This window comes from Silurus meridionalis, chromosome 26 (assembly GCF_014805685.1).
Source record: "Silurus meridionalis isolate SWU-2019-XX chromosome 26, ASM1480568v1, whole genome shotgun sequence".
Lineage (NCBI taxonomy): Eukaryota > Metazoa > Chordata > Actinopteri > Siluriformes > Siluridae > Silurus > Silurus meridionalis.
This window is the reverse complement of record NC_060909.1, coordinates 18,537,223-18,608,790: the sequence shown is the minus strand read 5'-3', so window position 1 is coordinate 18,608,790 and position 71,568 is coordinate 18,537,223. Positions and strand designations below refer to the sequence as shown.

The 71,568-nt window shown below is 37.2% G+C and overlaps 4 protein-coding genes and 3 long non-coding RNA genes across 16 annotated transcripts in view; 2 read left to right on the top strand and 5 right to left on the bottom strand.

Annotated features, from left to right (window-relative positions):
* The window catches only part of LOC124379999, a 4,293-nt gene extending 3,459 nt beyond the window's left edge, over positions 1 to 834 (bottom strand). For 2 of the 3 annotated variants that reach the window (XM_046840671.1, XM_046840673.1), the window contains exon 1: positions 106 to 834. In XM_046840671.1, the coding sequence (XP_046696627.1) occupies positions 106 to 127 (22 nt within the window). In that variant the 5' untranslated portion in view covers positions 128 to 834. The remainder of the gene's footprint in view (positions 1 to 105) is intronic. The other variant, XM_046840672.1, reaches the window with a different exon arrangement.
* An 18,743-nt stretch (positions 835 to 19,577) lies between these two features.
* LOC124380017 lies at positions 19,578 to 22,208 on the top strand. Its single transcript, XR_006924576.1, has 3 exons — positions 19,578 to 19,593; positions 20,476 to 20,793; positions 21,062 to 22,208. It is a non-coding gene; the product is annotated as an uncharacterized LOC124380017 (long non-coding RNA).
* Positions 22,209 to 29,989: 7,781 nt separating this feature from the next.
* Positions 29,990 to 31,358, bottom strand: LOC124380016. Its single transcript, XR_006924575.1, has 2 exons — positions 30,927 to 31,358; positions 29,990 to 30,641 (listed from the first exon to the last, which is right to left on the bottom strand). It is a non-coding gene; the product is annotated as an uncharacterized LOC124380016 (long non-coding RNA).
* Positions 31,359 to 31,445: 87 nt separating this feature from the next.
* On the bottom strand, positions 31,446 to 36,195 carry LOC124380013. Of its 2 annotated transcripts, none has more exons than XR_006924573.1 (3): positions 34,635 to 36,195; positions 31,823 to 34,506; positions 31,446 to 31,718 (listed from the first exon to the last, which is right to left on the bottom strand). It is a non-coding gene; the product is annotated as an uncharacterized LOC124380013 (long non-coding RNA). The 2 variants fall into 2 exon arrangements; XR_006924574.1 differs by having other exon boundaries at positions 35,162 to 36,195.
* A 4,139-nt stretch (positions 36,196 to 40,334) lies between these two features.
* On the top strand, positions 40,335 to 60,170 carry LOC124380009 (renin receptor-like). Of its 5 annotated transcripts, XR_006924567.1 has the most exons (9): positions 40,339 to 40,475; positions 41,170 to 41,303; positions 41,500 to 41,628; positions 41,743 to 41,831; positions 42,239 to 42,376; positions 42,495 to 42,548; positions 48,649 to 48,780; positions 57,320 to 57,360; positions 57,957 to 57,971. XR_006924567.1 is itself a non-coding variant. In XM_046840688.1 (7 exons), the coding sequence occupies exons 1-5, from the start codon at positions 40,433 to 40,435 to the stop codon at positions 42,274 to 42,276; spliced, it is 399 nt and encodes a 132-aa protein (XP_046696644.1). In that variant the 5' UTR covers positions 40,335 to 40,432; the 3' UTR covers positions 42,277 to 42,376; positions 42,495 to 42,548; positions 48,649 to 48,778. The 5 variants fall into 5 exon arrangements, 4 of the variants coding, with proteins under 4 accessions (XP_046696644.1, XP_046696645.1, XP_046696642.1 ...); XM_046840688.1 differs by lacking the exons at positions 57,320 to 57,360; positions 57,957 to 57,971 and having other exon boundaries at positions 40,335 to 40,475; positions 41,777 to 41,831; positions 48,649 to 48,778; XM_046840689.1 differs by lacking the exons at positions 57,320 to 57,360; positions 57,957 to 57,971 and having other exon boundaries at positions 40,351 to 40,475; positions 41,173 to 41,303; positions 41,777 to 41,831.
* LOC124380001 lies at positions 44,345 to 62,709 on the bottom strand. 2 transcript variants are annotated; one of them, XM_046840675.1, is made up of 6 exons: positions 62,445 to 62,709; positions 47,788 to 47,934; positions 47,348 to 47,692; positions 46,553 to 46,678; positions 45,941 to 46,035; positions 44,345 to 45,165 (listed from the first exon to the last, which is right to left on the bottom strand). In XM_046840675.1, exons 2-6 carry the CDS (start codon positions 47,807 to 47,809, stop codon positions 45,073 to 45,075), a joined length of 681 nt encoding a protein of 226 aa, XP_046696631.1. In that variant the 5' UTR covers positions 47,810 to 47,934; positions 62,445 to 62,709; the 3' UTR covers positions 44,345 to 45,072. The 2 variants fall into 2 exon arrangements, with proteins under 2 accessions (XP_046696631.1, XP_046696632.1); XM_046840676.1 differs by lacking the exon at positions 62,445 to 62,709 and adding an exon at positions 48,577 to 48,703.
* Positions 62,710 to 69,316: 6,607 nt separating this feature from the next.
* On the bottom strand, positions 69,317 to 71,334 carry LOC124380002. Of its 2 annotated transcripts, none has more exons than XM_046840677.1 (5): positions 70,977 to 71,334; positions 70,493 to 70,843; positions 70,281 to 70,400; positions 69,585 to 69,723; positions 69,317 to 69,486 (listed from the first exon to the last, which is right to left on the bottom strand). In XM_046840677.1, exons 1-5 carry the CDS (start codon positions 70,999 to 71,001, stop codon positions 69,441 to 69,443), a joined length of 681 nt encoding a protein of 226 aa, XP_046696633.1. In that variant the 5' UTR covers positions 71,002 to 71,334; the 3' UTR covers positions 69,317 to 69,440. The 2 variants fall into 2 exon arrangements, with proteins under 2 accessions (XP_046696633.1, XP_046696634.1); XM_046840678.1 differs by having other exon boundaries at positions 69,320 to 69,486; positions 69,585 to 69,670; positions 70,977 to 71,327.
* Positions 71,335 to 71,568: the final 234 nt, after the last annotated feature.

The following is a 71,568-nucleotide window of genomic DNA, read 5'->3' as shown; positions in this document are numbered from 1 at the left end:
AAAACAAAAACAACAAACACGCAGTAGTTTAGAATCCACTCATCTGTACAATGAGATCATATTGTTTAAGGTAAAATAGTGATTAATAGTAGCAATTTTACTCACAGAACAAAAGAACAGTCTTCATGCTGTAGCTGGAACACGGTTCAGCAGCACTCTGAGATCGTTGTGCTTCAGTCAGGAAACACTTCAGTTATGTTTTAGATGCTGGAGAGCGGAAGTTCTCTGACCACAACTGTTTTTTTTTTTATTCTTCTTTTCTCTTTAAGTGGTAAAAAGCAGCATCTTATGCAATCACAGCATTCAAGTGCAAATTTAAGAGAAAAATACAAAACATCTCATCACTTACCTTTTATAAAACGATGCAGTTGAAGGCTCAATACTGATAATAAATATTTTCCATTTCAGATTTTTCTTTTTTTTTTTATATTGTCAAACGGGTCTGAGTCATTACTGTCACCTGTGTCTTACTTTCTCATGTATATTTAAGTATTTTAATTAAGTATTTTTTAAGCTTTCTTGCCTAATGATTATCTTTCCTAGGCCTGCCCATTATATCTGATGTAACTTCCTCTGCTCTATGAGCTTATTTTTTTGAGTTTTCATTTTTAGAAGGCCTACAGAATCATATAAAATTTATCTACAATCAAGGCTCTATTTTTTATTTTTTTACACACTCCTCCCCCCAGGTTAGGTCCAAATTAAGTTACATGGAGTTGATTAGGACCTCTGTTCCTCTAAGTTTCTTGTTTTAAATATTTTCGACCACTAGGGGGACACGTTTACTTTTAGAGATTGCTTCGTCTTCTTCTTTCGGCTTCTCCCATTAGGGGCGCCACATCCCCGTCTATTACTCAATGCCACTGTTTCTAAAGGTCTCACCAGTCATTTTTTATTTATTTATGTAAAATAAAAATCATTTGAATATAAAAAAATAAAAAACAAAAAAAAACTATTTCAGTCCTCCTGATGTTCTCTGGTATACTTTCCTGATGAACAAATCTTTCCCAATATTCCCTGATTATCAATCAATCAGGCATAAAAGTCTTTGCAAGACATGTTGAAAGTTGTATTGTGTGCATAGAAGCACATTCAGTGACTCAACAGACAAGTGATTCCTTTCCTTTGTCCACTGGCTTTGCATCAGTAAAAACTCTCTCGACATTTGCATTGTAAGAAGGAATAGCAAACAAAAACTGTGCAATCCTCAATAGCTCTGAATGATAAATGTATGCTTTAGAACATTTCAAAATATTTTCTTCTTGTGTACTTTCAGATCACTGAAATCTCCATCACTGTTACACATTTCTGTGAATTTCTGTGAATCAAAGCACTTTGCATCACCAATTGGCACATCAACATACAGGGAGTGCAGAATTATTAGGCAAATGAGTATTTTGACCACATCATCCTCGTTATGCATGTTGTCTTACTCCAAGCTGTATAGGCTGGAAAGCCTACTACCAATTAAGCATATTAGGTGATGTGCATCTCTGTAATGAGAAGGGGTGTGGTCTAATGACATCAACACCCTATATCAGGTGTGCATAATTATTAGGCAACTTCCTTTCCTTTGGCAAAATGGGTCAAAAGAAGGACTTGACAGGCTCAGAAAAGCCAAAAATAGTGAGATATATTGCAGAGGATGCAGCAGTCTTAAAATAGCCAAGCTTCTGAGCGTGATCATCGAACAATCAAGCGTTTCATTCAAAATAGTCAACAGGGTCGCAAGAAGCGTGTGGAAAAACCAAGGCGCAAAATAACTGCCCGTGAACTGAGAAAAGTCAAGCGTGCAGCTGCCAAGATGCCACTTGCCACCAGTTTGGCCATATTTCAGAGCTGCAACATCACTGGGTGCCCAAAAGCACAAGGTGTGCAATACTCAGAGACATGGCCAAGGTAAGAAAGGCAGAAAGTCGACCACCACTGAACAAGACACACAAGCTGAAACGTCAAGACTGGGCCAAGAAATATCTCAAGACTGATTTTCTAAGGTTTTATGGACTGATGAAATGAGAGTGAGTCTTGATGGGCCAGATGGATGGGCCCGTGGCTGGATTGGTAAAGGGCAGAGAGCTCCAGTCCGACTCAGGCGCCAGCAAGGTGGAGGTGGAGTACTGGTTTGGGCTGGTATCATCAAAGATGAGCTTGTGGGGCCTTTTCGGGTTGAGGATGGAGTCAAGCTGAACTCCCAGTCCTACTGCCAGTTTCTGGAAGACACCTTCTTCAAGCAGTGGTACAGGAAGAAGTCTGCATCCTTCAAGAAAAACATGATTTTCATGCAGGACAATGCTCCATCACACACGTCCAAGTACTCCACAGCGTGGCTGGCAAGAAAGGGTATAAAGAAGAAAATCTAATGATATGGCCTCCTTGTTCACCTGATCTGAACCCCATTGAGAACCTGTGGTCCATCATCAAATGTGCGATTTACAAGGAGGAAAACAGTACACCTCTCTGAACAGTGTCTGGGAGGCTGTGGTTGCTGCTGCACGCAATGTTGATGGTGAACAGATCAAAACACTGACAGAATCCATGGATGGCAGGCTTTTGAGTGTCCTTGCAAAGAAAGGTGGCTATATTGGTCACTGATTTGTTTTTGTTTGGTTTTGAATGTCAGAAATGTATATTTGTGAATGTTGAGATGTTATATTGGTTTCACTGGTAAAAATAAATAATTGAAATGGGTATAAATTTGTTTTTTGTTAAGTTGCCTAATAATTATGCACAGTAATAGTCACCTGCACACACAGATATCCCCCTAAAATAGCTAAAACTAAAAACTACTTCCAAAAATATTCAGCTTTGATATTAATGAGTTTTTTGTGTTCATTGAGAACATGGTTGTTGTTCAAATTAAATCCTCAAATAAAATTAATCCTCAAAAATACAACTTGCCTAATAATTCTGCACTCCCTGTATGAATAACATCACCATATTCACAGCACTCCTTCAGGTTCTCAGTGCGCACAGTGTAGATGTGAAAATATTGATATATTTTGAAGATGATGTTCTCAATATCGACATCTAGTGTGTCTGCCCCGTAATGAACACAATAGTTCAAGACCTGTGCTGGGCAGCCCACACTAATGACTTGTTCTGCAATCACCTCTAAGTTGCGAAAACTTTTTCCTTTTTCATCACGTCGGATTCCCCCGAACATCGTATTACAGTTGTCACCTGTAAACGCAATACATAAAATAAATAAATAAATAAATAATAATTAAAAAAAAAAATACAAATAATTTTCCCAGTGTTTCTTTGATGTATTTTGCACGATCTTATCAGCTGACTCATTTTTGGTGTTTTTAACTTCGATTAACTTACTTTGTATGCCACAATTCTTTCAATCAAAATACTGATTAAGCAGAAAAAATATTTTAACAGCACCGTAATTGCTTCCATCAGTAGAAACACCACAATAAGGTATGTCTACCGAATGTGTTGCTATCACAGCGTTAACAATTGCTTCAGTTTGTGTACGAGTCTTTTTATGCCTTTTTCAACAAGGCTGACATGCAATCTATTGGTCTATAACTATGTGTTTTGCGGAGCTTATGTGGGCTTCTAGGTCGCTAGCACCTTTGTTTGACACGGAGACGTACGTTCCAGCTTTGCAGTTCATGCATTCAGATTCAAACGGATCCTGATCGAGACGAAAACACAGGAATTTTCTTTGTAACTCATCTGTGAATTTACATTTGGCAGCTTTTACGCTATTCGGGTGCCACGTGCCACCAACTGACAGGTAAGCTGCTGCACTCTCTCTCGACTGTTGCCGTGGTGCTGAGCGATTGAGACACGCTGGCCAATGTTTGTGTACGTATGTGACCGACAAATGGTTGCATGCAACAAGGCATGGCCTAAAGAGAAAAGTAAAAGCAATGCAAAAACACATACAATTAATGACGACTATAGAAAGCAAAAGCCGAATCCAAGACATTTGAGGAGATTTAGAAATCCCGGCTGGATGCATTTTTTGGGAAAATGTGTGAAAACGTATTTATGTCCATCAAAGCTGGGCCTGCATTCAGTTGTACCAGATGAGCAAAAGAAATGAGCATTTCATCCTCATGTGCATATCAGAAAGATGGTCTTAGAGAAACATGAAATAGTATATGTATATATAGTATATGTTTGGGACAAAGGGAAGAGGTTAGCGGTTACTGTATTTTTCTCAGTGCAAAATTTACTTCAAGTGAGTTTTGTCACTTAAAAATTAAATGGAAAATAACATTTCACAAAATAATCCACCATATCAACATTACTCTTGCTTTTAAATCTGTTTATTTAAAAACTGACCAAACAAAATGCAGAATGAATATGTTACAAACTGTTATAATGTTTTAGTGCCCATTTATCTTTTCCTTTTTTTGGCAGTGACCCATTTTACCTCATTTATTTATTAAATACCACACAAAAAAAAAAATTCTGAAATTTTGCCTAAATTTCTATCAATGCATTTACAGGCACAACACATATACTGAAGAAAATGTGGCATGCAGTCCCCGGATCCTCTTCATGAACAGAAACAGGACCAGGAATGGGACCAGGAATGAGCTGATAAACCTGGCAAGAAAAAGAAAAAAAAAAAGAAAGAAAAAAGGGGAGGATGTCAGTAGTTTCCAGAGGATTTCGAAAAAACAGACATAAAAAGACAAAAGGTAGAAGTGTTTAAAGGAAGTTTGCGAATGCTGCTTTGACAATGTCAATGGAAATACTGCATTTATTGTCTGTAGGTAATAGTAGTAACGGTGATAAAAATCCATATCCAAAGAAGGAACATAAGCTAACAAAATTTCACAGTTGGGTTTGTGTGCATTCTTTCTGTTAACATTCTGCAACATTAGCAGGGAAACTCCTGAGCAAGACAGAATTAATTTTGACAGATAATTGTTTGTATAAAATATTTAACCAGAAATATAAATTGATGTAATTTCCTAAGATAACAGGAAGTTTCGTTTCAGTTAAGTTTCGTTCTGAATTCAATTAAAAATTCAGTCTGGTTTCATCCTGAGTTCCATGTGGACAACACTCCACTAGATAGCAAACAGCTGGTGCAAGTCCTTCAATATGCAGACGTGAACTGATCTTCATCCAGCATCTGCAGCATAGACAGAGCCTCGAGAAAACTTCCACAGTGATCATTTTTAAAAAGTCCAATCTAGACTGAGATGCTGAACAATGCCTTGCTGTAAAACACTTCTTATATCTTCATGTTTCCCAGGAAAACCAGTTGGCATCAAAAACACTTGACTAATGGAACCTCAAATAATAATTATATGAACAAGAAAAAAATATGAGTAAACTGCTAGACAGGTTCACCTTGTTTTGTGTCAACAGACAGGCAGTAAGGCTCATGGTAATGGTGCTTGAAAAGCATTAGAAACTATTGCAAATTCTTCCGGACAAAAATTCGGCACGTAAATCATCTAGCAGTTTTTGCCCCAGCACCACGAATGATACCTCATATCGGATCCCTGGACAGGGAAGGTGTGCTAATACTTTTCTAACGATTTGCCTCAGCCATTTTCAAGCACATGACCAAAAAGGGCAATGTTTTTCAGATAAAAAACGAATGGGGAATTAATCTTGTGCCACAGCGCGGCCCTCGATGGTCCAACATGCACATATGGCATTTGAACCTCGGCTGAACCGACGCACACCGTGCAAACCTATTAGCATTACTGCATTGCTAAGACGTGTGACACCTCAAACCGTTTGGCACGGTCTGGGGAATCTCCGGTGAGCAGGAACATACAAAAACACGAAACGCAAAAAGTTCGGCTACACGGGCATGTGACACGTCTAAACACTCGGCACAGCAAGGAGAGTCGGACCCGGTGTCCAGTTTTGCACTGAAATGCACCACTCACATTTTATTCAGGAAAAGTCACATTCTAGTTTTCTAATTAGTTGTCAATGCTGGTGAATTTTGTGCCTATTCGATGCAGACCATTTCATTTACAACAGAAATTCACCACTGTGAGGATAGCCGGAGTCTAAATTTCCCCCAGTGCAAATGCTAAAGTGGACCTCTGTGTATGGGGCAATTGGGGAATTGCAAAACTCACACTCTGACATTTTTTATCATCGCTGGAGTTAGGGCTACCTAAATTCCAACAGCAAGTGGACTTTGCAGGGATGTGGACAAATTGATAGAGCATAAACACTGATGACATTTATTATCAACCTTCAGCCTGATGTTTATCACCCTATCAGAAACTCTCTTCACCTCCACTATACTCTTACTGTACTCTTCCTTCAGAATCCCCCCTACACCATTTCTCTTTCCATCCACACCATGATAGAACAGTTTAAACACCTTCAATATTTCTGGCCTTACTTCCTTTCCACTTGGTCTCCTTAACACACAACATATCTACCTTTCTCCTGTCCATTATATCAGCTCCCTCTCTCCCTTTACCAGTCATAGTACCAACATTTAAAGTACCAACAGAAAACATCCACTCTTCTCCTCTTTTCCTTTTCCTGGTGTCTCTGTAGAAGTCTTCCTCCTCTCTTTCTCCTCCTTTGGCCAACAGTTGCCCAATTTTCACCAGTACCCTGTGGAAGCACACATTTTACGCTGGATGCCCTTCATACCACAACCCTCCCATTTATCCGGGCTTGAGACCGGCACTAAGAGTGCACTGGCTTGTGCAACAATAATGGCTAAGTTTTGCAGTACATAATATCATTAGAAGATTAGAAGAATCTGGAGAAATCTGTATGCAACAGACAAGGGAGGCAAGCTGTTCTACGGTCAGATGAATCGAAATTTAAAATTCTTCTTAAAAACCATGGATGCTATGCCCTTCACAGTACAAGGGACATTCTGACTTTCCAGCGTTTAGTGAAAAAATCTGAATCTCTGATGGTATGGCAGTGCATTAGTGCCTAAGGAATGGACAGCTTTCCCATTTGGAAATATTAATGCTGAATGGTATATACAGGTTTCAGAGCATCATATGCTTCCATGTAGACAATTTTTCTTTTCAGAGAAGGCCTTACAAAATCCAGGAAGACAATGCTAAACCATATACTAAATCTATTACAACTGCATGGCTTCATAGTAGAAGAGTCTGGTTATGTAACTTGTCTGGCTACAGTACCGACCAGAAACCATTTAAAAACATGTGGTGCATTATGAAGCGAATATTATGACAAAGAAGACCCAGAAGTGTTGAGCAGCAACAATCCTGTATCATACACAAATAAGACAACATTCTTCTCCTAAAAGTTAAATACTGTTGTTAAAAGAGGAGAGGATGCTACACAGGGATGTACACAATTTTCTTTTGTGATGTGTTGCAGTCATCACATTTAAAATGACCTTATTTCTTACTTAAAATGGTAAATTTTCTCAGTTTAAATATTTGATGTTTTCTATGTTGTATTGTGAATAGAATGTGAGTTTGTGAGATTTGCAAATCTTTTTACATTTTTTCCAACATTTTAGAAAAGGGGGTTGTAGAGAAAAGGGGATTTTTCCATGGAAACCGTTGCATGAAAGCGGCCATGTTGATTTGACGTCACCATACAAGCGGTGAGATGGTATGTATTCGGTGGGTTTTTACTGGTTGTAGGTGGAAAATTAAAAGTTGCAGATTCCGTAAATTGTATTTTACTAAATAGCAGAGTTGCAGTGCCAGCAGTTTTACTCAAATAAATACCTTAAGTAATTAAGTAAAATAAATAAATACAATAAAAATCTAAAACTCTTTGGGACAGTGGTCGCTGGTGACGTGTACGAAGTTTTTCCTTTTCCGGTGTTCAGTGGGACGTGAGCTTTTGTGTACTGTTGCTGTGTAAATCAATTTATTTATTTATTTATTTTTTATAAGACACGGCGGCTTTTGTCGTACGCAATGAATAAGAGGTAAATTTTGGACTAAAACAGTACCAGTTTAAGATTTTATTCTGAATAAAGATCTGTGTTTAGTTGCAGGGCTTGTTATGGTAATTCCCTTTCCGACAAACAGGGTGTATGCTAACATGAGCTAGCTAATCTCCGGGCCTAGCTATGCTAGCTAAAATCTATTATATTACTCTTGTTGCTACTGTTAGCTACTTTTTAAAACTTTTTTATATGTCGTAAACGAGCTCCTATATAATACAATAAGTAACAACAGTCAATAAATATTTTATAAAAATTTATTTTTTGCAGGGCTTTTTGCGTTGCAGGGCTTGTTATGGTAATTCCCTCTCCGACAAACAGAGTGTAGCGGAGTAGAAGCTAGCTAATCTCCGGGCCTAGCTATGTTAGCTAAACTCATATATTCAAATTTTGTCACACACACAATTCATACAGACTACGACATGCAGTGAAAAGCTTTTTACGACTGTCCAACATTTAAACAAGAAAATAGAAATAGAATATTAGGATAAAAAAAATAGTAAATAAATATAAAAAGTATAAAGTAAATCTGTAATCTATACACATGAATTACAGAAAGGGATGGATGTGTATTGCAGATAATACAAACTAAAGGAATTTAATGTGTTTTGTCCGCAAGATATCAATGTGCAGAATAGTGTGGTATAAAGTGACTGTGCTGTGCAAGTCCAGAGTTGAAGTAGCAGTCCAAAAATAAGGTGGCATATAAAGAGTGCAAAAAAAAAGTTGAAGGAGCTCGGTGCAGATGGTACGTTCAGCTAAATGCACCACCCTCTGGAGAGCTCGTCTGTCCTGCATGGTGCTCTTCCCCGACCAGGAAGTGATGCTACCAGTCATAACGCTCTCAATGGTGCAAGTATAACAAGTCCTTAGCACCTAAGAGGGTGATTTATAGTCCATTAGGCGTCTCAGAAGGTACAGGTGCTGCCGGGGGATTATTTCAGTAATTCAGTAATTTATCGTGGTGATTACGTTCCAAAACCGCCCGAAATAAACAAAAAAAACGCAATAAACTGAGGCCACCCCAAAATGTAAAAAAATTGTTTAAGCCACAAATGATCCTCTCACACACTTTAACTTTTAAATATTTGCAAGAATATAGTGAGATGAATTTTGTGTAAACTGATAGAAAATACAGTACACTGTATCATTTATAGTGAGCACATGTTCTGTACAGTACACAGTGTTGAAGTAGCGTAGTTTCTCTGCTTATTCATTGGTTGAAGTGTCATATGTCATACTTCAAAAAAGAGGCAGAGTTAAAGATCCACGTCACCGCATTCTTTACTTTCTGTACTGTAAAGTATTAACATTTTACTTAATTTTATAAATAATAATTATATTTTTATTAATAAATTTCATTATTTCAACATAAAACTCCATAAAAACAATTCCCTATACATTTTTTTGGTCTATCGTGCTATCCAGTGTTGGGCAAAGTTACTTTTAAAAGTAATTACAGTGGAACCCGGTTATGTCGGTGTCCTAGGGGGTCGCCAAAAAGCATCGAGGTAACCGATGATCGAGATAAACGAAAACAAAATTGCGGCAGTATATTAACGTGCTTGAAATTTCTTTATGTACATGATGTGCGTTAATAAATGAGAATGTGCATGCACGTGTTTTTGGAAGGTTTTTACACAACAGCGTTGCCGCGATTTGTTTGATGAAGGCATGCTATAAAAATGTACATACGTTTGTTAACAACAAAAGGCATAAGTGCACCAACTAACAGCAGAGATTTACCAGTATACAATACAAACCACCGTCCATTCTCCATACAAACCTTTATTATATTCTCCAACATTATAAACACACAGATCGCTCAAAAAAAAACAGCGGCTGCACAGTGCCGTCTCACATTTAGTCCACATGTGGAAAAAAAAAAGAAAAATAAACAGTAACTAAGTTTCTGAAAACTTGTGACCATCAGGCTGAAGTAATCCACACAAACACACAAAGCAAAGTGTCCGAAAAAACTTACGTCCGCGATGCCGAGGGGGAAATAAGCCGAGCGAGAGAGAGAGAGAGAGAGAAAGATGGCAGGTGCTTTCTCGGCCGCTTTCTCTGAAGCTCCCGGCTTCAACTCCTTACCGAGAGAGCCGTGCTCCTTACCCTGCTCGCCCGCGCCGCGCTCCCGTTCATCGCATAACATTTAACAAAAAAAATGCATATGTGCACTTACTAACAGCAGAGATTTACCAGTATATAGGGTTGTCGAGATAACCGAGGGCGAGATAACCGGGTTCCACTGTAATTACGTTAGTTACTTTTTATGGAAAGTAACGCGTTATATTACTTTTGTGTTACTTGTATTATTACGCCTTACATGTGTAACAGGTGTCATATAGATAATTGCCATTAGGAAATCAGTTATATTAGAGCAAAAGACATGTCTTAAACATTTAAAATGCTTAATAACTTCTTAGAGAACAATAAGATGAACGACTAAATTTTGACCACAAGGCTGAACACTTTCCAGTCGCTCTTCTGTACACTGCTTTGCAATCTGCCTCGCCGTCTGAAATGTAACTATCGTTCATGTATATAAGGTTAAGGGTGTGGGCTGTACACCGGTGATGTGGAGGGAGAACATACCTTTCCCTGTCATCTCATAAAACTTTGTGCAATTTCCTAAATATGACCTCGTCTACATCATTTTCTGCTTCATCATCAGCTTGAAACATTCTGAACGATTTTACAAAGTTTGCGCTATTATCAGTGACCGTGGCAGTTTATCTTCCCACAAAGAGCAAATGAGCTGTGAATTTGCTCTCTATCTCCGCTGTGATGACATCGTACATGTGTCTCCCAAGGAAAACTTTTATTCTTAGCTGTCCATAGAGCTGCAGTGGTGGAAACATATTCCAAGTCGCAAAAGTTTTCTTTAGTTCTGTCTCCATTCTATCAGCGAGAGACCGGGAAAAATAGCCAAACTAATTGGTTATGTGGCAAATGCAATTCAGCGATTAACCAGGGGCGTGAGATTCCAACTGCGGTAAAGCAGCGGATTACTGTACATTTGTGTTGGTACTACAGTTTAAGAATTTTAATTGGAGAAACCAGACTAAGTAGCTAAAGCAGATTTCCCTCCATTATCCAGAGCACTTTAGTTTTCCCACCTGAAGAACTGAATCTATTTATACCTCTAATATACCTCTAATATTCATCTAATATACTCTATTATGCTCTATTATACCTCTAATATACAGTTTTCCTGTTGTGAATTTATTCTCTCATTTATTACAGATGTTTTTTACACTTCATCTTCCTCCTGCTGATGATCAAAGGTGAGCGTTTAATGAACCACAATAGCCAGATGTGTGTGTTATATGGAAAATTTTGAAAAAAATGAACATGGGTTTTATTCACAGACAATTTAACAACGAACTCAGGATTTATTCACAACAGCAAGCAGCAAATTCACATTGTACATTTCTCACTTCAGTACAAAGTAGGTTCGGTTCCCAAAGAGAAACGTATAACCCATGTTTTTCTTTAATTCAGTCATATACAATCTCTTATTAACACTGTATGTGTAGAGATGCTGCAAAGAAGAATAAAGTTGGGAAAGGAAGAAGCAGAGATCATTGGTCAGTGAACATGACTTGTAAGAAATATTTACGGTTCAGCTACTACCGCTTCTGATCGGAATGCTGGATAGACCACGCCCACAAGCACAACAATAGTGTTATAGATAGTTGGATAGTTACACTCCCACAACGAGCAAACTAGAAGCAACATGAGCAGTCAGCCTGAATGGAGGGTTTGTTGCAAAAGTGCACAAAGCTCTTTTTTATATCTTATTGTGTATCCTGATGCACATGTTTGTCTTTATATTATTGAAATTTAATATGTTCTTTTTTCTTTTAGTGTCTGTCCCTCTGAGTGTCGAAGGTTTTAAAGGAGACACAGTGATCTTACCATGTTTAATAAAACAGAAGCCAGTCACTGTGTTTTGGCGATTTAAAGAAACCAGGACCCTGTGTGACATTAATAATGGTGAAGCAGATTTTGATGAGCAGGATTCAGTCTTTAGAAACAGAGTGGGAATTTTCCCTTCAGAAATTCCACTGGGAAATTTCTCCATCAAGCTGAGCAGCGTGAACAATACAGATGAAGGACTGTACACCTGCAGTGCCCCCGCAGAAGATTATAAACAGGAAGTACAACTGAAGGTGAAAGGTGTGTATGGCAGTTTTATCGTAAGCATGAATTTTGTCACATCAGGGTTTAAACTTTTTTTAGCAATTATTCATCATTTATAATGATCTAATCAAATCCCAAAAATGTGTCTGTTTGCCTTAAATCACTTTTTATATAAATTAAAACAAACTAATATATAAAAAGAAAAAACATGATAAGATGTGTGTGTGTGTGTGTGTGTATATGTGTGTGTGAAAGCATACCTGGTAATAAAGCTATTTCTGATTCAGATTCAACAGAGAAACCAGGAAATGGTCAAAATAAGTCACAAGTGGACGGCATGATAATGTTCCTGCTAGGATGTGTTCTGCTCTACAGCTTCAGCTTCTGAAGAAACCCCTCAGCACAGCGTGTGCACCAACATCAGCTATCAGTATCACAGGGATTCCCTGTACAGATTTCTGTTACATGTGTTTGTATAATTGTGTGTAAGACCAGTGGTATTAATAAAGCAGTGTACTAAGTCAGATATCAATACTATTACTAAACCTGATCAGATATGCAGAAGATCATTGTGGTTTTGTGCTGCAGCAGTTTTACTTCCTAACACATTACTGCATTTATGTTGGTGTGAACGAGTCAACATCAATCGATTTTCTAACCACCAGCTGAGTTTCCATATCGGTTTCTCCTCCTGTCCACCATGAACATGAATCTGAGGCCACAGTGAGCACAGTTTTATCCAAACTGTACAGATCAGAAGCCATTCCCTCTGTTCTCACACAGAACTTCTGCTTCCTGATATCTTCAAATCTCATAACTACTCCACAGTTTCTCCCGAACCCTCTCTCCCGAACCCTCTCATCTACACTGAACTTAGTGACATATTGCACTATAACCTTCATTACCAAGAGCTTCAGCAATGTTAAGCCGATCTGCTTAAATATCCAAAATATCAGTTCATGAAAATCTCCAGTAGTAAACATACACACGTCCATAAATATTCAGACAGGTTAAGTGTATTTTCAGCCTTTCAATCAAAGTAAACTTGTAGTTCAATTTAAATCATGAATGAGCTTTTCAGCGTTTTAACATTTCACCAAATCAGAGGAACGGTGTAGGAACTACAGCACGTTATATCAGAGCTCTAGTTCTCCTTTTTTAAAGGACCAAAAGTAAATGAATGAAATATCAATCAAAAGTAAAACTGCCAGGAGTCGGGTTTCTTCATTGGAGATGATCTACCAGGTCTTACCTTTAGCTGTATTCATATGATCTGGATGCTCGTTGCCTTGCAAGACATTTTGTGTTAAATTCCAAGTATGTTTCAGGTTAATGTTCTGTCCAACCAGTTTTGATGCATTCCGAATAAAAAAGCTGAATGTGAGCAGAAATCATCATCTTTCAGCAGTCACATCGATCAATACAAGGCAGTACTGGTTCTACTGGGAGTACTGGTTCCACTGAACAGACTTGTTCCACTAGTAAGCATACACACCCGCACTGTCAGATTGAAGACCTTTCGTAATAGAAAAATCATACTTCCTTCTTTCAACTGTTCAAACTATTCTGGTAAAAGCTGATTGTTGCCTCATCTGACTCAAAAATGTTCCTCCAGAATTGTCCAGTTGTGTCACGTGATTAATCTCTAATCCGGACTTCTAGTTATTCTAGTTCTACTTTCTTATCGATGGTTTCCATGTTGTTGTAAACCCTGTGTATTTGCTCCAGTAAAAGCTTCTCTTGATTGTTGACTTTGACTCAGAAATTCCTACTTCCTGGAGGAGGTTCTTCACATGTAGCCACACCAATAAACAGCTGAAACGTTCCAGTTACTTTTGGTTTCTTTAAAAGCGTGAGATAATTAAAAAAGCTTTAATTTCTACAACCTTCACCTGGTGTGGATGTTAAAGACCCTTTGATTATAAAAGTGAAAATCTGCACTTAGATTTCATCATTGTTTAATTTCAACATCTGGAAAATCTGAATATTTATGGACCCAAGCAAAGTAAAGTTTAGACAGAAGTACAGATTTTAACAATCTGAAGCATCCTTATGTACAGTTTTGTAATAATAACGATTCTTGTAATGATTTTATTTTAATTTTATTATTTGTGGTTGAACATTTCACTGAAAATGTACTGAATTTTTGTCCATTTATCTGCACGCAAAAATCCATAATAATACAGAAAAACATGTTTGTACAGTTCTGTACTCATTAGCTTAAGTTTTCACACCCCGGTATGTTGCACTGTTTAGAAGCATTTTACCAACTTCATGGTGTTTCTCTGCAGCCTCTACACACCTGAATTAGTTCTTTTCTCCCATTCTTCCTGTCAGGTTTTCATCCAAACTCAGTTTGTACTGCTTTTATAGTATCTATTGTTGTTATGGATTATTGTGTGTAGATAAATAGCTGGAAAAACCTTATTTGAATTTAATGTGAATTGGACGATTTGTGCAGAAACAGAACTCGTGGGCATCTTTTCCAAACCCACAGTGTTACTGGATCTTTTACCTGAATTGTTTTGCTCGTTATTGTTTATTTATTCTGCATTGTGTGCATTTGTATGAATATGTATTTTATTTACAAACTGTTTGATTTGGTTACGAAAAGCTGGATTTACAAAAGTTCTGTTGACCGATAATAAACTTGACGCTTGTACAATTCACATGTTCAGTTTTTACACCTGATATACACCTGATGAACCTCATTACTCTGATCATTTTACATCAAAATACTTATTAAAGGCCTGATCAATAAAACCAGACTTAAAGGAGGAGCACTTTTGTTTTCTCCACTGCTTTCAAGTTAAAGCACAAGGAAATTCACTGGTGGTGTGATCACCATGGAGAAGTAATGCAACTTCTCTCACTCAGCAGAAGTGTGTAACCTGGACACTGTCTTTGTTTTGCATGTGGTATGTCCATGGAGAAAAGCCAAAACTGAGCCGAAAAGTCTAGAAGATTGGGTCAGAGCATGTCCAAAACAGCAGGTGTTGTCAGGTTTATATCGGTATGTAGAGATTAGTACCTACCAAAAGTGCTGAACAGCAAAAAGTCCTGGTGAATGTAGTCGAAGTCATGCAAAACCGCTGATGTTCACTAAACCACTATTACTGTGTGTTAAACTGAACTGAAAAATTAAAGTTGTACAATTCATTCTGCTGATGTTTTATAGCTGATTGATCCTGTTAATGACTGAAAATGTGCACTTGTTCTGTGTAAAGGCAACTTAAACTTTGATTCCTCAAATCAACAATTCTGATATTCTGCGTTTATACTTCAAAAGCAAAATGACCCTATTCCCTTTTTTTTTTAAACTTAAAATAGTTGTACCACTTTACAATGTCACTCTCAGGCCACTGATATACACAATGTTCCAGGTCCACAGTCACTAATAAAACAATAAACCCTCCTGTGAATGTCAACTTTACCTTCTGAATGCACCACATGCAAACTTGTGGTATAGATCACATGCTGTTGACAAACATTGCCATTTTCACTTCCAGAGATCAGGCATTTCCAGTTCTATCCTGCGTGTTACAGACAGCGACCATGAAGCAGTTTAAATGGCAAATTTCATGTAAATGAGCCAAACAAACAAAAATCCCTTCTACACTCTCATTGGTCATTGTACCATCGTACGAAGTGATAGACCACGTAAAATTACAGAGCTGGTCATCGGATGCTGAGACACAGAGAGTGTGTTGGGAAGGTGGAGGAAGTATTTCGAACAGCTGATGAATGAGGAAAATGAGAGAGACCCCTAACAGGAAAAGTGAGAAAAAGAGAAGGTGCAATTCACGAATTTCATCATATCTATATAAAGCTTTATCATGAACACGCAATTTTATTATACAACATAATCCTTTTATACTAATCACATCTGCACGTGTGTTCGAAGAACCTAACTAGTTAGAACAGAATGACCACCATTAAAAGATCTTGGATGTAGATACTGATCTTATTGCTTATTGTTTGACAAGAAGCAAGATCGCTCTGGATCAGGGCGTGTTCCTCATGCTGTAAAGGTCTCAAAGTGTATCTGCAAATTATTTACACTGTTTCACTTTTTCCACAATTTTATGTTAATGACAGCATGAACAATGTGTGTTTGAAATCTTTGCAAATTTATAAATAATAAAAAACAGGTAAAGGTCCCCTGGTGGTCTAGTGGTTAAGATGCAGCGCTCTCACCGCGGACCCGGGTTCGATCCCCGGTCAGGGAACCATCCCCAGCCACTTTCAGGCTCTGGCTGGGCCACTAATGGACATTCACAGAGACGTCCCGTAGCCACTCCTTTGTTCTCTTGGCTGTGTGCTGAGGGATGTTGTCCTGGAAGATAAACCGTCGTCCCAGTGTGAGGTCCAGAGAGCTCTGGAGCAGGTTTTCATAAAGGACGTCTCTGTACATTGCTGCATTAATCTTTCTCTCAAACCTGACTAGTCTCCCAGTTCCTGTCACTAAAAAACCTCCTCACAGCATGATGCTGCCACCACCATACTTCATCGTAGGGATGGTATTGGCAAGGTGATGAACGGTTCCTGGTTTCCTGGTGACATGACGCATGGCATTCAGGCTATAGGGTTCAATTTTTGTTTCTCCTGCTCTGACAGTCCTTCAGGTGCCTTTTGGCAAACTTCAGATGGGCCGTTATGTTCCTTTCACTGAGGAGTGGCTTCCGTCTGGCCACTCTATCATACAGGCCTGATGGGTGGAGTGCTGCAGAGATGGTTGTTCTTTTGGAAGGTCCTCCTCTCTCCACAGAGAAAAGCTGGAGCTCTTTCAGAGTGACCATCGGGTTCTTAGTCACCTCCATGACTAAGGCCCTTTCTGATCGCTCGGTATGGCCGGGCTGGCTCGCTTTAGGAAGAGTCCTGGTGGTTCCAAACTTCTTCCATTTACTGATGATGGAGGCCACTGTGCTCATTGGAACCTTCAATGCTGCAGAAATGTTTCTGTGCCCTTCCCCAGATCTGTGCCTCAATACAATCCTGTCTCAGAGGTCTCTGACACGCACTGTTAACTGTGGGACCTTCTATAGACAAGTGTGTGTCTTTTCCAAATCATGTCCAATCAATAGAATTTCCCACAAGTGGACTTCAGTCAAGTTGTAGAAACATCTAAAGGATGATCAGTGGAAACAGGAGGTACCCAAGCTCAGTTTTAAATGTGTCATGGCGAAGACTGTGAAAACTTCTGTACATGCGATTTTGATGCGATGAAAACTTTTTTTTTTTAAATTTCACACAAACTTCTTTCACGTGTCATTCTGGGGTTCTGTTTGTAGAATTTAGAGGAAAATAATTAATTCAATCTATTTCGGAATAAAGCTGTAACGTAACAATGTGACAACGTGAATCGCTGTGAAAACTTCCCGGCTGCACTGTACATACTGTAGGTGTGCGTCAATAGTTTACATTTATTCTCACGTATCCTGTTGAGCAGCTAGAATCCTGTATCATACACAAATGGGACAACATTCCTCTAAACCTTTTTAGATTGGTTGCTGCCATCGCATCCAAAATATTATATTATATATATATATATATATTTTTTTTTTTTTTTTTTAAATCCTCAGTTTAAATATTTGATATGTTTTCTATGTTGTATTGTGAATAAAATGTGGGTTTATGAGATTTGCAAATCTTCAAAATGCACCATTTTACATTTTTTCCAACATTTTAGAAAAGGGGAATTTTACATGGGAACCTTTGCATGAAAGCGGCCATGTTGATTTGACGTCACCCGACAAGCGGTGAGATGGTATGTATTCGGTGGGTTTTTACTGGTTGTAGGTGAAAATTAAAAGTTGCAGATTCCATAAATTGTATTTTACTAATAGTAGAGTTGCAGTGCCAGCAGTTTTACTCAAATAAATACCTTAAGTAATTAAGTAAAATAAATAAATACAATAAAAATCTAAAACTCTTTGGGACAGTGGTCGCTTGTGACATGTACGGAGTTTTTCCTTTTCCGGTGTTCAGTGGGACGTGAGCTTTTGTGTACTGTTTCTGTGTAAATCAGTTTATTTATTTATTTTTGATAAGACACGGCGGTGGTGGTTGCTTTTGTTGTACGCAATGAATAAGAGGTAAATTTTGGACTAAAACAGTACCAGTTTAAGATTTTATTCTGAATAAAGATCTGTGTTTAGTTGCAGGGTTTGTTAGGGTAATTCCCTCTCCGACAAACAGGGTGTATGCTAACATGAGCTAGCTAATCTCCGGGCCTAGCTATGCTAGCTAAAATCTATTATATTACTCTAGTTACTACTGTTAGCTACTTTTTAAAACTTTTTTATATGTCGGAAACGAGCTTCTATATAATACAATAAGTAACAACAGTCAATAAATATTTTTATAAAATAGAAAATAATAAACTGTATGACAGTGGGCACTTGCGTGTGACGTGTCTGGAGAATTTCCTTTAGCTTTAAATGTTTAGATTAAAGTAGAACTAGTATAAGATTTAATTCTGAATAAAGAGCTGTGTTTAGTTGCAGGGCTTGTTATGGTCATTCTCTCTCCGACAAACAGGGTGTAGCGGAGTAGAAGCTAGCTAATCTCCTAGCCTAGCTATGTTAGCTAAACTCATATTCCTGTTGGTACTACAGTTGGAGAACTTACTTTGGAAAAAACAGACTAAGTAGCTCAAGCACATTTTTTTCTTCATTATCCAAAATGCTGTAGTTTTCCCACCTGAAGAACTAAAACCATTTATACCTCTAATATACCTCTATTATACCTCTACTATACATCTAATATATAGTTTTCCTGTTGTGGATTTATTCTCCTTTCTCATTTATTACAGATGTTTTTTACACTTTTTCTTTCTGCTGCTGATGATCAAAGGTCAGTGTTTAATGAACCACAATAGTCAGATGTGTGTGTTATATGTAGGGCTGGGCGATAAATCGATTTTATCGATTACTCGAATGTGTAGTTTACATCGATCTGTTTTAATAAAAATCGGTTTTCTCTTTAATGTCCGCCGACGCTCTCCTCTGGGCTTCCATAGTTTCGAACGAACTCAGCCCCGCCCCCCGCGCGTTTGCCACAGAGATACACAAACAACATGGCAGCGAGCAGAGAAGAACTCGTTCCCAAGTAAAGTTAAGCAGCCGCATGTTGAAAATACACGGTTAAGCAGCCGCACTTTGTTTAGTGTTGTGCGTCTAATCGTACACTTACGGTACGGGTGGTGGAAGCAAAAAAAAATACATGTAAAGACGCTTCAGAACGGCGTTTCCGTTAAGAAACAGAAAAATCAGATCATTTAAATCACCATATTCAAACACTCATAAACAGTCATTTTACTGTGGAGTTTTTAAGAAAAGTAAAGGCAAAATCACTTAAAACCTCAGGTGCATTTTCAATCATGTTTCATATTCAAACACTCATAAAACATTTTTCTTTATAGGTTTGCTCAATCTTTCAAATTATTCTTATTTACAGGGTCCCTGTCTATTACTCTCTTAAATCTTCTCATTTTACTGTGGAGTTTTGGAGAAAAGTAAAGGCAAAATCACTCAAAACCTCAGGTGCATTTTCAATCATGTTCCACATTTAAACACTCATAAAACATTTTTCTTTGTAGGTTTGCTCATTTTATGTTACGTTCTATTTTCACAATTTACAAAGGCAGGGCCGCCATCTTGTATTTTTGGCTTGTTGTTTCTGATTGCACTTTAACCCAAAGTGGGTTATGATCCCAGAAGGGTAAATAAACTTTATTTAATAAAGTTTAAACTTAAAAAAAAAAAAAAAAAAATCGATTTATATCGCAAATCGGATTTTTTGTGAAAAATTTTTTTTTAGGCCATATCACCCAGCCCTAGTTATATGGAAAATTGTGAAAAAAATGAACATTTTATACACAGACGATTCAACAACAAACTCAGGATTCATTCACAACAGCAAGCAGCAAATTCACATTGTACATTTCTCACTTCAGTACAAAGTAGGCTCGGTTCCCAAAGAGAAACGTGTAACCCATGTTTTTCTTTAATTCAGTCATATACAATCTCTTATTAACACTGTATGTGAAGAGATGCTGCAAAGAAGTATAAAGTTGGGAAAGGAAGAAGCAGAGATCATTGGTCAGTGAACATGACTTGGTCTTGAATAATGAAATCACCAGTGAACACGTTAGCAGGTTATAAAGATTGTGTTTAAATAGTTAGCTTTAGAAGTATTTACGGTTCAGCTACTACCGCTTCTGATCGGAATGCTGGATAGACCACGCCCACAAGCACAACAATAGGGTTTGTCAGTGAAGATAGTTACACTCCCACAACGAGCAAACTAGAAGCAACATGAGCAATCGGCCTGAATTTGTTGCAAAAGTGCAGGAAGCTCTTTTTAATATCTTATTGCTATTAATATTACATATGGTTTTATATTTTTGTTTTCTTTTCTTTTAGTGTCCGTGTCTGTCCCTCCGATTGTCCAAAGCTTTAAAGGAGACATGGTTATCTTACCATGTTTGACAGAAGAGAAGCCGGACAATGTATTTTGGCGATTTGGAGAAACCAGGACCGTGTGTATCATCAGTAATGGTGAAGCAGATTTTGAGGAACAGGATTCAGCCTTTAAAAACAGAGTGGGAATTTTTTCATCAGAAATTCCACTGGGAAATTTCTCCATCAAGCTGAAAAGCGTGAGCAAAACTGATGAAGGACTGTTCACCTGCTACGCCCCTAGTAAACATTTTTATCAGGAAGTATAACTGAAGGTCAAAGGTGTGTATACTGTGCACAAAGCTTCATCTTGAACACAAACTGTCACGTCTGCTCTGGAGAGTAAAGCAGCACTTTATGTAGCACCACATTGCTGAGAAAACATGTAGAGAATCTTATGTACGATTTATGTTTGTGTAGAAGCCTCAAGGAGTTTCTCCTGCACTGGAAGCTCCTGACGCCAAGTCAAAATCCTTGTGTGTGTGTGTGTGTATGTGTGTGTGTGTAAGCATACCTGGTAATAAAGCTATTTCTGATTCTGATTCAACAGAGAAACCAGGAAGTGGTCAAAATAAGTCACAAGTGGACGGCATGATGTTCCTGCTAGGATGTGTTCTGCTCTACAGCTTCAGCTTCTGAAGAAACCCCTCAGCACAGCGTGTGCACCAACATCAGCTTTCAGTATCACAGGGATTCCCTGTACAGGTTTCTGTTACATGTGTTTGTATAATTGTGTGTAAGATTTGCACCATCGTTCCCAGTGGTATTAATAAAGCAGTGTACTAAGTCAGATATCAATACTATTACTAAACCTGATCAGATATGCAGAAGATCATTGTGGTTTTTGTGCTGCAGCAGTTTTACTTCCTAACACATTACTGCATTTATGTTGGTGTAAACGAGTCAACATCAATCAATTTTCTAACCACCAGCTGAGTTTCCATATCGGTTTCTCCTCCTGTCCACCATGAACATGAATCTGAGGCCACAGTGAGCACAGTTTTATCCAAACTGTACAGATCAGAAGCCATTCCCTCTGTTCTCACACAGAACTTCTGCTTCCTGATATCTTCAAATCTCATAACTACTCCACAGTTTCTCCCGAACCCTCTCATCTACACTGAACTTAGTGACATATTGCACTATAACCTCCATTACCAAGAGCTTCAGCAATGTTAAGCCGATCTGCTTAAATATCCAAAATATCAGTTCATGAAAATCTCCAGTAGTAAACATACACACGTCCATAAATATTCAGACAGGTTAAGTGTATTTCCAGCCTTTCAATCAAAGTAAACTTGTAGTTCAATTTAAATCATGAATGAGCTTTTCAGCGTTTTAACATTTCACCAAATCAGAGGAACGGTGTAGGAACTACAGCACGTTATATCAGAGCTCTAGTTCTCCTTTTTTAAAGGATCAAAAGTAAATGAATGAAATATCAATCAAAAGTAAAACTGCCAGGAGTCGGGTTTCTTCATTGGAGATGATCTACCAGGTCTTACCTTTAGCTGTATTCATATGATCTGGATGCTCGTTGCCTTGCAAGACGTTTTGTGTTAATTTCCAAGTATGTTTCAGGTTAATGTTCTGTCCAACCAGTTTTGATGCATTCCAAATAAAAAAGCTAAATGTGAGCAGAAATCATCATCTTTCAGCAGTCACATCGATCAATACAAGGCAGTACTGGTTCTACTGGGAGTCAGATTGAAGACCTTTCGTAATAGAAAAATCATACTTCCTTCTTTCAACTGTTCAAACTATTCTGGTAAAAGCTGATTGTTGCCTCATCTGACTCAAAAATGTTCCTCCAGAATTGTCCAGTTGTGTCACATGATTAATCTCTAATCCGGACTTCTAGTTATTCTAGTTCTACTTTCTTATCGATGGTTTCCATGTTGTTGTAAACCCTGTGTATTTGCTCCAGTAAAAGCTTCTCTTGATTGTTGACTTTGACTCAGAAATTCCTACTTCCTGGAGGAGGTTCTTCACATGTAGCCACACCAATAAACAGCTGAAACGTTCCAGTTACTTTTGGTTTCTTTAAAAGCGTGAGATAATTAAAAAAGCTTTAATTTCTACAACCTTCACCTGGTGTGGATGTTAAAGACCCTTTGATTATAAAAGTGAAAATCTGCACTTAGAATTCATCATTGTTTAATTTCAGTGTGGTGAACAGCTGCAACACCACCACATCTGGAAAATCTGAATATTTATGGACCCATGCAAAGTAAAGTTTAGACAGAAGTACAGATTTTAACAATCTGAAGCATCCTTATGTACAGATTTGTAATAATAACGATTCTTGTAATGATTTTATTTAAATATTATTATTTGTGGTTGAACATTTCACTGAAAATGTACTGAATTTTTGTCCATTTATCTGCACGCAAAAATCCATAATAATACAGAAAAACATGTTTGTACAGTTCTGTACTCATTAGCATAAGTTTTCACACCCCGGTATGTTGTACTGTTTAGAAGCATTTTACCAACTTCATGGTGTTTCTCTGCAGCCTCTAAACACCTGAATTAGTTCTTTTCTCCCATTCTTCCTGTCAGGTTTTCATCCAAACTCAGTTTGTACTGCTTTTATAGTATCTATTGTTGGTATGGATTATTGTGTGTAGATAAATAGCTGGAAAAACCTTATTTGAATTTAATGTGAATTGGACGATTTGTGCAGAAACAGAACTCGTGGGCATCTTTTCCAAACCCACAGTGTTACTGGATCTTTCACCTGAATTCTTCTGCTCATTATTGTTTATTTATTCTGCATTGTGTGCATTTGTATGAATATGTATTTTATTTACAAAGTGTTTACAAAGACTGGATTTACAAAAGTTCTGTTGACCGATAATAAAATTCACATGTTCAGTTTTTATGTGGAAATTTACACCTGATGAACCTCATTACTCTGATCATTTTACATCAAAATACTTATTAAAGGCCTGATTAATAAAAACAGACTTAAAGAAGAAGCACTTTTGTTTTCTCCACTGCTTTCAAGTTAAAGCACAATGAAATTCACTCAGCAGAAGTGTGTAACCTGGACACAGTGTCTTTGTTTTGCATGTTGTATGTCCATGGAGAAAAGCTGAAACTATTTCCCCTCTCACCGGGTTCTATCTCAGAGATATTGTAGATAATATTTGCCAATATGCAATAATGACATTATGTTCCTGTATAAAAGGTGAAATTATTTTTCATGTTTTTAGTTTTCAGATGGTTTTCTAATAATGTTACTCAGTTCTGAAGTTGACGTGTTGAAAGCAGAAAAAAATGGGCAAGTGTAAGGATCTGCCTCTTTGGCACGGTCCAAATTGTTCTATCTAGAAGACTTGGTCAGAGCATGTCTTACTGGGTTTATCATGGTATGTAGAAGTTAGCACTGTTGATTGGAAAATCGGATCATTTTAGTGACTTTGAAACTCGTTCATCAAAATAAGTAATTTAGTTTATTTTGTATCTTTGATCAGAAAGAAAATAAAATGTTTTAATAAGCTGATCCCCTCTGTTGGCTTGACTGAGCATTGATGAGAATTTGCTGAACAGAAAAAACGTCCTGGTGAATGTAAGCGAAGTCGTGCAAAACATGTTTTTGATGTTTTATCAGTTTTATAGCTGAATGATCCAATTAATGATGAAAATGTGCACTTTCTCTAAGCAACAAATCTGCAACTCCGTGTTCGTACTTCAAAAGCAAAATTACACTATAACTATTTTTTCCAACTAAAAATAGTTTCTTCCACTTCACAATGTCACTCTCAGGCCACTGATACACAATGTTCCAGGTCCACAATCTCCAATAAAACAATAAACCCTCCTGTGAATGTCAACTTTACCTTCTGAATGCACCACATGCAAACATAGAGGAAGTTTTCTTTCCTTTCTGATGTGGTCTACTTGTGGGAAGGATCACATTCTGGTGACAAAGGTTGCTCTTTTCACTTCCAGAGATCAGACATTTCACTTTAACTCGCAAACATCATCCCAATGAGCGCAGTAGAGAACAGTGAGAACGAATGTCATTAGTAAAGCAAGAAACCGAAATAATTCACGTCTCCTTTCACTGTAGCCACAACGCACTGCCCACATACATCATCTCTAGTAGAAGCATCGATATTTACCTCGTCAAATTACCTCCTGTTTTGGATTCTTTAAGGGCTAAAATCTGATGGAATAGAAACTCTAATGGAAAGAGACACTACAAGGCAGCACACCCAAGAAAAAAAAAAGCATTGAAAAGAAGAGAATAAACTACTGGGTATATATTAATGGACACAAATCTATTAAAATATAAATTAAAATATAAATTCTAATATGATATTCTGAATCTAAAATGTTTGCCAAAGTGCCTTTAGATCAATTTTGGTGCATTTTAGTATTTAGTGAATCAAATGCTAAGTGCAGAATTTTTAAAGGGGCTCTTACATAACTGCCAATCACTGGAGCATGAAACAGGAATAAACTTCATCTCATACATAAACATATCAGTGCCTGTAATAAACATAGTAAAGAAACAACAAGCGTGGATTTAATTCGAGGTCTGTTTATCTACACTTTGGAACAAGATGACCTGTGCTGATTTTAGAAAAGTGTATTAAATGCTATTTATAATGACCGACTAAAGTAATACACAGATACATGGGCACAGTTTATTTGTGTAGCTCAGAACATTTATATCCATAATCAGACACCTGCACTTTCCCTGCGTTTTTACCACTAGACCTTCCAGATCCTCACACTCACCAGCTCATGAGGATTTTGGGTTTGAACAGCTGACAGACATTTACAATACAATTGGTGGCACACAACTGAATGTGGTAGAACCCTGTTCCAGCATTACAATGCCCAAGGTCAGCTCGCTGAAGATCTGCTTTCCATGGGTTGGAAGATCTTCAGTGGCCTCACCTCACCAGCATCACTATCTGACTTTACTAACAGCCTTGTGGCTGAATGAATCTCCACAAAATCTTCACAAAACCTAGTGGAACATCTTCCCAGAAGAATGGAGCTTCTTATAGGAGCAAATGTAGACTCATTGTGGAACAGGATGTTCATAAAGAAACACATACCAACCTTAGGCTCAGGTGTCCACCAACTTTTACCCATATAAAGTGTGTATATCACTTTTTTGAGATATAATGTTAATACAAATGCTGGAATTCAACTGAAATTGAGGCTCCTACCTGAACTGAGCTGCGGGATGGATTTTTATTCCTGTTTTCCCTCAGAATTGACTGCATGCTCGTCTCCACTCCAAGAAAACTTAATTTAAGGTCTAACTTTTCCTCTTAATCCATCTCATTTTCATAGAAAAAGAAACTATTACGTGTTCAAACAAACACATTCTTCTCAAAATGACGGCGTGTGAATCAGCTGTTCGTGTTAGCAAACGCGCTTTTCTTGACAAACCGGCTTTCTGAGGTAAAGTGGGCGGGGTTACACTTTCTGACAGACACCTGACATATGTACTGCTAGACAGCGCCCCTAGCGGTCGAAAATTGAATCAAATTCAATTCAATTGTATTTACAATTAAAGAATAAAATCAGCAATTATACATTTTGCATTTAGGATTATAAAATACAACAATCAACCAATAATTCTGCAAGTCTAATTAACGAATAAAATCATCAATCGTTTTGCATTTCTAATTAAGAAATAAAATAATCAATCAATAATTTTGCATTTCTATTTTAAATAATTAAATGTGACACATTGTCGGAAAATAATCCATCCATCCTGAAGGGTTTGATTAATTTCACACAACAGACATTTTCAAGAATTTTCTTTTAAGACTTCTTTTAATAGTGACATTTAATGTACATTATACCATTTATTGCTGAATATTGTTGTGGTTTTATTATGTAATCGTTGCTTACCAAATTAGCTGTTCAGTGAATTAATGAAAACACCTGACAAAAAAATAAAATTTCTCAGGAAATTGTTTGTGATTTGGGAATAAACACCTGGAAAATAATTTATTAACACGGGAATGCGCAGGAGTTAAAAACTATACTGCACACAGCCAGTAGAGGGCATCATTGACATTCTGGTTTTATGTGAAACCAATATCACGACGTATATCTCGCACACGTGAACCCTTGTAAAAAAGAAAACACACCACAGAGGTCAAGGTTCAAGGTTAAAGCAGAAAGTAGAGGTTTCATCCCAAACATTCATCTAATAAACACAAAGATATATTCCTTAATCTCTTCTATTTTACATTTATATACAGTTCTGAGGTAAGACACTGTCATGGATTGTAGTGTGGTTCAACAAGGACACATGGATTTAAATCTCAGAATAACAGTCCATGACTTGAGTCTAATGTGAGTTATGCATTTTGCAGCACAAAAAATCTTATGTTATAAAGTTATTTATGATAATGAGAGAAATTACAGACACAGATTCAGAATTCACACAGTGAACGCATGCATTGAACAACTTTTGATTCAATTGCATATCGTTTTCAGCTGGGTATCTTTCTTGTGAGTGTGTGTGTCTATTTTCCGCCCATCGAGTTTTTCATTTAAATTTTTTATCATATGATTTTAAAATGTAGTTAAGTACAATACTTCAAACAAAACATACTTAAGTGCACAACAAAACAATTTAGAATCAATAACAGTAATGCAACAGTACAGCAACAGTAAATGTAATTTGCTTCTTTCCACCACTGGAAATTACATGTGGTGTGAAATCAAACCAAATAATAGAAAAACCAAACGGTGTCAATTTCACTACGAGTCAGATGAATAGGTGTGAAAGTGCTCGCAGACTCACACATATGAAGGTCTTTTTTTATTATTTAACTTTCTGTGTTTGAGGATCCCGATTATAATCTCATACCAGCTTTGCAGACTGGAAAACAATGGCTGCAGTGTTTAAACAGTGTAATGTCCAACCCAGACTTTATCTTTCTGACCACAAGAGTGTACTTTCCCCTGAAATGGTTTATTATAATCATTTCCTCTTCAGCTAATATCTAATAAGCTCCCTGACCTGTTTTACCTTGTGGCTTTTGCTCTGACCATAATCGAGACTCGACCTGATCTCTCGTCATCTTCCAGTAATGTTTTGCTGCTCAAAACACACTGAACAACTCGTCGCATGCCGTATGTCACACGTATGTCATGTTAAACATCTCTGTGGCAGATTGAACTTGTTTCACGCAAAATTTCACATTTGCTCTTTGTTCTAACTTGCTGCATATGATGAAATCACAGACGTGATAATGCACGCGGTCAGAATGCACCAGTTATCACCATTAGTCTCGAAACATTTTTAAACCACCTCATACGTAGGGCCTGCACGTAGTTTGCTTGTCTAGACTGTTTACCAAGTCTTCTGAACCAGTGAAACTAGGATTATAGCTTGTATGGCCTTACAGGAGCAGTAAGGTAAGACTTTTCATGTTCAAAGGTCTGAAGACTACTGCTCACCACTGTGGAGAAATTTTGTAACTATTATGGAAGCCATTTCAGCCAACATGTTTTTTTTTTTTCATCAGAGTGGGGCGCATACACCAAACTGCCTTTTATATGTGCGAGCTTAAACAGCAAGGCTCAGTGGCAACCTCTCGTTACCTGGCTTGAGTGTGTATATGTTGTCATAGCTCTAGTGGAAGGTTCTCTTGAGGGTCTGGGGCAGTAACTTGATTCGCTGACATCCTGAAATCACCTTAAATTGATTGGAGGACGTTTTTAAAGCTGGCGATAAATATGCTGATTAAGTTTGTGGAAAATTTCAAGCAGCTTATAAGAGATAAAAAACCCACATCACGATACTGTGTGAGATTTAATAAATAAATACACGAGTGAGAATAATAATGAGTATTATTAAATGAATATTTTCCTATAACCTTCTCTACATGGCCACTGCAGATGGACTTTTTGAACGCAACTGTATTTGTACTTGCATTTTGATGTAATATGCCAATTAAATGCACTAAATGAGTTTAGTTTTCACAGATATTCTTGTGTTAAATTGCCGCAATAAAAAAATAAAAATTTTCTGGAAAGGAAACAAATGACTTGTTTATTTTAAGAGCCCTGTCTTATTTTCTCTCTCTTATTTGGCAGTTATCAGAAAACCCACACACACACACACACACGCTCACCACAGGTACACGAGTTGTTACGAAGTTATGAAGTGTAACGCAGGGTTATTTTATGAGGTAAATATTGGTGCCTCTTTAAGAATTGATGTATGAGGGTAGTGCAGCTGTGGCTACAGTGAATGGAGATGTGTTAAAGTGTGTTGAACAAATCTTTGTGCCTTTATCTAACTACAGCACTCACATCATTTTATATAAAACCTTTATTATATATATATATATATGTGTGTGTGTGTGTGTGTGTGTGTGTGTGTGTGTGTGTGTGTGTGTGTATGTGTTTGTTTTAAATTGTTAATTTTATATATATATATATATATATATATATATATATATATATATATATATATATATATATATATAAATATATATCATAAAGGGTTTACGAGGCACCGAAGATGTTAATACAGGATTGATGACGTATATTATCCGCGACAGTCTCTCCTCTCTGACGCGGGATTTTTACGTGTCCGAATTCGCTCACTTCTTTCCATCCCCTTCTTCCCATAAACTCAACTCACTTTTCGTGCACTATGTAGTGAATAGTGAATAAGTGAACGAGTCAGTGATTCAGGACACGACTCTTGTCTCCACGGTTTTTTCCGGATGTTTGTATCGCACTGGTCCTCTCTGAATGTGGTTATTAATAGTACTAACGTTTGTGTTACTGTAGTTGTGTCATGTGTCTGGAAAAATAAAATAAAACCTTTATTGCTCGATATGTACTGCGTTGTAGAGAAACGCAGTTTATTTTGTTATAAAAAATCATTAATAGATAATACAGTGACCGCGACTTTCTCCAGCAGCACATCACATATAATAACGTGAGATTCGCCGCCTTGTGGTCATATTCGGTACTGCAGTTCTAACGCTTCAATAAGAAAGTTGAGCTCAAATAATTAAAAAATAAAAGATTAATTTGGACTTTTTCCTAATAACCGTTAACGATTATACATTATATTTCAGTTTAAATTAGTTATATGTTTAATATGTGAACTGAACCTATTCTATAATTCAAAATAAACACCTGAATAAAAGCTTCAACCTTAAATAAATGAAAAGAGCAAAGCAGCACAAAGCAATCAAAATGTTTCCTCCTGTTTTTATCCTTCCTTCTTCTCTTTTTTAAATTTTTTACTTTTAATGCAGTAGAACAAACAGCAGTTCTTTCTTTCAAAACAGGTATAATTTCATTTTTATTATATATAAATTGATGTGAGTGCTGTAGTTAGATAAAGGCACAAAAGAGTTGTATATATATATATATATTAAATGTATAAATATATATATTAAAATGTACACAAATATACATAAATGTATATTTTATAAAAGATATATAAATTGATCAAAAACCAAAGTCACGTTTTCTCCAATTTATTTATCACTCAACAAAAATAGACCGGAATAAAAACATGCATGTTCACACTAATTATTATAATTTCTTTCATAGAAGCTGCTATTTAAAAAAATGCTTTAAAATAAAGTGTTTAAAAAGTTGTAAAAAACAAAAAACAAACCCAAAATGACAAGTGTATAAAGTAATTAACAAGATACCATCCCCTCTTTTATCCATGATAAACTATTAATGGATAAATCACAATTTAAAACAATCAAACATGTCGCATGGGAATAGGATAATATTCAGGTACACGAGGGACAGATTGATAATCAGAAAGCATACGGGTAAATGATTAGTGGATACATTGAACAATACATGGTCCAAATAAGCACAAAAGCAGGAAAACAACAACAATCGGGATTATCAAGGAAACGTATGGTGCCCAATGACCGAAAAGAGTATATAACCAGAAGGTGTTGTCGTGTGGATGAGCCTGGGCGAGAACCCCTGCCCCAAGGCTGATGATCACCAGGACAAGGGAGTGTTGAGTGTTGAGTGCAGTGTTGAGTGTTGAGTGTTGAGTGTTGAGTGCAGTGTTGAGTATGGCCAAAGAGTCGGCACCAGAAGGTCTGAGAAGCTGTTCCTGGGTCGCGGTACGAGAGGCTATTCTCCTGCAACATAAAGAAAAATAGTGATATGCAAGGAACGCAAATGTATTCTTTTGAAACGCGGTCACCTCCCATGGGACATTGGTGTGTGTGATCGCGACTATTTCTGCTGGCCCTTCGTACTTACATTCACCCAATGGCTTAGGTTTGTTTTGACAATAGCCAGGGAGCGAGGAAGATGACAGGATAAAGTTATTAGAGATGTTTACATTAAAGATTGTATTTTTACAGGTGTGCAGGACTATACTTCATTACTGCTTATTACAATAAATAGCAAATAAAACTCACCTGTAACTGTGATGATCAGAATGCAGTTTATTATTACTGATAAGATGAGAAACGGCAAAAGGGTCAATCCATTCTCTTCACTCTGCTGATGGTCAGGTTTACTCGTCTGATTTTCTGGACCGGAAGCTTTTATTCAAATGTATACAATAACATTTTAATTCATCAAATTTGACGTATTAGATGAACTTTTTCATTTACAAGAACAACCAAACAGGTTCATATAATCAAAAGATTTTGTGATACACAATAACTGTGATAATGGAGAGGTATTATTACATTTCATTATAATTATTTAATAAAATCCCAGACTCCACATTGAGACTCACTGATCTAAATAAACAATCCATTTAAAACTATAAAATAATAAACACAATGTTCTTGCTAAATGTGGCCAAAAACATTTAGATATTGAAATTATATAAAGTATAATAAATAAACTCACCAGCTGCATGATTCTGGGTGTAAAGTCTGATTCCACGGCTGATGTTAGAGGTGAAACAGATGGAATTTGACTACAATAATACACTCCTAATTCATTAGTACTGATATTGTGTATAAATAAACTGCTGTTGTATTGCAGTGAGAAAATCTTGCTGAAGGTCCGGTTACTGTAATGTGGCACCAGAATTTTACTTGAGAAAGAGCGTAAAATATACACTGGAGGTTCTGACGGCTTCATCAGGAACCAGATCGCATCTTTTAAACACACTTCACACTGTAAAGTCACATTTTGTCCCAAATCCACCAACTTCTCTGTGAAACCTTCTGCAGCTCCACAGCACACAAGAAGATCTAACAAAACAACAAACACGCAGTAGTTTAGAATCCACTCATCTGTACAATGAGCTCATATTGTTTAAGGCAAAATAGTGATTAATAGTAGCAATTTTACTCACAGCACAAAAGAACAGTCTTCATGCTGTAGCTGGAACACGGTTCAGCAGCACTCTGAGATCGTTGTGTTTTAGATGGAGGAGAGCTGAAGTTCTCTGACCACAACTGTCACCTTCTGTATTTCGTATAGACAGGATACCCCCAAATTCAGCCTTTTCTCTCGATCTCTGCTCTCCACCAAGTACTTGGGGAAGTCTCAATGAAAACACACGAGGCAGCTCTCAGACAGAAGTTCCAAATTTTATTGTCTCACACACGAAGATATACTTCCAAAGAGATGGAGAAATAAAGGGAGGGCTGCCAGGGGTGTGTGTGTGTGTATGTGTGTGTGTGTGTGTGTGTCCGTGTGTGTGTACAGAAGAGCAAGTTAGGGGGGGACCACGCCACAAGTTCATGTTGAGCCTGCAAAAGATAAGCCTAAAACAGAAATACAGGAAACACTGTGTTTGTACGAGCAAAGTAACAAATGCCACAAAAGGATAGTTCAGGGTACAGTCAACAGAAGCGTACAACAAAATTACTAGAACTACTAATGACAACAAGATACATATTACCATACTGTGAGAACAACAAAACGCAGGTTAGCCATTCCAAAAAGTGACAGATTGTTTTTTCTCTCATTAAAGCATATAAAGAGAAGATAAAGACAAGAACTGAGAGTTCTGGGTCAATCTCATCTAGGACTAGTGATCAAGGATATCTTACAATATGTATCAGAAGATGAAAACCTAATGTTCAGAACAAAGGTTGTATACAGAACATATATGTACAGATTATTCCCACAATTTTCCTCTTTTATCCATGATAAACTATTAATGGATAAATCACAATTTAAAACAATCAAACATGTCGCATGGGAATAGGATAATATTCAGGTACACGAGGGACAGATTGATAATCAGAAAGCATACTGGTAAATGATTGCTGGATACATTGAACAATGCATGGTCCAAAAAGGCACAAAAGCAGGACAACAACGACAATCGGGATTATCAAGGAAACGTATGGTGCCCAATGACCAAAAAGAGTATATAACCAGAAGGTGTTGTCGTAGGGATGAGCCTGGGCGAGAACCCCTGCCCCAAGGCTGACGATCACCAGGACAAGGGAGTGTTGAGTGTTGAGTGTTAAGTGTTGAGTGCAGTGTTAAGTATAGCCAAAGAGTCGGCACCAGAAGGTCTGAGAAGCTGTTCCTGGGTTGCGGTACGAGAGGCTATTCTCCTGCAACATAAAGAAAAATAGTGATATGCAAGGAACGCAAATTAATTCTTTTGAAACGGGGTCACCTCCCATGGGACATTTCTTGACTCTGGTAGCGTGGATCCACTGTGGAAAAAGATCAGTTAACACACCTGTGCGTGTGATTGCAACTATTTCTGCTGGCCCTTCGTACTTACATTCACCCAATGGCTTAGGTTTTAGAGATTTAATCAAAACCATGTCCCCACCCGAAAAGGATGGGTTGGTGCTAGAGAAATGACAGGTGTAGATTTAGAAATTAGTTCATAATGTTTTGATAATGTATTGATCAGGGCAGCAGAATACTCAGTGATGTGCACATCCAAATCAGTTGTACCTATTGCTGCTTTACCTTTTCTCCAAGGCGTTGGAAATGGACGCCCTAAAATAATTTCGTGTGTTGATAAGCAGACGTCTTTTCACTGAGTCATTCTCATTTCAGCAAGGACTGCGGGTAGCAAGTCTACCCAATTTTTGTTACCTGTAGCCTGTATGGCTTTAGTCAATTTGTCCTTGAGCGTCCGGTTGGTTCTTTCTACAATGCCAGGGAACTATTAATGGGAATGTGGAAACGCCAGGACAAGGATAAGTATTGTCCTGGCAAGGATAAGTATTTGCATAAATCCTGCGTTACCTTTGCAATGAATAGGGTTCCTTTGTCTGAATCAATAACGTGAGGAACACCGTATAGCGGTACAATTTCTTTTGATAAGATACGTGTGACGACCGTAACATTTTCTTGCTGACAAGGGAAAGCTTCAACCCATCTTGAGAACCAGAAGATATTCAAATGGTCCACGGGGTGGCATGTGTGTGAAGTCAATCTGCCATTCAGAGAATGGAGCAGTAGGCAGTGTGAGGCTTTCATGTTTCGCTGCGCTTCTAGTAATGTTGTTCTGGGCACAGATCAGACACCTGGAAAAAATTTAGTCTATTATGCTGTTTAAATAGGCTATACAAAAAAAATCTGTTTATATCCTCCTTCACCCCTCTTCGAGCGCGATGTGTAACACCGTGGAAAAGGGACGCAGTAAGAAGGAAGGCATAAGCGACCATCCGCACTGTACCAAAGGCCATCAGAGGCCACATAGGCATTGTGTGATTGCCAAAAAGGCAGAAATCAGGAATGAGAGCGGAGGAAAGGAGACAGGTGTTAATAGGAGCGTTGAGTGATGGGAATTGCCTTTAGCCTCTGTGGTATTGTCGTGGGAACGGGCTTTTGTTTTGACAATATCCAGGGAGCGAGGAAGATGACAGGCAGTGATAAGATCTTGAACTAACGACGAATGAGAGATGGGTTTCCCTTCAGCCGAACAGAAACCACGGGATTGCCAGATGCGGCAAAATCATGTGCAATACCAAAAGCGTATCGGGAGTCGGTATAAATCGTGACATCTTTGCCTTCAGAAAGGACACATGCGCGAGTCAGGGCGAAGAGTTCAGCGGCCTGCACAGAAGAAAAAGGCAAAGAATAAGCTTCAACAGAGACATCAGGTAAGGAACAGACAGCATAACCACACAGAAATTTACCATCATACGGTTTTGAACATGAGCCGTCCACAAAAAGTGACTCACCCCTATCTAAAGGAGTGGAAGACAGATCTGGGCGTATACTAGTCGAGTGAATGATCTCAGAACAGCAATCATGTGTGGTGTCGTGCAGTGTGTCGTCTTGTGCTTTAATAAAGCGAGCAAGGGCATGACATAAAGATTCAAAAGAGGAAGTAGCTTTGATGTCTAAGTTAGTAGTAAAACAAAGGATAGTTTCATATCCTAATTTTCGCTGAGCAGTCACTCAGAGCTGCCCGCAGAGCCTCATACACCTCATTCATCTCAGGTGTCCACGTTAGTGGGTGCTGCATTGGATCATTGGGTGAGATCGCAGAGCGGAGACACTTGTTGTGGTAAGAGCAACCAGGTATCCATTGTCGGCAGTAGTTGATCATTCCCAGGAAAGCCATTAGAGTATGCTTTGTGGAGGGACACCATTTGTTAAGAAAAACTTGTACACAATATTTAGAGAGCCTTTTGCTGCCTTGAGAAAGTTCGAACCCTACATATTTCAAAGTGGTTCTACAAAACTGAAGTTTAGTTCTGGATACCTTGAATCCCTATTTAGCCAGATGACGCAGAAGGCAGAGGGAAGCCTGTTCACAGAGGTCCTTAGAGGCCGCGGAGACCAGGAGATCATCTGCATACTGCAAGACAACAGAGCCATAGGGAGAGCGAGATCACAGAGTGCATCCTTTACCACAGCGGAAAAAACGCATGGGAGTCAATGAATCCTTGTGGCAGATGTGTCCATGTGTACTGCCATCCCCTGTGCGTGAAGGCAAAAAGAGTCTGTGTCTGCTCTTCTACAGGAACACTGAAAAAGGCAGAACACAAGCCAATCACCGAGAAGTGCATATGATCAAGTGGAAGTGGTGATAGAGGCCACATCGGGTACAACAGGTGTGACAGGAACCACAACATAATTTATTTTTCTTAGGTCTTGAGTAAAGAGCCAAGTGCCATCCGGTTTGGGGACTGGATTAACAGGTGTGTTATATGAACTTACACACGGCTTGACCACTCCCTGTTGTAACAGGGAGGTCAAGATTTTGTCTATTCCCTGTAACTTTGGTTCAGAGAGTGTATATTGTTTAACAAACACAGGGTGCAAAAGTTTTAGTTTCGCTTCATAAGGAGGACAATGTACCAAGCCCACATCATCCTTATGCTCTGCCCACAGAAGAGATGGCAACTCTCCCAGTGCAGAAGGAAGTGGTAATTTCTGTGTGGCAGAGAGAAAACAGTCATTAATTTTCATATAAGACAGATATGACAGTGGAGCAGATTCAGAAACTGAAACCATGAGTTTACAGAAATACAGGAAACACTGTGTGTGTATGAGCAAAGTAACAAATGCCACAAAAGAATAGTTCAGGGTACAGTCAACAGAAGCGTACAACAAAATTACTAGAACTACTAATGGCAACAAGATACATATTACCATACTGTGAGAACAACAAAACGCAGGTTAGCCATTCCAAAAAGTGACAGATTGTTTTTTCTCTCATTAAAGCATATAAAGAGAAGATAAAGACAAGAACTGAGTGTTCTTGGTCAATATAATCTAGGACTAGTGATCAAGGATATCTTACAGTATGTACAGTTGTGTTCAAAATTATTCAACCCCCACTGAAATTGATTGTTTTGGTCGGTTTGACATTGATTATGATCATTCAGTCATCCTGCTTACAATTAAATCAAAGAGGCACGTGTAGGTCAGACAAATATAACATAACATTTATAATGAAATAACCACAAATGTCTTTTCTGAGCTCACATCATTATCAGTTTTATTCAACCCCCAAGTGACATTCAATCTTAGTACTTAGTACAACATCCTTTTACAGTTATAACAGCTTTTAAACGTGAAGCATAGCTTGACACAAGTGTCTTGCAGCGATCTACGGGTATCTTCGCCCATTCATCATGGGCAAAAGCCTCCAGTTCAGTCACATTCTTAGGCTTGCGCACTGCAACTGCTTTCTTTAAGTCCCACCAGAGGTTCTCAATCGGATTTAAGTCTGGTGACTGCGATGGCCACTTTAAAATGTTCCAGCCTTTAATCTGCAACCATGCTCTAGTGGACTTGGAGGTATGCTTGGGATCATTGTCCTGTTGAAAGGTCCAACGTCTTCCAAGCCTCAGGTTTGTGACGGACTGCATCACATTGTCATCCAATATCTCCTGGTACTGAAGAGAATTCATGGTACCTTGCACACGCTGAAGCTTCCCAGTACCTGCAGAAGCAAAACAGCCCCAAAGCATGATTGACCCCCCGCCATGCTTCACAGTAGGCAAGGTGTTCTTTTCTTCATAGGCCTTGTTCTTCCTCCTCCAAACATAGCGTTGATCCATGGGCCCAAACAGTTCTAATTTTGTTTCATCAGTCCACAGAACACTATCCCAAAACTTCTGTGGTTTGTCCACATGACTTTTGGCATACTGCAGTCGACTCTTCTTATTCTTTGGGGACAGCAAGGGGGTGCGCCTGGGAGTTCTGGCATGGAGGCCTTCATTACGCAGGGTGCGCCGTATTGTCTGAGCAGAAACTTCAGTACCCACATCTGACAAATCTTTTCTCAGTTCCTCAGCAGTCACACGGGGACTTTTCTCCACTCTACGCTTCAGGTAGCGCACAGCAGTCAAAGTCAGCATCTTCTTTCTGCCACGACCAGGTAGCGTTTCAACAGTGCCCTTTGCCTTGAATTTGCGAATGATGCTTCCTATGGTGTCTCTTGGTATGTTTAACATCTTTGCAATCTTCTTATAGCCATTGCCCTTCCTGTGAAGAGTAATCACCTGTTCTCTTGTCTTCCTGGACCATTCTCTTGACCTCACCATGTTTGTAACCACACCAGTAAATGTCTAGAAGGAGCTGAGTATCACAGTCATTTTAAAGCTGCCTAATTGGTGCTTATTAGGCTTTATTGCTGCTCCCTGATATCCACAGGTGTTTTCAATACCTGATTGAAAACACTTCATTGAACCTCTGTTCTTCAGAGTGGTAGTCTTTAAGGGGTTGAATAATTATGTCAATGAAGAATTCACAAAAGAAACATTTACTACTGTATTACAAAACTAATTGATGTCATTTTAGTTGCATATGGTTCTTTAAGAAGTCCTTGTAGGATTTCATTCTGAATACAATTACAAATGTACACTAAATTCCCTAAAACCATTTACAGCATTGGGGGTTGAATAATTTTGAACACAACTGTATCAGAAGATGAGAACCTAATGTTCAGAAAAAAAGTTGTATCCAAAACACATATGTGGGAATACATAGATTATTCCCATTGTATGTACACTAGTGTGACCAAATATTAGTTGCACACACACATGGTTTTGTCCGGACAGTAACTATGTTATAACTACATACATTTAAGCAGGTCATGAAAAAAAAGAAAGATCAGTTTAGCATTTACAGAATTAGCATGAAATCTCATTATAGTCAAGAGACGCAGCTAAAGTTATTAGAGATGTTTACATTAAATGATCGTATTTTTACAGGTGTGCAGGACTATACTTCATTACTGCTTATTACAATAAATAGCAAATAAAACTCACCTGTAACTGTGATGATCAGAATGCAGATTATTATTACTGATACGATGAGAAACGGCAAAAGGGTCAATCCATTCTCTTCACTCTGCTGATGGACAGGTTTACTCGTCTGATTTTCTGGACCGGAAGCTAAAAATAACAGAATATTTACACTTCATTGTTAAAGAAATACTTTAACAACCTTTGTTGTTAATCTGTTTTATATCAGACAGGGTTTGAGATCTTGAGTCTCAAGATTTAAGTTTTTATATTTCATTTGTAAACAGTTTTTTACACCGTACAATAAAATACTTACTGTGTAAATTTTCCAAATTATAAATGACAGAAGGAAAAAAGACACAAGTCCTAAATTACAAATTTACAAAGTGAGGTGCAAAAATGCATCATAGATATTCCCATGTAAAGTCCTGGTTCACACAGACAGGAACCACTTTAGAAGTAAAATCTAATTCCAAGTCGCTGCCCTCAATACAATTTTAATCACATTATTCAAATGTATACAATAACATTTTAATTGTTCAAATTTGACGTATTAGATGAACTTTTTCATTTACAAGAACAACACACAAGAAGATCTAACAAAACAACAAACACGCAGTAGTTTCGAATCCACTCATCTGTACAATGAGATCATATTGTTTAAGGTAAAATAGTGATTAATAGTAGCAATTTTACTCACAGAGCAAAAGAACAGTCTTCATGCTGTAGCTGGAACACGGTTCAGCAGCACTCTGAGATCGTTGTGCATCAGTCAGGAAACACTTCAGTTGTGTTATAGATGCAGGAGAGCAGAAGTTCAAAGGACCACATAAGGGTTTTCACTATCTGACAGGCTATATGCATGGTGCTTCTTCTTGTTCTTGTTCTTCTTGTAGGCCATAAGGTGAACTAGAAAAAAGTGACTAGAAAGTGATTTTCGTTCCCACGTCTGGGCACTAAATGCATATATATAATAATATATAATATATAATAAAAATATACGTAAAACAATGCTTTTTAAAAAAAGTGTTAAACAAGTTTATAAAATAATGAACGAGATACCACTTATGACCGCAAGAGGGCACAATAAACCTATTTTAAAATATTTTATATAACAATATATTATATATTTATATATATCCAGTGGTTCTTACACTTTTTTTTCTGTCATGCCCCACTTTAGAGGGGGCGGGTTTTCAAGCCCCACCTGTCCCCCATTAACCCCCAAAATAGTAATGAAATACTTCAAGTTGACAAATGTTTAATTTATAGAAATTTTAAGCTCTAAATCGATAATATAGAAAATAAAGCTGGAATTGTGTTTTCACTTTGCCCTAAAGTCACTTTGCAATCTGTGCAAAAAAAGAGCAAATGCATTGGGCAAGAATGATGAACAAATAAAGAACACAAAGTCGTGTCATATATTAAAAAGTGAGTTACAAAAGTGAGTTAAAAAAGGCACAAATTGACGGTTATAAAATAATGAATAATACCCAATAAAAACAACCTCAGCTGCATGGTGACAATATTGATAGATGTGCAGTGTGTGTGTGTGTGTGTGTGTGTGTGTGTGTGTGTGTGTGTGTGTGTGTGTGTGTGTGTGTGTGTTAGGCCTCATGAGAAAGCTGAGTAAAGATTACCAGGGTGAAGATGCTGTGGTCCTGCACTTGTGTGGAGTAGTTCTGCAGAAAAGCACAGAAGACATCAGGATGTGGGAGGAGTTTAAAGAGGAAGAAATGAGTGTTTGGTTACTAAATCAGGGACAGAAGTGTAAATGTACCTGTGATCCATTGAGCTGCTTTTCCTTACAGTTCGGAGGTTGGAACTTTGGGAAATTTGATCTTCCACAGCGGCTCCCGATACAGACTGAAACATCATTAACGCATCTGATATCAGTCTTCTAGCAGTGTGGAGTTTTTCTGTTCAGCTCAGAAAGTTATTTAACCTCATTCATATACAATATATTCTTACTGTTTATTATGTAATTATACTTAAATATCATTTGTATATCATCTAAACAACAACAACAAAAAACGAAATCTGGCACTTGGAACTAAAAACAAACACTTTTGTTTGTTTTGTATTTGTTTGCTTGTTTAAATATCAATAGCTTAAAGGTCTAATAAAATTTATAAAATGACTCAAAAAAAAAAAAAAAAATCCAGGTTAATACGCAAACGCGTCCACTAGGTGGCGACGCAGCTAAACTTTCCGTTGTCACGTGTCTGCTGTACGAGGACGTGTCAGGTCGCGGATCTCGGGATTCTTCACGGACGATGAACAGCGCAGCGCTTTTCGTCACGTTTGCCGCTTTGGCAGGTAAAAGCGCGGAGTTTTCCATTTTCTTTTTTTTGTCTGAAAAGTGATTTATATTAAGAGATCAGCGTGTGTACGTCGGAATCAGTCCAGGCTAGCATAGGATGCTAATCCAACAGCCGGCTGAAGGGTTAAATCCCAAACAGCTGCACGTTCCCTGTACACGTGCACTTCCTGATGTATATCCGGGTTCTAGAAATAATGTTTAATATTGTTAATAACCTGTGAAGTGCACTACATAGTGAATGGGTTATTCAGGATTCGGCCGCTTTTTCACTCAGATTGAAAGATTTACAATGGAAATAATCATCGTTCACGTTTTTTATTCAGCGTGAATGCTTTAAAAGATGTTTTTTTATAAGAAAAAAACAATTAATAAACACAAACGCAATGTTATAGAGGGGTTTGACGCCGTTGTATAGTCACGTGATTGCGCCGGTCACGTGACCGCCCTCAGTCTCCCCCTGATCATGTGCTCTTTTACTGTATGTTTTACTTCCGGGTTTTGATCTGATTTATTGGGTTGAATTAAAACTTGAGTGATTTAATGAGAATATAAGAAGTAAGAAGACAGAAACGTGCGGAAATGAGATATGATGCACCTGATCTGTGTGTTATTACTCTGTAAAAGTAAAACTGTTGTTGTTATTATTATTATTATTATTATTATTATTATTATTATTATTATTATTCTCAGCAGGTGTTTTGGGGGACCAGCTGACGGTGCTGCGGAGCCCCCAGTATGTGAACTTCAGATCAGGGAAATGGCCGCTTGCTGGAGAGAAGATCCCGGACCTGGTGGCGCTCACCATGGGCTTCTCGATCCGCCAGGTATTTATTCTCATACACCTTGTGCTTATCAAAGTGGAACAAAATCAAAATCTAAAGTGATTTATTTCACACAGATAGATAGTTACACAATCTGCTCACTTCTGGTTTTGATTTCGACACCTCCTGTATGTTGAAGGATCTCTCAACATGATTTGTGTGAGTATGTGATATTTGATGGAGTCTCTTCTCTGTGCAGGATCTGGAATGGCCCGGTTTGGCAGTAGGTTCTCTGTTCCAGCGTCCGCGCGCCAACACCTTGATCACGGTCCGGGGAATCGACAGTTTGGATCTCCCCTCTAATATCTCCTCGTACCCCCTGGAAAATGTGAGTGCTTCAACCTCTTTTCACAAGTCTTCTCGTTTCCGTTCGTCAACTTTCTCTGCATTTATTTATTTTTTTTTTGCACAGTTTTGGAATTGAACTTCCTTTATTTTGTAGTCATGCGACTCTAACGTGGTTTCCTGACGTGCAGTCGGTGCCCTTCACCCTGGACAGCGTTGCGAACTCCATCCACACCCAGCGAGGAGGTACACACCTCACACTCACACTCCTCACCTCACACTCCTGTTTAGTGGAAATGGAATATAATAATAAAGAAGAAAGGCAGGAAATCTTTCAAACACACACACGTTTATACAGAGGTCTAAATAAATAACACGTTTCTGCCCCTGCGTGTGCCCCTGTGTTTTGCCAGAAGGAGCGCAGGGTTACCACGGGTTTAAAGCGGTTGTCATGGGAACAGGGACCGTGCTCTGAAATTTTTAGTTGGTTTGCAGCTGGTGTGTAAATTTCTGAGTCCAGTCGACCCTTAACCTCTGGGTTACAGATTCCGGGGTTCAACCCTGCGTCCTGTCGCTGATTAGACACTTGGGATCTTTATTTAAATGTGTGTGTGTGTGTGTGTGTGTGTGTGTGTGTGTGTGTGTGTGTGTAGAGGCTGTACATGATGGGCATGGCCAACACGGTGTTTGAGGATTTGCCTGTCACTCTGCAGCAGATCCGCACTCGTCTGTCACAGGAGGGTTCGGTCCTGCCTTCACTCCCACTCAACTCACTGAGCCGTAACAATGAGGTCTCACACACACACACACACACACACACACACACACACACACACACACAGCTAATTATTAATATTACTATTTATATATATGTATGTAATAAAACATGTTCTTGTTCTTCATGTCCAGGCTGATCTGCTCTTCCTGTCCGAGATACAAGTCCTACATGATATTTCTGCTCTGGTACGTCAACATAAAACACTCGAACACATTTTACATTTCCATCCTCCATCCTCCATCCTCCTCTCTCTTCTTCAATCTCCAACAAACTCCATCTATGATTCTCTCTTTCAATCTGTCTCACTTCCCCCTCCATATCTGTCTCTGTCTCTCTCAATCTCTCCACTCCTCTTTTCCTTTCTCTCTATCATTTTGTCTAGCTTGTTCTCTCTTCTGTTCCCTCCATCTGTCTTTACTGCCTCCCCTCTTTCTCTCCCTTTCTCTCCTTCCCTTTATGTTCTTCTCTAAACCATTCCCTTTTTTACTTTCTCGCTTCGTCCCCTTTTTTTCTCTCACACACTTTTTTTTTTTTTTTTTTCCCTTTTTTTTTTTTCTTTGACGGTCCTGTGTAACCATTCCGGAAACCTGCTCTTTTTATTTTAAGGGGCCGCTAATACTTTTAGAATCATCAAAGTATTTAGTGCAAATCTGAACAAAGTTTCTATTGGAGTGAAGTTTCTGCTGTAGAGATGTGCTCATGTGAGGTACTGTGTTTGTGATCCACCTCATTCCCTCATTCATCTGTATTTATTGTCTTTTTGTTTAATTCCTGATACACTGGACCATAATATCTGGCGTGGGGTAAAAAAGTGGGCTGATTTGACCAGAATTGCATGCGTTGAATTAAAAACTTCATCACTCTTCCACATTGCCATGAAACGTTGTTTTCTGTCCATCTGAAACTCAATAAAACCGTTTAGGAGACGAATTAAGACTCGGCTGCTTTTCACCTAGACATCATGCCTACGCAGGTGACCTTTGTCCTTTTAGAAAAAATATGAATTCTGAGACTGCATGCTCGATAAACAGATACAACACACAGTCTATTTGGGTGCTTTCTGTGGTTGTGCCATGTGACTCGAGCGTCTGCACGGGCACCAAGCAGCAGCATGTACGGAAAGTCTGCTTTTTTTCAGGGTTCAGAGCATGTTCACGACCGACTTGATTCAAACACACACACACACGGCTGAATCCAGGATAATAAATAAATTTGATCATAATTGCCGTGAGGAGGATTTCGGGACGTGCTGAAGCCGCAAAAATCACACTTAGCAAAGTTTTTACTTGCCACTTCCTTTCAGGCAAGTGTGCCTTCTTGACTTTCTTACCCAGAGCTAAAGGTGCAAAACCACAAATGAGAAAAAAAAGAAAAATGTTGCTGAGCATGTTGCACAAACAGATTTTTTTTTTGCATCTGTATTACTTATTTACCGCATTTGGTAGACGTCCTTATGCAGAGTGATTAATGATATTCTCATTTATACACCTGAGCAGGGGAGGGTCAGGGCCTTGCTCAAGGGCCCAACAGTTGGATCTGGGTGATGCTGGGATTTGAATTTACAAGTGTCTGATTTTACCCACTGAGCTAGCACGTCTCCATATGATCTATTACTTCTAGTTAAAGTCTGAGAGGGCGGGGCTTTGGAAAGCAAAATCAACTAACCGACTACTGACTCCGCCTTTTTTCTTGCATTAAACCATACCAAATAGTGGAACAAACGATGTTCCAAGATCGCTGCCCTTTTAACCTTCCTGTTTTTGCTCAATAAATATTCCACTGTCTCAGATGTTTATTTATAATGAAGAGCCAGACGTGATGACTGGGAGACTAAATGAGGAGGAAATGTGAGAGGAACCAGAATTAATAGGGAACCAATTATCATCTGGACGAGTTTCATCCGTACAACCATCAGAAACCAGAATGTTGTTTTTTTGTTTGTTTATTTTTAAGTAAAAGGTAAATTGAGACAATGAGCTTTTATTGGTGAGGTATGTGAGTAGAATAGAGCAATATTAGTAGAACTTTAGATTATTGTAAGCGTTTTCCGAAAGCTGCATTCGAACAACAGGTTATAACTTTATAGCTCATAATCAGGTAAATTTTACATGTTGTAAACCTTTACATTTAAACACTCATTGTAGTCTGATGGTATGCAGCAGCAGTCTGTGGTTTTCTCGTCAAGTTGTCGGTAAGGAAGTGACACGATTTTCAACTTCCTGAACTTCCAACTCTGTCTGAACTGAAATGCAGTGTAACTGTATAGTTTACATTCTGAAAAGCTTCTAAGTGCATTATGGGGCATTTCTAAGTGCATTTCTCGGGACGAGCCAGACGACACGCGACACCACAAAAAAAGTTAAAATACATTAAGCAAAATGGTCGATGTTCATAATAGTAAAAACAATCTAAAAAAAAAAAGATACATTTAGTTTCTTTTGGATTAATTTGATTGGTTTGTTCTTGTGAATCAAATCGTCTGAATTTTTTTAGTATACATTTTTTTTACATTTACTTCCAGTACATGAATCGTCTGTTACATAGCGGAAGAAATGAAGCTTCTACAAGATACATTTTATAAAGTTCATACAATGTGTGGAGTCAGTCGGGGATCTCCGGGGATCAGTTGGGGATCATTCGGAAATAATTTGGGGATCACTTAAGGATCTCTGGAGATCACTTGGGGATCACTCGGAGATCTCTCGGGATTCACTGGTTCGGGAGGTGCAGGAGAGCGTACGTGCTGTTGAGGTTCTTGGTCTTGGCGCGTCCTTTATTCGAGACGAACTTCACCTCTGAGTACTGAAAGAAAGAAAAAAAACGCAGTGGTTAATGTATGAAAATGAAGCATGGTAGTTGATGGCAACATGTTGAAGACACACCTGTTAACAAAACCCTGCTTTTCACACTGCGCTGAAGATCAGAACTGAGCTGTTATTGTACAGGTTACCACAGTGTTTTATATGCACCACTCATTAAAAAATAGATTTAATTATAATGTTAAACCATTATGTTTATATCCTCAGTAACGTCCTGAGACATGCAACTGCTTTACTTTGCAGTTTAATACTAAACTATACTTGAAAAAATCTACAGTGATTCATGTGCATCATGTGTACATATTACTTGTATTGCAATAATAATTATTATTATTATTATTATTGCACATTTTATCCACTAGAAAAGTAGAACTTTTACATTCATTGTGTGAATGTAATAAGCCTCAATTCATTACATGAACGAATTACTAACGATCATCTCACTTAAATAATTGAGGTCATTACATAAAGATATAATGTGTGTTTCAGGTGCATGAGGTGATTTCACAGCAGAGGTGTTTTCAAAACACCAGTTTTAACACGTTTTCTTTTCCTCACACACACACAAGTTAACACGTCTGCTACAGCGCACGTTGCACCACGCAGTTTTCACACATGGAACTTTCCCCTGCAAAAGGCACCGTGTCTCATCTACAGGTCTCCAATCACTCAATCATTTTACTTCATCACTTCATCTCAATAATCAGGAAAATCAGAGTGTTTGAAATATAACGCTAATGAAAAGGAAGGCAGCCTACCACGAGCTCGGCGCTGTTCTGACCCGACTGTACGCCTGGATCTGAAGGCTGCTCTCGGGTTTTCGGAGGCCTTCGACATCGACGGCCCACAAAAACTAAAGTGTAAAAATACAGAATGAACCCAAAGACCACCGGGAATTCTTTTAGTGGTCATTGCATTATAATACCGATTCAACATAAATATATAACTGATATAAAACTTCTAATGAAAATTATATTTATTGTAGTTTTTTTAGATAAAGATTAAATCTAGTAAATTCACACAGACAATAGAAAGACAGTTTAAGGAAGTTAGGCGTGTCTAACAGGAATTTATTTTATTAAATATATAAACTGCATTGTATGTACACTAGTGTGACCAAATATTAGGTGCACACACACATGGTTTAGTCCGGACAGTAACTAATAACGACATACATTTATCACAAGAAGGTCATGAAAAAAAAAAGAAAGATCAGTTTAGCATTTACATAATTAGCATGAAATCTCATTATAGTCAAGAGACGCAGCTAAAGTTATTAGAGATGTTTACATTAAATGATCGTATTTTTACAGGTGTGCAGGACTATACTTCATTACTGCTTATTACAATAAATAGCAAATAAAACTCACCTGTAACTGTGATGATCAGAATGCAGATTATTATTACTGATACGATGAGAAACGGCAAAAGGGTCAATCCATTCTCTTCACTCTGCTGATGGTCAGGTTTACTCGTCTGATTTTTTAAACCTGAAGCTAAAAATAACAGAATATTTACACTTTATTGTTAAAGAAATACTTTAACAACCTTTGTTGTTAATCTGTTTTATATCAGACAGGGTTTGAGATCTTGAGTCTCAAGATTTAAGTTTTTATATTTCATTTGTAAACAGTTTTTTACACCGTACAATAAAATACTTACTGTGTAAATTTTCCAAATTATAAATGACAAAAGGAAAAAAGACACAAGTCCTAAATTACAAATTTACAAAGTGAGGTGCAAAAAATGCATCATAGATATTCCCATGTAAAGTCCTGGTTCACACAGACAGGAACCACTTTAGAAGTAAAATCTAATTCCAAGTCGCTGCCCTCAATACAATTTTAATCACATTATTCAAATGTATACAATAACATTTTAATTGTTCAAATTTGACGTATTAGATTAACTTTTTCATTTACAAGAACAGCCAAACAGGTTCATATAATCAAAAGATTTTGTGATACACAATAACTGTGATAATGGAGAGGTATTATTACATTTCATTATAATTATTTTAAAAATCCCAGACTCCACATTGAGACTCACTGATCTAAATAAACAATCCATTTAAAACTATAAAATAATAAACACAATGTTCTTGCTAAATTTGGCCAAAAACATTTAGATATTGAAATTATATAAAGTATAATAAATAAACTCACCAGCTGCATGATTCTGGGTGTAAAGTCTGATTCCACGGCTGATGTTAGGAGGTGAACCACAATGAATACAATGATACACTCCTAATTCATTAGTACTGATATTGTGTATAAATAAACTGCTGTTGTATTGCACTGAGAAAATCTTTCTGAAGGTCTGGTTACTGTATTCTGGATTCAGAATTATACTTGAGGGAGAGAGTAAAATATACACTGGAGGTTCTGATTGCTTCATCAGGTACCAGGACACATGTCTTACAGCCACTTCACACTGTAAAGTCACATTTTGTCCCAAATCCACCAACTTCTCTGTGAAACCTTCTGCAGCTCCACAGCACACAAGAAGATCTAGTGAAGAACAAATACAACATGTTAATAGTTTAGGATCCAGTCATCTTATAATAAAATGTCATAAAGTAAAATGTATGCTGAGCTTCACTCACAGAACAAAAGAACAGTCTTCATGCTGTAGCTGGAACACGGTTCAGCTGCACTCTGAGATCGTTGTGCTTCAGTCAGGAAACACTTCAGTTGTGTTTTAGATGGAGGAGAGCGGAAGCTCTCTGACCACAACTGTTTTTTTTTATGTGCTGTAAGGAAACATAATGCGTGTCTGGTCCAGAGCATTAAAATGCAAATTTACAAGTAAAAAAAATAAATAATAATAATTCTCAACTGACCACTTTATTATTTATTTATTTCTTTATTTAATACTTTTTTCTTTTATACAACAGCACTGTTGAATGCTCAATTTTGATTTTATTTTCTTCTAAAGAAAATTGCATACAGCTGGAACCTCTGAGGTGAATCCACAGTACTACAAGTTACCTTTTTGTGTGTTTAAAGCCTGTAAACATACAAAGAAGTAATTGGTGGAGACTGAAATCTGTTTATGTTTATCTATGTCTTTGGCAGATCTCTACGAACTCTTTTTAGGCCTCAAAGGTTTCCAAAATGATACCCATGTTCCCTCAAAGCATCTGTGATTTAGTTACAGTGCTAGAGCAAAAAAAAAAAAAATACAAATAATTATATATATATATATATATATATATATATATATGTGTGTGTGTGTGTGTGTGTGTGTATTAAACCTATTACGTATATAAATATTATCAAATGGATTTTGGGGGGTGTGAAACTTACAGAAAATATTATGTTCATATTTTTGGGGATTTTAGCAATAATGATAATTAGGCAATATTTTCCTGAGTGTGTCATTTTGCTGGTACCTTAAGGATGACAGTGGACAGCTGACTCCTAAAATCTTTGTTATTCTCCATATTCTGTGTGTTATTTTACAGCAGTGACAGTGTCAGGGCACGGAATACGAGCCAAAAGCGGAAGTAGCTCAATCATGTTTATTGAACATCCAGAACACAACAAAGAGTCAGAAAGAGAGAGAGTTATGAACCGCTGTCACGAAAGATCCCCACGTGAGTATAATTCGAGACAAGGAAAGTCTCCACGGAACAAAGGTAATCCTCGGAACCAGCGGCGAATACTGGCAGTCACGTACTCGGCCGGTGACCGTAGCCATATAGTAGTTCCGACAAGAGTGAGATGGGAACGAGAGCTTTTATGGGGATTCGGTAATGAGAGACACCTGTCTCTCATTAACGCCGGGCGCGGCAGAGCAAGGCAGCGCGACAGCTACCGAGGGGGGCGTGGCAGGGGGATCCCTGACAGCTACTGAGGAGGGCGTGGCAGGGGGATCCCTGACAAACAGAGATTAATCTTTTCTAATAAGTTACATAGATTTTTACCATTTATGGTCATTTATTTAACTTTTCTAAAGCCAGTTTTTCGAAAAGTGAGCATCATCCTTTGAGTCAAAATTCTTACATTTAATCAGACAATTAAATTAATAAGACATTTTGGCTTTTACTAAGAAAATGAAATCAATATAATTTTTTTTTTGTCAAAATAGAGCAAAATAGGCAATGTGGAGTCTAACATGTGTCTATTAATATTAACTTTTGGTTTATTGAACTGTTGTATAAAATCAATATCACATTGGTAAATCATGCTGATTTTGGAATTAAAAAACGGCACTTTTCGTTGCTATTGATTAACTATATGGAATGATATAAATGTACACATTTTCTGCCCTCATATGGTGAGTTTTGTGGTTTTTAAATTAATTTTAACCACACGTTAGACTGAACCATGCGGTGGAAAAACGCACAATAAATGCACATGCGCAATAATCTAACCTACTAGACTTCACCTAATATATGCGCTCACTTTGTAGGTGTGTTTTTTTTATAGGTTTTGTTTGGGATTTCTACTCTATAATGTCAAATCGCACATCGTTAAAACAACAATTACGATATTATTGTAGACTATATACACTGATCAGGCATAACATTATGGCCACCTGCCTTGTTTTGTGTTGGTCCCCCTTTTGCTGCCCGAACATTCGTGACCTGTACAGCGTCAACAGCATGAACTTCTTCAGCAATGTGAGCTACAGGCGTTTGTCTGTTTTTAATTGCTTTACCTTGCATACTCAAATTCTATTATTTTGTTTGTTTGTTTGTTTTTACACAAAGAAACAACCCAGCATGAGTGAATTTGCTTAAAGGAGAAATCCCGCCTGTACTCCTTAACAAGCAGTTAAACTCAATGTGTGCATTTTTGAAGTACACTTTTATTCATAAGTATCTTGAATTAGGGTTTTATATAGTTAGAATAAGCAAAGCATCTAATAATAATCTATTCATTGTAAAAATAAATTAATAAAAAAACAGCAATAATCATCTAGTTAATCGATTATCAAAATAATCACTTTGCAGCTCTAATTAGATTAGACCACTAATTTATGTGAGGAAAAATTGTTAATTTACTTACATGATACAATCTATTTAAATATTATCTTAAGTATTTAAATGTGTACAATTATATTCTGATTGCATTTTGTAGCCATACGTGTAGAGTGCCAATGTTTATAGGTGACTTGTTTTGAAATTCCTGCGATTTGGACCAGTCAAACAGAGTAATAATTAACAAAGAATTGTTTATTATATATTTTTTAAATATGTAATTCAGTCATCATTAGTCAAATAGATTTAAATACATACAAACAGACATTCATAAAAGCATAAGAAATTAACAATACAAGTGAACAGTGGTTCCGTTCAAATCTCAATTGACTTTACACTTCTTTCTTGTTTCCATCTACGGTCTAAAAACATGCCAGATATTGACAAGTCCTTAAGTTCCAACACAATACCTGTAATAAGCAAGGACTTAAACCACCAAAACCATAATCTGTAATGAGCTCAGAGTTAGGTAGATGAGATCACATATAATAGGCCTTTACTGTACACCCCCCCCACAGCATAATGTACTGTATATAATGTGTTCGACAGATTCATTTTGCACAAAATACTGCATATTGTTGGACTGACTAGAATTCTACAAATACTAATTACCAGTGTTGGGGGTAACGCGTTACAAGTAACGTGCGTTACTGAATAATATTACGTTTCTGGAGTAACGAGTAAAGTAGCGCGTTACTTTATAAATTTACACATTACAAAAGGAGAAAGGAATAATGACTAAGTGTAGATTATGTGTTGGTGAAAAGTTCTTGTCAACTGCAAAAAATACCACTTAAAAAAACAAACAAAAAAAAACCATCTGCAAAGCACAGCACTACAGATGTGTGTGTGTGTGTGTGTGTGTGTATAATGTTGAATATATGGAAATGGAGACAGAAATATAGGAAACTTTTGCCGACTTTCCACCACTGCAGATCTTTTCCGTTGGAGACACATGTACGATGCCATCACATTGGAGATAGAGAGCAAATTAACAGCTCGTTTCCTCTTTGTGGGAAGATAAACTGCCACGGTCACTGATAATAGCGCGAACTTTGTAAAAGCGTTCAGAATGTTTCAAGCTGATGATGAAGCAGGGAATGATGTAGACGAGGACAAGGTCATATTTACGGAATTGCACGAAGTTTTACGAGATGACAGCGAAAGGTATGTTAAAAATTTTGTAGATCATCTTACTGTTCTCAGAAGTTATTAAGCATTTTAAATGTTTAAGACATGTCTTTTTCTCTAATATAACTTATTTCTTAATGGCAATTATCTATATTACACCTGTTACACCTGTAAGGCGTGAAAGAGATAAAAGTAACGCAAAAGTAATATAATGCGTTACTTTCCATAAAAAGTAAATAAGTAACGTAATTAGTTACTTTTTTGGGGAGTAACTCAATATTGTAATGCATTACTTTTAAAAGTAATGTTGCCCAACACTGCTAATTACAGCATCCAATTTAGAAACACACATGCAACTATTTATTCAGCCAAACATGCGGCACTAAAATCAGGTCAGAAGACACAGATGAAGAATTTATTTTATCTGGAGTAAAAATGATGCAAAATTATACTTAAATTATTTGATTCATAGTATATTTTGAATTGTTGGCCTACTGGACGGTCAACGTGCGTCTCATCCTTATTGTTCTGGATTTCCGAAACATGATTTTATTCATCTCCTCTTCAATAATTCTGTTGGTACCATGAGAAGAAAAACAGCCCTATACCACAATGCTTCCATTTCTAAACTTAATTGTAGGTTTGTTAGTTTAAACAGAGATTTATATACAGAGACAAACACGTTGGTGGATGCCAAAATGTTGTGAAGTTGGGAATCTTGTGAGTGGCTTGTTGATGGTTGAGTAATGTTCCTTCCACTTGTGAAAAATGGCTCCATTGGTTCTTATACATGATTAACTGTCATGAGAAAAGCAAGAAAAAATGAATTCAGTTTAATGACATTTATACAAGATATTTTGTGAGAAAAGTTCTTTTTCATGTTTTCATGGTATAAGATGCTTATCTCATAATAAATGTTTTATGTTTTCTTGCACTAGACTTCTATCGCTTAATTTGTTAAGAATAACATGAACTCTAGCATTGCCATGCAAATCAAATAGTTTTTTTTAATTATAAGTGATATACAAAGTGGTGTGAATGAGGGGGAGGGCAATGGTGTGGTGCAGTTTCAAGGAGTAGTAGTGGAGAAGGTGGATGAGTTTAAATACCTAGAGGTCAACCTTGTCCACCCTCCATTACTGTGTAAATGAGTGTGTTAGAGAAGTGAAGAAAAGCGTGCAGGCAGGGTGGAGTGGGTGAAGAAGAGTGATAGCAGGATTGATTTGTGATAGAAGAGTATCTGTGAGAGTGAAAGGAAAAGTTTATAGGACTGTGGTGAGACCTGAGATGTTGTATGGATTAGAGACAGTGGTATTGAGTAAAAGAGCTGGAGGTAGCAGAGCTGAAGATGTTAAGATGTTCATTGGGAGTGACGAGGATTAGAAATTAGCTTATTAGAGAGTCCATGCATGTAGGACGTTCTGGAGACAAGGCAATAAAGATGTTTAAAAAAAAAAAAAAAAAAAGATCATGTACATAAGTATTCACAGCTTTTGCTCAATACTTTGTTGAAGCACTTTGGCACCAATTACAGCCTCAAGTCTTTTTGAGTTTGATGCTACTAATCGATTTCAAGTCTGGGCTCTGGCTGGGCCACTGAAGGACATTCACAGAGATGTAGAGACTAAAGGACATTCACAGAGATGTCCCGTAGCCACTCCTTTGTTATCTTGGCTGTGTGCTGAGGGTCGTTGTCCTGGAAGATAAACCGTCGTCCCAGTCTGAGGTCCAGAGAGCTCTGGAGCAGGTTTTCATCAAGGACGTCTCTGGACAAGGGAGTCTGCTAAATGCCGCAAATGTAAATTGCTGCATTCATCCTGACTAGTCTCTTAGTTCCTGCCACTGAAAAATGGTATTGGCCATGTGATGAGCGGTGCCTGTTTTCCTCCAGACATGGCCCTTGGCATTCAGGCCAAAAGTTTAAACTTTGTTTCTCATGGTCTGAGAGTCCTTCAGGTGCCTTTTGACAAACTTCAGACAGGCTGTCATGTGTCTTTTACTGAGGAGTGACTTCTCATTGGGACCTTCAGTGCCGCAGAAATGTTTCAGTCCCCTTCCCCAGATTTATTCCTTGATACAATCCTGTCTCGGAGGTCTACAGACAATTCCTTGGACTTTGTTTGTGCTCTGACATGCAACTTTTAAATGTGGGACCTTCTATAGATCAGGTGTGTGCCTTTTCCAAATCACGTCCAATCAACTGAATTTACCACAAGTGGACTCCATTTAAGTTGTAGAAACATCTAAAGGATGATCAGTGGAAACAGGAGGCACCTGAGCTCAGTTTTGAGTGTCATGGCAAAGACTGTGAAAACTTATGCACATTCGATTTCTATTCGTTTTTTATTTTTAATACATTTCCAAAGATTTCAAACAAACTTCTTTCACATTGTCATTATGGGGTTTTGTTTTTAGGAATTTTTAGGAAGATAATGAATTCAATCCATTTTTGAAAATTGTAAACAAAATTAACATTAATTAGTAGATGATTTGATTGACAGCAGTGCTCATTGAGGCAACGTTGTTCAACATAAGGAGATCTATCAAGGCATCTATAAATTGAGTGCATGTTTAAAACATTTTGCAATATACAACCATTTATAGATTGAAAAACACGATATCGCCCCCTAGTGGCCGATTACGCTCAAAATTCTTACAGACTTTGAGAGCCATGATATCAAAAATGCCCACCGATTTACATTTTGATTGTCCTAAGTTAACATTATCTAACAGGTACTCAAATGTCATTGGTGGATAGCGGCCATGTTTGGCCATGAGATACGCAAATCTTTTTAAAACCTCTTCTGGGACATTGGACATAGACATGAAATGCCAAATTTCAGGTCAATCGGACAAGTGCCTTCATAGTTATAGCAGTTTTTCATTTTTTCCTATCCACCAAATGGACAAGCTATGCAATTTTTTTTCATTGACCAAAGACTGAGCAAATATACACATGTACCAAGTTTTGTGAATATAACTCATTCCGTTCTTGAGATTTTTGTAAAAGTGGCCCCGCCTACTTTGAATGTTTTGGCGAGCCTTTGTGATGGTGAGTTGAAAGTTCAATGTAATAAAAAAAAAGAATGAAGTAACGTAAAAATAAATACAATAAAGTATAAAAGTATATTAAAAGCGGTGGTGCGTTGTCAGGGTCAGCAAATCCTTCTCTGCTGGCCTAAACACAATCAGATTTCAAATTCACCTCACAGAATAGCGTCAGAATTTTCCGTCCTCTGATTGGCTGGTCAGAGGGAAACTGTTACAGTTTGTAAAAGCGTTCAGAATGTTCCAAGCTGATGATGAAGCAGAGAATGATGTAGAGAATGATGTAAAGGTCTGCACACTCGTGTGTAGCTCTGCACACATGAATACATCTGAGTTAGACTTTTTTTTATTGCCTACAGAGGAAGAGAAATTAATTTGGTCTTGGACATACTAAAAAAATTATTTTAAAGAAAAGCTAGACTTCGTGAGGAGGTCGGCCAACCCCGAAGCATCCAGATGATGTTGGTGCACAGTTGTGGTTGTAGTGTGAAGGTTTGAGTTGTCTGTTGAGCAACTAGAATCCTTTATTATACACAAATGGGACAACGTTGCTCTTAAATTTTTTAGATGGGTTGCGGCGATTGCATCCAAAAAAATTATTTTTACATTTCCTCGATTTAAATATTTGATATGTTTTCTATGTTGTATAGTGAATAAAATATAGGTTTATGAGATGTGCAAATCTTTGCATCATCTTGAATTTTTTTCCAACATTTTAGTAAAGGGGGTTGTAAGCAGTCAAGTTGATTTGACGTCACCCGACAAGCGATGTATTCGGGGTTTTTTTACTGGTTGAAGGTGGAAAATTCAAAATTGCAGATTCCGTAGATTGTATTTTACTGTCGTGTAGCTTTGCATTGGCCGCCGTCAAATAAAGTACGTGTAAAATAAATAAAAAGTGATTGTAAAGGCTTATAAACTTTCTTTCGGCTTCTCCTGTTAGCGGTCGCCACAGCGGATCCTCCGCTTGTTTGATTTGGCACATGTTTTTACGCTGGATGCCCTTTCTAACGCAACCCTCCCCAATTTATCCGGGCTTGGGACCAGCACTAAGGCTGGGGTTGGTTCCCTGACCGGGGATCGAACCCGGGCCGCAGCGGTGAGAGCGCCGCATCCTAACCAAAGGCTTATAATTTTAGAAAAGATTTCCATTTTAGATAAATGCTGTTTTTTTACATTCTTAAATGAATCCTGAAAAAAAAAAATCATAGCAGCCTCTAAAAAAAAGGAGCACAACTGTTCATGATCGCCATTCAGCAGTAAGAGGTAGGCTATATTTTCAAAACAAAAAAAACAAATTCAACACTGACCCAAACTTGAAGTGCATTTTTTTGTTAAAATAAATAAAATAAAAGTATATATACATATATAATCAGCACAACTGTTTCCACTATTGATAATAAATCAGAATATTACAATGAATTCTAAAGGCTTGTGTAAAATAGAGGGGGTAAAATTCAGGCAGGGGGTTTAAATTCCGCTTGCCTAAATAATACCCCCCTAAATAATACAGTTGTCTATGTTGTTAGATTAAATGTAGTATTTTACACATATATAATTACTTGTGTAGGTGTATCACAGCAAGGTGAGTGGGGGGTCATGTTATGTCCATGTTAATAAAATGAAATTAACTATTTAAATATATTTTTTTTACTTGTGTATCCGAGTAATTTTAGTGAGTCTAGGTATTAACGCAAAATAAATACGCGGTTAGAATTCACACAGGTGGTTTTAAAACAAATGATTACATTCCTGAGTTTATTCTGCTATTTACAGGAAGCTGTATACGTTTTCTTCAAATTGATCTTTTGGCGTTAGGACCAGGAAAACGTTTGACCCAACCTTCCGTGTTTTAGTGCCATCTACAGGAAATACGACGGTACTGTCTGCGTGCCCGGGGGTCTGAATCAGGCACAACACCCGCGCTTGTGACGTGTACGGAGTTTTTCCTTTTCCGGTGTTCAGTGGGACGTGAGCTTTTGTGTACTGTTGCTGTGTAAATCAATTTATGTATTTATTTTTAATAAGACACTTGGGTGCAGGTTGTAACCAACTCTAAGAAAAGAGTAAATAATATAATCCTTTTGAGCTATTCGTGTTTGTTTGTAAGAGTGTTTATCTGTTCTGTAGCTCTTACGGTGTTTCACTAAGAAAAGGTTTTTCATCCAGGAAAGGTAGATTTTGTGTTTCCCAAGAAAAGGCTTTTTGAAACATCAGTACGCTTCACCATTGTCTGGCTGAAGATTTGCTACACAGGTTGCTTTGGTTGTACGCAATGAATAAGAGGTAAATTTTGGACTAAAACAGTACCAGTTTAAGATTTTATTCTGAATAAAGAGCTGTGTTTAGTTGCAGGGCTTGTTATGGTAATTCCCTCTCTGACAAACAGGGTGTGTGCTAACATGAGTTAGCTAATCTCCGGGCCTAGCTATGCTAGCTAAAATCTATTATATTACTCTTGTTACTACTGTTAGTTAATTTTCAAACTTTGCGAACTTATATGGCTGAAACGAGCTTCTATATAATACAATAAAGTAACAAGTCAATAAATATTTTTATAAAATAAAAATAATAAACTGTATGACAGTGGGCACTTGCGTGTGACGTGTCTGGAGAATTTCCTTTAGCTTTAGAGATTTAGATGAAAGTAGAACTAGTATAAGATTTAATTCTGAATAAAGAGCTGTGTTTAGTTGCAGGGCTTGTTAGCGTAATTCCCTCTCCAACAAACAGGGTGTAGCGGAGTAGAAGCTAGCTAATCTCCTAGCCTAGCTATGTTAGCTAAACTCATATTCCTGTTGGTACTACAGTTGGAGAACTTACTTTGGAAAAACCAGACTAAGTAGCTCAAGCACATTTTTTTCTTCATTATCCAAAACGCTGTAGTTTTCCCACCTGAAGAACTGAAACCATTTATACCTCTAATATACAGTTTTCCTGTTGTGAATTTCTCCTTTCTCATTTATTACAGATGTTTTTTACACTTCATCTTCCTGCTGCTGATTATCAAAGGTGAGTGTTTAATGAACCACAATAGTCAGATGTGTGTGTTATATGTACAATTTAGAAAAAATGAACATGGGTTTTGTACACAGACGATTCAACAACACTCAGGATTCATTCACAACAGCAAGCAGCAAATTCACATTGTACATTTCTCACTTCAATACAAAGTAGGTTTGTTTCCCAAAGAGAAACGTGTAACCCATGTTTTTCTTTAATCCTGTCATATACAATCTCTTATTAATACTGTATGTGTAGAGATGCTGCAAAGAAGAATAAAGTTGGGAAAGGAAGAAGCAGAGATCATTGGTCAGTGAACATGACTTGGTCTTGAATAATGAAATCACCAGTGAACACTTTAGCAGGTTATAGAGCTTGTGTTTAAATAGTTAGCTTTAGAAGTATTTACGGTTCAGCTACTACTGCTTCTGATCGGAATGCTGGATAGACCACGCCCACAAGCACAACAATAGGGTTTGTCAGTGAAGATAGGTACACTCCCACAACAAAAGTGCACAAAGCTCTTTTTTATATCTTATTGATGTATCCTGATGCAAACTTTTGTCTTTATACTATTGAAATTTTATATGTTCTTTTTCTTTTAGTGTCGGTGTCTGTTCCTCCGATTGTTGAAGGCTTTAAAGGAGACACTGTGATCTTACCGTGTTTGATAGAACAAAATCCAGACAGTGTGTTTTGGCGATTTGGAGATTCCAACACCGTGTGTGTCATCATTAAGGGTGAAGCTCATTTTGAGGAACAGGCTTCAGTCTTTAGAAACAGAGTGGGAATTTTTTCATCAGAAATTACACTGGGAAATTTCTCCATCATGCTAAACAGCGTGAGCAAAACTGATGAAGGACTGTACACCTGCTATGCCCCTAATGAAGTAGTTAGACGGGAAATTAAACTGAAGGTCAAAGGTGTGTATACTGTGCACAAAGCTTCATCTTGAACACAAACACAAACCTTGTCGCTTTTTTTAAACATAATTTTTTCATTATATTTATAATGATCTGATAAAAAAATCCCCAAAATGTGTCTGTTTACCATAAATCACTTTTTATATAAATGAAAACAAACTAATATATAAAAAAAAAAAATGCCATAAGATTTCATATATTTCGAGTTGTTTGTCAGAAGTTAATTTTCCAAAAAATTAGTCCAAAAAATTTGTCCAAAGTCAGGTTTAAGGTGAATCTACACAACTCCTGCTCTGGAGAGTAAAGCAGCACTTTATGTAGCCCTACATTGCTGAGAAAACATGTAGAGAATCTTATGTATGATTTATGTTTGTGTAGAAGCCTCAAGATGATTTTCCTGCACTGGAAGCTCCTGACGCCAAGTCAAAATCCTTGTGTGTGTGTGTATGTGTGTGTGTAAGCATACCTGGTAATAAAGCTATTTCTGATTCTGATTCAACAGAGAAACCAGGAAGTGGTCAAAATAAGTCACAAGTGGACGGCGTGATGTTCCTGCTAGAATGTGTTCTGCTCTACAATTTCAGCTTCTGAAGAAACCCCTCAGCACAGCGTGTGCAGCGTGTTCTCCTTTTTTAAAGGACCAAAAGTCTCAATCTCAATTAAAAGTAAAACTTCTAGGAGTCGGGTTTCTTCATTGGAAATGATCTACCAGGTCTTACCTTTAGCTGTATTAGTAGGGTTCAGTGACCCGCACTGTCAGATTGAAGACATTTCATAATAGGAAAATCATACTTCATACTTCCTTTCTCTTGAAATCATTCTGGTAAAAGCTGATTGCTGCTTCATCTGACTCAAAAATGTTCCTCCAGAATTGTCCAGTTGTGTCACGTGATTAATCTCTAATCCGGACTTCTAGTTATTCTAGTTCTACTTTCTTAGCGATGGTTTCCATGTTGTTGTAAACCCTGTGTATTTGCTCCAGTAAAAGCTTTTCTTGATTGTTGACCTCGACTCAGATATTCCTACTTCCTGGAGGAGGTTCTTCACATGTAGCCACACCAATAAACAGCTGAAACGTTCCAGTTACTTTTGGTTTCTTTAAAAGGGTGAGATCATTAAAAAAAAGCTTTGGTGTGAATGTTAAATACCCTTCGATTATAAAAGTGAAAATCTGCACTTAATTTCAGTGTGGTGAACAGCTGCAACACCACCACATCTGGAAAATCTGAATATTTATGGACCCAAGCAAAGTAAAGTTTAGACAGAAGTACAGATTTTAACAATCTGAAGCATCCTTATGTACAGATTTGTAATAATAACGATTCTTGTAATGGTTTGATTTAAATATTATTATTTGTGGTTTCACTGAAAATGTACTGAATTTTTGTCCATTTATCTGCACGCAAAAATCCATAATAATACAGAAAAACATGTTTGTACAGTTCTGTACTCATTAGCATAAGTTTTCACACCCCGGTATGTTGTACTGTTTAGAAGCATTTTACCAACTTCATGGTGTTTCTCTGCAGCCTCTAAACACCTGAATTAGTTCTTTTCTCCCATTCTTCCTGTCAGGTTTTCATCCAAACTCAGTTTGTACTGCTTTTATACAAGTATCTATTGTTGTTATGGATTATTGTGTGTAGATAAATAGCTGGAAAAACCTTATTTGAATTTAATGTGAATTGGACGATTTGTGCAGAAACAGAACTCGTGGGCATCTTTTCCAAACCCACAGTGTTACTGGTTCTTTCACCTGAATTCTTCTGCTCATTATTGTTTATTTATTCTGCATTGTGTGCATTTGTATGAATATGTATTTTATTTACGAAGTGTTTACAAAGACTGGATTTACAAAAGTTCTGTTGACCGATAATAAACTTCACGCTTGTACAATTCACGTGTTCAGTTTTTATGTGGAAATTTACACCTGATGAACCTCATTACTCTGATCATTTTACATCAAAATACTTATTAAAGGCCTGATTAATAAAAACAGACTTAAAGGAGGAGCACTTTTGTTTTCTCCACTGCTTTCAAGTTAAAACACAAGGAAATTCACTGGTGGTGTGATCACCATGGAGAAGTAATGCAACTTCTCTCACTCAGCAGAAGTGTGTAATCTGGACACAGTGTCTTTGTTTTGCATGTTGTATGTCCATGGAGAAAAGCTGAAACTCTTTCCCCTCTCACCAGGTTCTATCTCAGAGATATTGTAGATAATATTTGCCAATATGCAATAATGACATTATGTTCCTGTATAAAAGGTGAAATTATTTTTCATGTTTTTAGTTTTTAGATGGTTTTCTAATAATGTTACTCAGTTCTGAAGTTGACGTGTTGAAAGCAGAAAAAAATGGGCAAGTGTAAGGATCTGCCTCTTTGGCACGGTCCAAATTGTTCTATCTAGAAGACTTGGTCAGAGCATGTCTTACTGGGTTTATCATGGTATGTAGAAGTTAGCACTGTTGATTGGAAAATCGGATCATTTTAGTGACTTTGAAACTCGTTCATCAAATAAGTAATTTAGTTTATTTTGTATCTTTGATCAGAAAGAAAATAAAATGTTTTAATAAGCTGATCCCCTCTGTTGGCTTGACTGAGCATTGATGAGAATTTGCTGAACAGAAAAAACGTCCTGGTGAATGTAAGCGAAGTCGTGCAAAACATGTTTTTGATGTTTTATCAGTTTTATAGCTGAATGATCCAATTAATGATGAAAATGTGCACTTTCTCTAAGCAACAAATCTGCAACTCCGTGTTCGTACTTCAAAAGCAAAATTACACTATAACTATTTTTTCCAACTAAAAATAGTTTCTTCCACTTCACAATGTCACTCTCAGGCCACTGATACACAATGTTCCAGGTCCACAATCTCCAATAAAACAATAAACCCTCCTGTGAATGTCAACTTTACCTTCTGAATGCACCACATGCAAACATAGAGGAAGTTTCTACTTGTGGGAAGGATCACATTCTGGTGACAAAGGTTGCTCTTTTCATTTCCAGAGATCAGACATTTCACTTTAACTCGCAAACATCATCCCAATGAGCGCAGTAGAGAACAGTGAGAACGAATGTCATTAGTAAAGCAAGAAACCGAAATAATTCACGTCTCCTTTCACTGTAGCCACAACGCACTGCCCACATACATCATCTCTAGTAGAAGCATCGATATTTACCTCGTCAAATTACCTCCTGTTTTGGATTCTTTAAGGGCTAAAATCTGATGGAATAGAAACTCTAATGGAAAGAGACACTACAAGGCAGCACACTAATATGATATTAGTGTTCTAATATGATATTCTGAATCTAAAATGTTTGCCAAAGTGCCTTTAGATCAATTTTGGTGCATTTTAGTATTTAGTGAATCAAATGCTAAGTGCAGAATTTTTAAAGGGGCTCTTACATAACTGCCAATCACTGGAGCATGAAACAGGAATAAACTTCATCTCATACATAAACATATCAGTGCCTGTAATAAACATAGTAAAGAAACAACAAGCGTGGATTTAATTCGAGGTCTGTTTATCTACACTTTGGAACAAGATGACCTGTGCTGATTTTAGAAAAGTGTATTAAATGCTATTTATAATGACCGACTAAAGTAATACACAGATACATGGGCACAGTTTATTTGTGTAGCTCAGAACATTTATATCCATAATCAGACACCTGCACTTTCCCTGCGTTTTTACCACTAGACCTTCCAGATCCTCACACTCACCAGCTCATGAGGATTTTGGGTTTGAACAGCTGACAGACTTTTACAATACAATTGGTGGCACACAACTGAATGTGGTAGAACCCTGTTCCAGCATTACAATGCCCAAGGTCAGCTCGCTGACGATCTGCTTTTTTCATGGGTTGGAAGATCTTGAGTGGCCTCACCTCAGCAACATCACTATCTGACTTTACTAACAGCCTTGTGGCTGAATGAATTTCCACAAAATCTTCACAAAACCTAGTGGAACATCTTCCCAGAAAAATGGAGCTCCTTATAGGAGCAAATGGAGACTCAATGTGGAACAGGATGTTCATAAAGAAACACATACCAACCTTAGGCTCAGGTGTCCACCAACTTTTACCCATATAAAGTGTGTATATCACTTTTTTGAGATATAATGTTAATACAAATGCTGGAATTCAACTGAAATTGAGGCTCCTACCTGAACTGAGCTGAGCTGCGGGATGGATTTTTATTCCTGTTTTCCCTCAGAATTGACTGCATGCTCGTCTCCACTCCAAGAAAACTTAATTTAAGGTCTAACTTTTCCTCTTAATCCATCTCATTTTCATAGAAAAAGGAACTATTACGTGTTCAAACAAACACATTCTTCTCATGACGGCGTGTGAATCAGCTGTTCGTGTTAGCAAACGCGCTTTTCTTGACAAACCGGCTTTCTGAGGTAAAGTGGGCGGGGTTACACTTTCTGACAGACACCTGACATATGTACTGCTAGACACCGCCCCCTAGCGGTCGAAAATTGAATCAAATTCAATTCAATTGTATTTACAATTAAAGAATAAAATCAGCAATTATACATTTTGCATTTAGGATTATAAAATACAACAATCAACCAATAATTCTGCAAGTCTAATTAACGAATAAAATCATCAATCGTTTTGCATTTCTAATTAAGATATAAAATAATCAATCAATAATTTTGCATTTATATTTTAAAGAATTAAATGTGACACATCGTCGAAAAATAATCCATCCATCCTGAAGGGTTCAATTCCTTTTACACCACAGATATTTTCAAAGAATTTTCTTTAAAGACTTCCTTTAATAGTGACATTTAATGTACATTGAATCATTTTATTGTTGAATATTGTTGTGGTTTTATTATGTAATAGTTGCTCACCAAAGTAGCTGTTCAGTGAATTAATTTTAAATGAAAACACTCTACAAAAAAATTAAATTTCTCAGGAAATTGTTTGTGATTTGGGAATAAACACCTGGAAAATAATTTATTAACACGGGAATGCGCAGGAGTTAAAAACTATACTGCACACAGCCAGTAGAGGGCATCATTGACATTCTGGTTTTATGTGAAACCAATATCACGACGTATATCTCGCACACGTGAACCCTTGTAAAAAAGAAAACACACCACAGAGGTCAAGGTTCAAGGTTAAAGCAGAAAGTAGAGGTTTCATCCCAAACATTCATCTAATAAACACAAAGATATATTCCTTAATCTCTTCTATTTTACATTTATATACAGTTCTGAGGTAAGACACTGTCATGGATTGTAGTGTGGTTCAACAAGGACACATGGATTTAAATCTCAGAATAACAGTCCATGACTTGAGTCTAATGTGAGTTATGCATTTTGCAGCACAAAAATCTTATGTTATAAAGTTATTTATGATAATGAGAGAAATTACAGACACAGATTCAGAATTCACACAGTGAACGCATGCATTGAACAACTTTTGATTCAATTGCATATCGTTTTCAGCTGGGTATCTTTCTTGTGAGTGTGTGTGTCTATTTTCCGCCCATCGAGTTTTTCATTTAAATTTTTTATCATATGATTTTAAAATGTAGTTAAGTACAATACTTCAAACAAAACATACTTAAGTGCACAACAAAACAATTTAGAATCAATAACAGTAATGCAACAGTACAGCAACAGTAAATGTAATTTGCTTCTTTCCACCACTGGAAATTACATGTGGTGTGAAATCAAACCAAATAATAGAAAAACCAAACGGTGTCAATTTCACTACGAGTCAGATGAATAGGTGTGAAAGTGCTCGCAGACTCACACATATGAAGGTCTTTTTTTATTATTTAACTTTCGGTGTTTGAGGACCCCGATTATAATCTCATACCAGCTTTGCAGACTGGAAAACAATGGCTGCAGTGTTTAAACAGTGTAATGTCCAACCCAGACTTTATCTTTCTGACCACAAGAGTGTACTTTCCCCTGAAATGGTTTATTATAATCATTTCCTCTTCAGCTAGTATCTAATAAGCTCCCTGAGTCCTTGACTTGCTTTACCTTGTTAGATATTTTGCTCTGGTTTGATAGCTCTCTGACTGCTGGTATTTCTAACTCTGATCTGATTCTGATCAATATTTGGATTTGCTTCTATTTGGCCTCATAGTCTGTAATATTCCCATGTATTTAGCACCAATCTTTCACCCTTCAATCCTACATTCTAAGGATGGAAAGAATTCCTAGAGCGTGATGGTAACAATGTATGTATGTATGTATGTAAGAGGTGGAATCAAAAAGATTCGAGACGAGCTCTATTTACAAAGAAGTGCTTGATTTATCTACGTTTACACACTACCACCTTCAAAATAGTCCCCTTGCACAGCAACACATCGCTTCCAGCATTCATGCCACTTCTGCAATGTGTCCTGGAAGTCTTCTTTACGAAGCAAGTCATGCACCAGATCTCCTTATTGGTGTCGAAACAGTGACCTTTGAGCTGAAACTTTATCTTCGGGGAAGGGGGGCGAAATCCACGGGAGCCAAATCTGGCGAGTAGAGTTGGTGTAGAAGTGAAATCATGTGGATTTTGCTCTGACCATAATCGACACTCGACCTGATCTCTCGTCATCTTCCAGCTCCCTGAACGACTTGCTGTATGTCACACGTATGTCATGTTAAACATCTCTGTGGCAAGTTGGACTTGTTTCACGCAGAATTTCATGTTTGCTCTTTGTTCTAACTTGCTGCATATGATGAAATCACAGACGTGGTAACGCACGTGGTCAGAATAGCACCAGTTATCACCATTAGTCTCGAAACATTTTTAAACCACCTCATACGTAGGGCCTGCATTAAGTTTGCTTGTCTAGACTAATTACCAAGTCTTCTGAACCAGTGAAATTAGGTTTTTAGCTCGTGTGGTCTTACAGGAGCAGTGAGTAAAGACTTTTCATGTCTGTCTGAAAGGTCTGAAAACTGCTGCTCACCACTGAGGGGGAATTTGTAACTATTATATAAGCCATTTTAGCCAACATGTTTTTTGTGGTTTTTATCATAGTGGGGCTGCATCTGCCAAACTGCTTTCACTGCTACGCTAAACAGCAAGACCCCAGAACTTCTCATACCTTCTATCACAGGTACAAAAGTGACTTTCATGGGAAGCTGAGTCATCTAATTAATGTTGTCTTGTGTGTTCAGAATATTTGAAGAAACAAACAAAGAGTGTCAAGCTGTTGTTCATGCTAAGGGAGGATTTTAATGAAAATATAGTGGAACAACTGGACAATTATATTTTTTTATCCAAAAGAAAATACCATTAAATGATTTAAAAACTATACAAGACTAATGTATATATATATAAAATAAATATATTTACACACCTATAATAATATAATATTTACACACCTACACATGCACACCCATATGTATATATTTATATATAGCAAAAAATATATATAAGTTTGCTTACTATATGGATGTTGTTTTCCTGTTGACTCTGCCGGATACCAGGATGATGATTTGTAGATCGTTTGCGGCAAAGACGAACTGTTTAAACGTTTAAGATGAAATCCTAGATGTAAGTAAGTTTTGCAGCTAAGGATCAGATAGATAAATAGATACTGTATAGTCTGTATTATCTTGTAAGCTAAATGTATAGTGTTGTTATTTATGTCTGTACTTTTAAGAGTCACCAACAGCTGGAACAACTGTATTAACACACTTGGCCAATAAATGTGTAACAATAAACAATAAACATGTATATAAGTGAAAATTCTAATATAAAATAAATATTTCAGCATACAAAATATGAAATATGTCTATTATATGTAAATTCTGTAATATAATAGCAGTTACTAGAGTAAAAATTGACTTCACTGTGCTGTAATATATATGTGACCAATAAAGGCTATTCTATTGTTCTCTCTTTTTTATTTTGTGATTGCACCATGGGCATAATGTTATTGAATGCACTGAACAAAAAATCTAATTCACTCAAAAAAGAAAACATATATAAGGGCTGTCGATCTATTCAAATATTTAATTGTGATTAATTGTATGATGGTGATGAGTTAAAATCGTGATTAATCGCAACTTAATCGCACATTTTTCTCTTTAATATAATAGCAGTTGCTGGAGTAAAATTGACATTACATTCCTGTACTTAAATACTTTGAATTGTATCATATTTGATCATATTTACACTCACCAGTTACCACAACAAGGACGAGACAATTCAGGATTCCGAGTGTGAAGAAGAGACTTCGCCAGAAATTGACTCCACATTTATATGATTCATTTATCTGTGTCTGGTTCTGGTGGTGGGTTTCTTTACTTGTAGAATTATCTGGAAAAGCCTGAGTAATGTAGTTAAAGTTAATGTTTTTTTTTGGCAAATTGTGTTATAACAGACATAAAATAAGAAGTAAACAACAACAACAATAACAGCAATAGCTCACACAAACAAGCCAAACATGCTTATGTTTCTAGTCTTTTTGTCTTCTAAAATTGTTTGTCTGAAACCCACAACAAAGCTCATTTATCCTGTATTATTTTAAGCCCCAGCACTCGCATCCATTTAGAGACTGGTTCACCACATGCTGTTTTTTAATACAAGACGCTTCTTCAATGTGGTCAGCACACTTACGTGAGAACTTTTGCTCACAGCTCTGTGCTTTAGAAACACTTGTTTTGTTTTTGCAGTAAGCTCCACTCAGCCTTCAGAGCTTTGAGATGAGAACTTGTAAATAAACACACGGTTTTAAGATTCTGAACAATAAAATAGTAATCGAGTAAATAATAAAACCTAAAGTTTTACTTAACCCTCGCAGTGTAACCCAGGAAGTACAATTTTATTTACGCCATCATGTTCAACATTATAGTTTAACCGGAACTTTTAATCGTGTTGGTACCTTCAACCTGAAAGATGTTTTTCTCTGTCAATCATGTGATGGATTAAAAAAAACTTTTGTCAGTATGAAGTTTATGTATTACCAAATGCAGTTTTCATGCAGTCACATGTGCGTGTTTTTAGTTAAAAACAAAAAAGGAACTTGCGTGGTGAACAGCATGGTCATAGTCCCAAACCCACATCACACTTTTACATACTTATGCTATTTATTTGTGTAAATTAAGCACAGAGTGCAAAACTTTCCAACTGGTCACCACTTCTTAGTTTTTTTGTCCATTAGCAAAAATTGAGAATCCCCAGAAAATATTTTTTGCACTGGTGTCTTACTGACTCAAAACTGTGAACAAACTAGCATCACAGCTGAGACACACTCTCATACACACACACACACACACACACCCGCCCGGTCCTGCTGGACAGCTTGTGGTTGAATCACGTTACTGTTTTTTTATGAGCATCAGGAAGCTGTGTTTAAAACGTTTATACTTTCTGATGATATTAAAAACAGCAATAAAATACACAACAAATGGCAGAAAATGATTTAGATTAGGCCTTGATGCATTTTTGCCACAAATCACATGTAGCAAAGCACTTCCTGCCACTTCCTGTAAGGCTAAAGTGCCTTCATGTCATATCTTTATTCAATGCTCAAGGTGTGAAACCACAGACGAGAAAAAAAGAACATTGAGCACATTGCATAACCTGAATGCATTTATTTTTTCTTATCATCTTAGCAGGTTTGTCATTGTTTCCATTTATACTATGTGTTGCTGGTATTGATACTAATGTTAAAAAAAGAAAAAGCAACAATGTCACACTGCCCTAAATGTAACTAATCAGCTCTTGCACAGAAGCTATGTGGTTAAACAGAGCTAAGAAGCTAATCATATATTATTTTCATTTCATTTATATACAGTGGGTTCAAATGTCGTTATCCATAATCTCTGGTATCAAATAATAATGTGTAGAGCAGCACATGGACAAAGAGTTGAGTGAACACTGAACTTTTAGAATAGTTCACTAGTCATTAGTTATAGGCTTCTGGCTAGCAAGTTGGTTTTGAATTGGCTACTAATGTAATACTATAATCACAGAAAAATATACACTTCAAATGCACGAAAAACGTGGTTTGAAACTGGTCGCTCTTTGGGCACGTCTCCGCTTGAAGTGGTAGTGGTCAAGATGCTAAAAAGATTGGAGGGTTGTGAGTTCAAATACCAACATTGCCAAGCTGCAACTGATGGGCCAATGAGCAAGTATTAACTGCTCACTTGTGTATATAAGTTGCTCTGGATAAGAGTGTCTGTCAAATGCTGGTCAAGAGAGAATAGTGTTATTTAAAAAGTAGTATGTAATAGTTGTGAGCGTGACTTTAAACAGTATATGAAGCTTGTTCATGGACTAATAAAAAAGAAAAATGAGGATATTTTCATTCAATTAATGAAAGATTATCTGAGTATCTGCAGCTTTTGTTCTATCTAAAACTTTAAGTAATCACATTTAAGATCAATATAAAGCAACACTTAGTACTAACTTAGATTTATAATCCCATAATATTCTAGGTTATCACCATACCAGTAGAATAGACATTAAATAAAACTCACCTGTGAATATAACGGCTAGAGCGCAGTTTATTATTGCTGATATGAAGAGAAGACTTGAACACTGACAGCTGACCACTGGATTATCATGTGTTTTATTGTGTGAATATGACATGATTGGTGATTATCTGGAAAAAGAAATCAGATTGGGTTTTCATCAAATTAACAGTCACCAGAAACTTAAAAAAAGTCGAGTAAAATGACCCAAAAGAGTAGCAGTGTTCTAAAGAAGGGGTGGGCAAACGTTTTGGCTCAAGAGCCATCCTGAGTTTTAAAATTTTACAAATCGACTGGGCCAGTAGATGATGAGGGGGTGAACTAATATAAATTAATGAAAGGTTCTCGAAGATTTTCAAAAGTATCAGGCTCATTAGTTTAAATGTACACTACACTAATAGCATTAGGTTTCGAAAACTTTCTACTACTGAAATAAGCAGTAAATTTTCACTGGGGATTAGGGTCAGGATGAGAGACAGAGTCATGATTAGGAAATGGATGATTCAATAAGAGACTTTATTCTCTTGAAATAAACATTTTTATTCACAACATTATTTTTTGACATCACAAAACGTGTTCAATGGGACCAAATATTCGGTTTGATTTCAGAAAAAGGTCACTTTACTGTATGGTGTGTGTGTGTGTGTGTGTGTGTGTGTGTGTGTGTGTATATATTTTAGGCCTCATGAGAAAGCTGAGTAAAGATTACCAGGGTGAAGATGCTGTGGTCCTGCACTTGTGTGGAGTAATTCTGCAGAAAAGCACAGAAGACATCAGGATGTGGGAGGAGTTTAAAGAGGAAGAAATGAGTGTTTGGTTACTAAATCAGGGACAGAAGTGTAAATGAACCTGTGATCCATTGAGCTGCTCTTCCTTACAGTTCGGAGGTTGGAACTTTGGGAAATTTGATCTTCCACAGCGGCTCCCGATCCAGACTGAAACATCATTAACGCATCTGATATCAGTCTTCTAGCAGTGTGGAGTTTTTCTGTTCAGCTCAGAAAGTTATTAAACCTCATTCATCTACAATATATTCTTACTGTTTATTATGTAATTATACTTAAATATCATTTTTATATCATTTATCTAAACAACAAAAAAATTGATATCTGGCACTTGGAACTAAAACAAACATTTTCAGGACAAACACTAAAAAAAGCATTGAACCTACTTATTTATGTGTTTGTTTGTTTGTTTTGTATTTGTTTGCTTGTTTAAATATCAATAGCTTAAAGGTTGAACAAAATTTATGAAACATTCAGAAACACACCTTTATATTTATATGTACAGTGATATAATAATTGATTATTTATAATGTAATCATCATTACAGGAATAAAATACATTACTTAAAGTTGGTAATATAATATTTATATAATTTATATACACACTTGATCCCAATACATTTTTATTCTGATTATTGATTATTTTCTACACTGATATTAATATTAATAATATTGAACTATTCAGATTATTTCTTTTTATTTTTAAGGTATTTTTATTTTTAATGAGTTCATTTAAAGAAAGTTCAGTTAAAAAGCTTTACCTATGACAGAAAAGATCACAAGACAGTTCATTATTCCTGATACGATCGCGACTTTCCTCCAAAGTTCATCTTCACCAGCTGTCTGATTCTGCTGCTGTCTAATGTCACCCATCTGATTGTCTGGAAATGATTAGATGAAGATCAGACTGTTTTTATTTATTTTAAATATACAAATTAATAATATGCTGAAATGTATATACAAATAAACTCACCAGCTGAATGATTCCGGATGTAAAGTCTGATTCTATGGCTGATGTTAGGAGGTGAACCAGTTGGAGTCTGAATACAATAATACACTCCTAATTCATTAGTACTGATATTGTGTATAAATAAACTGCTGTTGTATTGCACTGAGAAAGTCTTGCTGAAGGTCTGGTTACTGTAATGTGAATCCAGAGTTTTACTTGAGAAAGAGCGTAATATAAACACTGGAGGTTCTGACGGCTTCATCAGGAACCAGAGCACATCTTTTACAGCCACTTCACACTGTAGGGTCACAGTTCGTCCCAAATCCACCAACATGTCTGGGGAACCTTCTGCAGCTCCACAGCACACAAGTAGATCTAGCAAACAGCAAACAAACACACATGTAACTTTTGCTGATTTAAAAACCAATGTTCCAACCATCTGAGAAGGCCAGTCACAAAATAGTAGGAAATATACTCAGTAAATAAAGACTGTTTTAATAATGCTTACAGAGTTGAATTTGTATAATCCTCATGCTGTGTGTGAAATGCTGCTCTCTAACAGCGTAATCTGTAAACACTAACACGTTCGCTTTCTGCCACAGTCAGGTAACACTTCTTGTCAAGCTTTAAACAACAGACAGAGGAAGTGCTCCGACCACAACCGTTTCTTTTTTTTTCTAAAATCTCCTCCACACTTTAGAAAAAAGCTCATTAAAATAATCTGACATTCTTTTCATACTTTAAATGTGTATTAGTTGTCAATAATTTTATACTGCAAAATCGTAAATGTCATCAAGGTGTAAAATCTCTTATTGATCTGATCACCAAAGAAAGTAAGAATACCCCCGGAAGTAAGACATTTTTCCCCATGTCTATCTCAGGGCATTATATATGCACATATATATATTCACACTAAGACATTATTTAGAGTCAGCAATGTACAGCCTGGCATCTGGGATCTTGGAGGACACTGGAAAAATTTACAGGAAACCTTTTTCTCTGATTTAGGAGGGTTCATTTTAAATAAGCTGTAGGAGCTGAATGCCAACACACACACACACACACACACACACACACACACACACACACACACACACAAA

Coding starts and splice junctions, on each gene's coding strand:
- LOC124380002 (XM_046840677.1), bottom strand. CDS start 71,001: ATGAGGATTATACAAATTCAACTCT. Junction 70,401..70,492: donor CATCCGGAATCATTCAGCTG/GTGAGTTTATTT, acceptor AATCATTTCCAG/ACAATCAGATGGGTGACATT. Junction 69,487..69,584: donor AGCAGCTCAATGGATCACAG/GTTCATTTACAC, acceptor GCTTTTCTGCAG/AATTACTCCACACAAGTGCA.
- LOC124380001 (XM_046840675.1), bottom strand. CDS start 47,809: ATGAAGACTGTTCTTTTGTTCT. Junction 47,693..47,787: donor GAAGACTGTTCTTTTGTTCT/GTGAGTGAAGCT, acceptor GTTCTTCACTAG/ATCTTCTTGTGTGCTGTGGA. Junction 46,036..46,552: donor TCTGATCATCACAGTTACAG/GTGAGTTTTATT, acceptor TTTACACTTTAG/TTTTTGTGGGCCGTCGATGT.
- LOC124380009 (XM_046840686.1), top strand. Junction 57,361..57,956: donor CCTGCTGCTGATTATCAAAG/GTGAGTGTTTAA, acceptor TTTTTCTTTTAG/TGTCGGTGTCTGTTCCTCCG. Junction 58,275..58,776: donor AATTAAACTGAAGGTCAAAG/GTGTGTATACTG, acceptor CTGATTCAACAG/AGAAACCAGGAAGTGGTCAA.